The sequence below is a fragment of the Chiloscyllium plagiosum genome, unplaced genomic scaffold, assembly GCF_037043375.1.
Source record: "Chiloscyllium plagiosum isolate Xiang-an unplaced genomic scaffold, Cpla_swu_hap1 HiC_scaffold_8, whole genome shotgun sequence".
In the NCBI taxonomy this organism is placed as follows: Eukaryota; Metazoa; Chordata; class Chondrichthyes; order Orectolobiformes; family Hemiscylliidae; genus Chiloscyllium; species Chiloscyllium plagiosum.
In genome coordinates this window covers 91,841,765-91,913,853 of record NW_028270146.1, presented here as the reverse complement: position 1 = coordinate 91,913,853, position 72,089 = coordinate 91,841,765, and the positions used below count along the sequence as shown (strand labels likewise).

The 72,089-nt window shown below is 44.6% G+C and overlaps 1 protein-coding gene across 10 annotated transcripts; it reads right to left on the bottom strand.

The window, feature by feature from the left end:
• Positions 1–23,207: 23,207 nt before the first annotated feature.
• Positions 23,208–62,252, bottom strand: ccdc177 (coiled-coil domain containing 177). Of its 10 annotated transcripts, none has more exons than XR_015757975.1 (3): positions 60,010–62,058; positions 26,824–26,957; positions 24,201–24,334 (listed from the first exon to the last, which is right to left on the bottom strand). XR_015757975.1 is itself a non-coding variant. In XM_043698497.2 (2 exons), the coding sequence occupies exons 1-2, from the start codon at positions 61,917–61,919 to the stop codon at positions 24,136–24,138; spliced, it is 2,109 nt and encodes a 702-aa protein (XP_043554432.2). In that variant the 5' UTR covers positions 61,920–62,058; the 3' UTR covers positions 23,208–24,135. The 10 variants fall into 10 exon arrangements, 2 of the variants coding, with proteins under 2 accessions (XP_043554432.2, XP_087846232.1); XR_015757977.1 differs by lacking the exon at positions 26,824–26,957 and adding an exon at positions 27,593–27,704 and having other exon boundaries at positions 24,287–24,334; XR_015757970.1 differs by lacking the exon at positions 24,201–24,334 and adding an exon at positions 27,593–27,704 and having other exon boundaries at positions 26,823–26,957; positions 59,481–62,252.
• Positions 62,253–72,089: the final 9,837 nt, after the last annotated feature.

Here is a 72,089-nt window from a genome sequence, read left to right as displayed (position 1 = left end):
CAGTACTCACTTTCACTCTGCCAGTTCAAGTAACTCAGCTTTCAAAATTACACTTAACACTGTCAGGGTCAACTCTGCCCCCTGCAGGAAATCCTTTTGTAAGTTTCGAAGCCATTTCTTATTTGCACTGTAGAACCTAATATTTTCTTTATCACTTGCTAATACCACACCCCAGTCCTCGTTGTCTCTATTTCAAAAATAGTTTAACCATGGAGCTACTTGGGCAAATCTTCCTGAGCCCCGTTACCTCTGGAGTTGCCACACAAGTTAATGATTTAATTAAAGTGCATAAACTCCCCAGGTTACCTGTCTGATGGAATCACGTTAACAGAAAACACTGACGAGGGTCTTGTACTTAACAAAAATTATTTTTCATTTCAAATTAGTAAATCCTAATCACAAGTAAATGACTATGAACTATTAATATAGGGATCTGAAACTGTAACCCCCATCTAAAACTGTTTTTACACACTGTCAAAGAAAATATTGGTTTTATGAATGGAAGTAAAAAGGTCTCTTAAACACAGTTCAATAGCACCAACTCACAGGGTTCATTGAGATGATTTTTTATCTCTTGCCAGGATTTTCTGTTTTTCAATTTTTTTTTAACCAGGTTCCTTCACTACTTCTCAGGAGGTATACTAACTGCAAAGTCTTTTAGTTACAGGTTAAAGGCAACAGCTTACAGCAATTGGCGGGAGAAAGTAGCTGGAATTTTTCAGCATCAGGTATTATCACTGCAGAATGAGAGACACATCTTCTGCCCTTCTTGCCATTCAGAGGTTTTCTCACTGTATCGTTCACACTCACAAGATTTACAACTTCCCAGGAGCCCACTAGAGAGTTAAAGCCAGACTGATGACTGTGGGCATATATGACTGAACCTAACTGCACAAACCAATCAGCTATTTGTTACCTGCCAAATTTCACTCTGAATATACCCTCTGGTGCCACACCATCTACAAACAGCTTGAACAAAGCAGCAGTGTAAACACCACATACGATGTGTTTTGGTGACTTGCTTTTAAAAGTGCAGCGCTTCTTTCTACAATCCTTGGTATTAAAACTGACATTTTCCATTTTAGTCCACAACCTAAAAAACAGAAAATAAAACGACACAATCTTTACGTTATCATGCCACTGTTTACTTCACATTATCTTATCTTTTATATGAGATCTTAAACTGACATACTGTCTGTCCTCTCAGGTAAAGGTAAAGAATTATTTTGAGCTGTTTTGAAAGACAGCAGGCACGTTTCTACTGGGGTCCTGACCAATATTTATCCTTTAAATAACATTACCAAAAATAGATTAGCTGGTCATCATCACATTGATTTTCAAGGAAGCTTGCTCTGAGCAAATTGGCTGTGACACTTCCAACATTATAACAATGATCGCATTTCCAACAGGTCTGTTGGATGTTTTCAGCAAATTAATTCTGAGACAATTTGGGATTTTGAGGGAGAAATGTAACATTTGTTTTCAAATGCTGAAACATTGAAACAAGATATCTGAGAGTTTACAACGATATATTAAAACATGTATTCATTTATATTGTATAACTGAACAAAATATAATGAGTGTCATCAGATATTGAGACAAAGAAGGAAGTTATACCAACTTGTGACCACATGCTTGGTCAGAGCTAGGTTGGAAAGACTAGACTGATTGGGCTGAATGGCCTGGTTCCATATCATACTTTTCAGTGTGATTCTACAGGCTGGGCAGTTTAAAAATAGGCTGTCAGTAAACAGCATCAGTCACAGTACATTAACTGATGCAATAAATGTATCCTGACATTAAATCAGGAGGGATGACTGCACTCACACCGGGGAATAATGGTTGCTGCAGTTTGGCCAGACCATAAAAGATAGCACCATAAAGTTGGATTACAGTATGCATGGAGATATTTTCATGCTTTAGAGTCAGAAAAAATTCTTAAGTCTCACAATGCATATCTGAATGGATTTCTGAAACTAGTGGTAACAATTCGGCAATGACAAGCTTTCACATTAGCATATGCTTTTCCAGTAACACAGACAGTAAAACTAAAAACCCTTTACCAGCAAAACTAAACATGGGTTACACTCCTGTCCTTCCAAAACCCCCTCTCACCTTGGATTTACTGGTGATGTACTGCCTAGACTAGGTGCATAATCTGTGCTGACAGTCCCATGCAAAGCTGAGGGTATGCTGAGGAGAACTCATTCTCCCATTCTTCTTTAGATTATGCTTGGAGATCCTTTATAGTCACCTGACAGGGCATAATGAACCTCTATTTAATGTCTCAGCCAAAATACAACACACCTGACATATATTATTCCCTCAGTACTGTACCAAGGGTGTAACCTTATGTGCTCCTGTTTCTGGACAGTAACTTGAAATCATAAGCTTCTGATTCAGAAGTGGTTGTGTGAGATTGATGAAAGCAAGTGGTCATTTAGCTGCAGCCCATATCACCAAAACTGACCAAAACTCTGCTCTATGGAGAGATGAAGTACAACAGACAACAATTCAGATGAGTGCTGCCAATTTCATATGATTAAGTGTTTGGATCTTATTATCACATTGCACGATTTCAGACAGTCAGATTCAATTCAATGTTATTTCCCAGAGAGACGTGTTTAAAATAGCATGTATATATCTCTGTGCACACCAACTTTATGGTGCTATCTTTTATGGTCTGGCCAAACTGCAGCAAACATTATTCCCCGGTGTGAGTGCAGTCATCCCTCCTGATTTAATGCCAGGATACATTTATTGCGTTAGTTAATGTACTGTGACTGATGTCGTTTACTGACAGCCTATTTTTAAACTGCCCAGCCTGTCGAAGCACACAGAAAAGTACGGTTAGACCATTCAGCCCAATTAGTCTATACTTTCAAGTAGGGTTCTTTGGCCAAGGTTTTGATGGTTTTCTGCTAACGTTACCTTTTTTGTTTCAACGTCTGATGGCACTCCTGATGCTTTCCTCTGTTAAATCAATGTAAAGTTGTTTTACGTCATCGCATGCATTGATTCCTGAACCTTTTTCTTTTGTTTGCCAAGTGATGAAGCCTTAATACAAGAAAAAGCGAAAGATGTTTCTACAATGCTTTTCATGACTTAAAAACATCAAAAACATTCTGCAGGCATGTCAGTGTTTTCTGAAGTGTCAACACCATTGCAGCATTGCATAAGCAGTACTACAGAGATGACCAAATCTTCAATCATGTAGCTTGATAGATAACTATGGGCTAGGACAGCAGGAAGAACTCCCCTGGTTCCATTCATCTAGACCCACTCCTACCCCATGATGATCATGCACTGACCAAACGGGGCACAGAATCTGGGTGTAGGACTGAGGGAACATCCAAGGGTAACCCTTTGATCTTCTTCAGAGAGCATTGTGGGATTTTTCTGACAGGGGAACTGGAGATTACATTCAGCACCTCATCTGAAAGACAGCATCTCTGACAGTGCAGCACTCCCTCAGTAGTAGTGTCAACCAATGTCAGTCTGCTTTGTGTGTTCATCTAACTGGAGTGAGATTTGAACTCACATCACTCTGATGCAGTGGTGAAGTATTTACCACTGAACCTTGGTTGTAAAAGGTTAAATTGTGTAAGTTCTGAAGGAATAAATGTTGAACTTAAATTATCTCCACCCAATTTGATGAAATCACATAAAATGTAGATGGAGAATCAGGCAGACTTGCACAAGATCCTGAGGGAGACAGTCGCATCATTTCTGGATCCCGATAGCAATAACTATATCTAACTAGTCAATGTGAATTGTACATTTGCTATCATGCAGCAAATTATACCTTATTGCGTAAAACAAATATTTTTCTTGTTAAGAAATGGTTTATCCTCTTATCACTGTAAGGAAACAGGTTCTGATACCCTGCATAGAAAGGACAATTAGCAGCAGAGAGTCAAGCTGCCAATGTTTAGGACCCAAACGCCAACAGAACAATGTTATTATGGTAGGCTGCGGAAACCCTATCTACCAACAGTTAACTATCCCAAACCAACCAATGTAGCTGCCAGAGACAAATATTGCTAATCCAATTAATGGATTTCTCTCTCACATGTAGCCGACCCTGACTGCAGATGTCCTCGCAGGAGGAGTTACTCCCACATCAGCTAATCTTTAATGTCACGAGTTTCCAAGAGAAATGTAGAGATAGGGCTTAAGGAATATGCTGATCAACCTGTGACACATGCTGTTATGTAACAGTGATCTCCACTATGATATGAGAGAGACTCTGCGAGAAAATTGGAACTAAAGTAACATAGAACAGAGATGTCTACTGCAAACTTCTCATATAAAAATGTAAATAAAAATTGTCTAGCTGAAATCTAGCCTGTTTTTATCTGATCAGAGGAACCCATACCATAACAAGGACTATTGGACTGGGGAATGTCTCTAACATTCTGGATCAGTGGTGCTGGAAAATCACAGCAGTTTAGGCAGCATCCAAAGAGCAGTAAAATCGACGTTTCGGTCAAAAGCCCTTCATCAGGAATACAAGTAGAGTGCCTGAAGGGGTGCTCTCTCCACCCTTCAGGCACTCTATCTGTATTCCTGATGAAGGGCTTTTGCCCGAAACATCGATTTTACTGCTCCTCGGATGCTGCCTGAACTGCTGAGATTTTCCAGCACCACTAATCCAGAATCTGGTTTCCAGCATCTGCGGTCATTGTTTTTACCTAATGACTCGAACATTGTGTACTGTCACTTTATGAAAGAATGGTTGGTTTGTACATAAATTTAGTTGATTAAAAGCTACAATTATTTTGGTTCTGCAGATCTGAGGAAGGGTCACTAGACCTGAAACACTAACTCTGATTTCTCTCAACAGACGCTGGAAAAGCTCAGCAGGTCTGGCAGCAATTTGTGTTTTTGTTTCTGATTTCCAGCACCCGCAGTTCTTTCAGTTTTTATTCAGACAATCGAGTGTCTAAAAGATTAGGCCTAGTCTTGCACTATTTTTCTCATAGCTCTGCATGTTTTCTCTTTCTTTCAACTATATACCCAGTTCTCTTTTGAAAGTTTCTAATGAATCATAATAGCTCATTGTTTAAAGAATTCTTTGCATCTCCCCTCTGATACTTTTAAGTAAAAACAATGACTACAGATGCTGGAAACCAGATTCTGGATTAGAGTGGTGCTGGAAAAGCACAACAGTTCAGGCAGCAACCAAGGAGCAGGAAAATCAATGTTTCAGGCAAAAGCCCTTCATCAGGAATACAGGCAGAGTGCCCGAAGGGTGGAGAGATAAATGAGAGGAGGGTGGGAGTGGGGAGAAAGTCCCCACTCTGTCCCCTTCTGATATTTTTGCCAATTATCAACACTGTGCCGGCCAATAAATTTGCTGAGGACCATTTTCATGCCAAGGAATCACACAGTATGTGCCTTTCAGGTGATGGTCTGGTGAACGTCTTATTGTAATCCCACACTGGGCTACAGGCCTCTGCTCACATTGGAAGCAAGCTGCAAATTCTTTTGAAATGACGGTTGGCACCTGATTCAACGATGGGATTCCTGCTCCCATTCCCACCGATCAGAAATTTTACGGCCCCAGGAAAAGGGTGCAGAGAGAGAGCTTGCACACAGCAAGCCTGCCCTCAACTACTCCAGTGTCAGGATGGGCTTTTCTCACACCGCACTATTTTCATGGAATCGGGACCATTTTGTCACAGGTCACAGCACCTCAGAGGAGTCCTCAATGATGGAGAGGCTCCAGTGCCAAGTGAGGAACCAAAAATGTCAGTCACCCACTGCTGTGATTCTAACATCAACAGACTTTAAATTTATGACTTTCCTTCAATTTCAATTGATGGATGCTGAAAACTGGATATGTTACTTATTGAAATAATTGATTATAGAGCTCTGCCTTGCAAAGATTAGATTCCCTACAGTGTGGAAACAGGCCCTTGGGCCCAACCAGTCCACACCGACCCTCCAAAGAGGAACCCACCCAAATCCATTTCCCTCTGACTAATTGACCTAACACTATGGGCAATTTAGCATGGCCATGCACATCTTTGGACTGTGGGAGGAAACCTACGCAGACACGGGGAGAATGTGCAAACTCCACACAGAGAGTCACCCAAGGCTGGAATCGAACCTGGGACCCTGGTGCTGTGAGGCAGCAGTGCTAACCACCGAGCCACTGTGCCGATAAGTTGAACGATTACATTGTTCAATATTTTGTAAGTGCTCACACACATTAGAGTTCTTTACCCATTGGAAAAAGTGTTTTTTTACATATTCAAAAACTGGTTGGGACCTTTTGATATAACAATCAGTATTTGTTTAACAGTAAAAACAAATATTTAACAACTGTTTGTTTAAAGAAGAATATGCCAACTACTCAGGTGCACAGATTAACAGGCCATCCAGTGGAATGTTTTTAAAAACATGGCCTGAATTTTTGTTGCCAGATAAGAAACACAGACAGTACATGACAATTCTTAGCTGTGCAAACTAAGCCATAAACAGGTGCCCTGGAGCTTCAAATATTTATTCCAGTGTTATCAAACTTTCTGGGATTAATGGTAGGAAATCTGTTGAGGATGCTGATGCAAAAGTGGGCTGGTCACAGAGTCTGCCTTGATACACCAGCATTTTATCAAAGACTGTCTTAAAATCACCGAAATTACACAAAAACAGCCTTCCACTTAGACTCAACTTTGATAAACCTCAGTAACCATGCTCAGATGAGCAAAGACTAATGTGCTTAAGTCTCTATTACAAAATCTAAAAGAAAAATTCTCATTGATAAAATACCCGTCCCCTTGTTTAAGAAGGGTAGCAGGGATATTCAAGGTAATTATAGACCGGTGAGCCTGACCTCAGTTGTAGGGAAGCTGCTGGAGAAGATACTGAGGGGTAGGATCTATTCCCATTTGGAAGAACATGGGCCTATCAGTGACAGGCAACATGGTTTTGTGCACAGAAGGTCATGTCTTATCAACTTAACAGAATTCTTGGAGCAAGTGACAAAGTTGATTGATGAGGGAAGGGCCGTAGATGTCATATACATGGACTTCAGTAAGGCATTTGGTAAGGTTCCCCATGGTAGGCTGATGGAGAAGGTGAAGTTGCATGGGGTCCAGGGTGTACTAGCTAAATGGATAGAGAACTGACTTGGAAACAGGAGACAGAGAGTAGTAGTAGAAGGCAGTTTCTCAAAATGGAGACCTTGTGACCAGTAGTGTCCCACAGGGATTATGCTGGGACCACTGTTGCTTGTGAGATACATAAATGATTTGGCGGAAGGCATAGGTGGTCTGATTAGCAAGTTTGCAGATGACACTAAGATTGGTGGAGTAGCAGATAGTGGAGGGCACTGTCAGAGAATACAGCAGAATATAGATAGATTGCAGAGTTGGGCAGAGAAATGGCAGATGGAGTTCAATCTGGGCCAATGCAAGGTGATGCATTTTGGAAGATCCAAATAAATGGAAAAGTCCTGGGGAAAATCGATGTACAGAGAGATCTGGGTGTTCAGGTCCATTTTGTTCTGAAGGTGGCAATGCATTTCAATAGAGTGGTCAAGAAGGCTTACAGTATCTTTCCTTCAAAGGTCATGGTACAATTGTAGAAGACTTTGGTTCGGCCACATTTGGAATACTGCATACAATTCTGGTCGCCACATTACCAAAAGGATGTGGATGTTTTGGAGAGCGTGCAGAGGAGGTTCACCAGGATGTTGCCTGGTATGGACGGTGCTAGCTATGAAGAGAGGTTGAGTAGATTAGGATTATTTTCATTAGAAAGACGAAAGTTGAGGGAGGACCTGATTGGTCTACAAGATCATGAGAAGTGTAGTCAGGGTCCACCCTGATAGTGAGAAGCTATTTCACAGAGTGGAGGACTCAATTACTAAGGGTCACAAGTTCAAACTGAGAGGGGAAAAATTTAGGGAAGATAAGCATGGAATGTTCTTTACGCAATGAATGGTGGGTGCCTGGAACGCATAGCCAGCGGAGTTGGTAGAGGTGGGCTTAATAGTGTCATTTAAGATGTATCTAGACAGTTAGATGAATGGGCAGGGACCAAAAGGATACAGACCCTTAGAAAATGAATGGGCAGCAGATTTAGATAGAGGATTGGCTTGGAGGGCCGAAGGGCCTGTTCTTTGTTCTTGTTCTTTGTATTAATGTCCTTTATTGTTTATATAAACAACTGTTAGAATTCATTGTCCCCCTTCAGCTCCCACTTGAAGCATCAAACTATAACAAACTCGTCCCTAAACTGCAAGACCTAGATCTGTACCTGGATACTCAACTTCCTGACCCATAGACTATAATTAGTAAGAATAGGCAACAACACCTCCTCCCTGATAATCCTCAACACCAATGCCCCACAAAGCTGCATCCTCAGGTCCCTATTACACTCCTTATACACTTACAACAGTGTGGCCAAATTCCACTCTAATTCTATTATCAAGTTGCTGATGACACTACCATTGTAGGGCAGATCTCAAAGAAAGATGAGATGGAATACAGAAAAGACATTGAGGGCTTAGTGGCATGATGTAAAGACAACAGTCTCTCCCTCAATGTCAGCAAAACGAAGGAGATGGTCATTGACCTCAGAAAGTAGAGAGCACATCACTATCTGCACCAATGGTGCTGAGGTGGACATGGTCAACAGCATCAAGTTCCTGGGAATGATGATCACCAACAATCTGTCCTGATCCACCTACATTGACACAATGGTCAAGAAAGCACAACAACGTCTCTACTTCCTTAGGAGGTTAAGGACATTTGGCATGCCCACAAGGACTCTTACCAATTTTTACAGATGTACCATAGAAAGCATCCTATCTGGATGCATCACAGCTTGGTGTGGCAATTGCTCTGCCCAAGACCGTAAGAAACTAAAGAGTCATGGACGCAGCCCAGACTATCACACAAACCAGCCTTCCATCCATTGACTCTATCTATACTCCCCTCTGCCTCGGGGAAGCAACCAACATAATCAAAGACCCCTCCCACCCTGGTTATACTCTCTTCCACCCTCTTCTAATGGGCAGAAGATATAAAAGCTTGTGTACATGTACGAATAGATTCAATAGACTTCTGAATAGGTCTATCAAATTTTAAACGTAATATTGATTTTGGTCTTTGTGCATCTTCTCTGTAGCTATTCGAGGGATTCTGTGATTCTATAACATTGCTCTGTTGTACTATCCTAATGCACTTTGTATGGTGTGATCTGTCTGTGCCACACGCAAAACAAAACTTTTCACTGCACCTCGGTACATATCAAATGAACTGAGAGAGACCCCACTTGAATAAGAGAACATTATGAAGTCATTCATTCAGGTCTAATCCAATAATGGTAACACTCAGGCTCATCTCAGCAGATGAAGTAACACAGAAAGCAATAATCTTTCTATCGCTCCAGACTTGCTTCTTCAAATGAGCACAAGAACATGAGCTTTAAATGCTGGACAGCATGTCAACGCCCTTTGATGGCACTGTTGACAGTTCCTTTTGACAGCTCCTAGAGACACTTGACAATTTCTTTTAACAGCTTCTTTTTAACAGCTCTCTTATAGTTCCAATGAACATGACAGTACCAGTGAGTGCAAATGTCTACTTTTAACAATCCCAAACAGCAGCTTACATCTCCCAAATGGCACCTGACCCCTCCAGCAAGCGCATGAGCTCCACCAAAGGTGTCCGAGGACATTAACCAAAAGGGTACTGCTCTACTCCAAAGGGCTACCCTACCTCTCAAAGTACTCTGCAAAGTTTAGACCTGATCCTACCTTGTCTAATTTGCACACATCACAATTCACAAGGCAGGGAAAGCACAAGGGGAAATACTTCACTTTTGCTTGTGCCACTGCATGCCTCATTTGCTAAAGATGTTATGGCAAGGGTTTTGTTGTTGGTGGTTTTGTTGGAGAATTCTGGCCAAGAGCACAGCACGAGAATGCCTCACAAAGGAACAGGAAGGCTGGGAATGTTGTTAGAGGCAGTCAGTAGCTGAAAGTGTTAACCAGGATATAATGCATCATCCCTGGAGGATCTACTCAGTCTGTTACCAGTTTGCCTCCACTGGCTGTAATGTTTTTTTTTATATGTCACCAACAAAATGTGACAACAGTGATAATTCCAGGGAATTGTGGAGTAAGGCTGTTGGAAGGATACTGTCTTTAGACAACGAGAAATATAAGTGAGCACTTACAGTCTTGTGCCTGCCCCTTACCACCCCCTCTCCAGAATGTTTGTCCCCTTGACAATGACCGCTTTATCTCCCTCAGACCCGAACGCTCCGTTATGTTATCTGTTGCAGCCAGTGTGTGTGTGTGGATAGGTCAGCTGTATTTTTGTGAAGGACAGAGCCAAACTCCCAGGCAAATCACTCCAGCAAACCACCAGAGAAGCACCCCCTTACGGCTCCTCCACAAACTTTTGTGACCTACTGTATAAGCTCAGAATAATCACGGAGCTTTAGGCCACAATTCCGAACAATACAGAGGGCATTCAACTCAACCAAGGTGGTGAAGGGAAGGAAAGCATGCACTTCCTCATTGTCTTCCCAAATCACTCTACAACCAATTACAGTAAATACTTTTGAAATGCTGTCACTGGTGCATTGTGGTAAATGTAACCAGCAGTTTGTGAGACAGAAAGATGTCACAAACATCAAACTGGTGGTGACCCCTATAATCTGTGCTCGACGGCGCTAGTTCAGGAATAAATATTGGCCAGAACATTAAGGATAACTCCTTTGCTCTTCTTTCAAATGGTGATGTAAGATGTTTCACATCCATCCAGCCTGGACTGAATGGGCTGAATGGACGTGAAACATCTCATTTCTGTGGTTTCTTTGTGGCCCCAGCCTAAGGCCTTAGCTGAAAGACAGTATTTCTGGCAGTGCAGCACGCCCTTGGTAGTGTACTCAAGAGTGCGTCTGGATTTTATATTCCTGTTTCTGGAGTGGGGACTGAACCCAATTCCTTCTAACTCAAAAGCTTGACATTCAACTGGTTTCAGCCCCACTGGGGAACAGGGAGGCGTAAAATCAGCCCGGGTTGTGACTTCTGACAATTACCCAATGGTCCCCACTAACATGTTTGGGGTCACTGCATGAGAAGAGAAATTGTTTCAGGTAGGAAATTAAAAGATACATCTAATTGCTTCTCTGCTCTTCACCCTGTAGGGTTCCAGGCAGCATGACTCCTAAAATATTTACATTAAAGTCATTGCAATGTTGTACACTGATTAGTTTAAAGCCTGCAACATGGAGTGCAACACTGTCTGAGGTACCATTTCCTTTGGATGAGGCATTAGGCCAAAGCCTTATCAATTTTCTCAAGATATGAAAGAATGTGTGCTACAAAGATCTATACTGAAGAAATGCTGGGTGCGGGTGGGGGGGGGGGGAACTCCTGCCAATCCTGGCCAATTTTTATCTCTTTGTCAACAGGTTCTCTAGTCATTGTCAAGTCACTGTTTATGGGAACTTGCTGTATAGAAATTAACTGTTTCGTCGCTTATATCATTTCAGCAATGGTATAACGCTGTCTTTAATAGCATAGCTACCTGATGAAGCTCCGAAAGCTTGTACTTCCAAATAAACCTGTTGGACTATAACCTGGTGTTGTCTGAGCTTTATCTTTAATAGCATTACCATGTCTAGATGGCACAAACAGCACACAAGCACAGAATCTCCACCGGGTAACGCCAAGTGACAGATCCAGCTGCCTTCCAACCAGAACAGCCACCTATTGACCCAGCCCTCAGGCATTCAGTGAAGCTGATTTCAGTAGCTTCTGAGTGTCAGGCCACACCTCCCTAATTCCAAGTCGAGCCCAGAGCTACTACCTCCCTCCCAGCAACCATGAGGAGCAGCCAGGCAGAATGGTCAGCATTACGTCATGACATTTGTCCCCACTCCAGGCCTTTTCCTGCAATCCGAGGCCTTTGACGCCACTTTTAGGCCTTTGCCTTCACTCCCAGGCCTTTACCCCACTCTCAGGCCTTTACTCTTACTCCCTGGCCTTTGTCCCACTCCCAGACCTGTACCCCAGTCCCAGGCCTTTGTCCCCAATCCCAGGCCTTTGTCCCCACTCCCAGCCTTTACTCCACTCCCAGGCCTTTACCCTACTCCCAGGTCTTTGTCCCACTCCCAGGCCTTTACCCCTACTCCCACGCCTTTCTCCTACTCCCAAGCCTTTGTCCCACTCCCAGACCTGCCCCCCACCCCCAGGCCTTTGTCCCCACTCCCAGGCCTTTACCCCACTCCCAGGTCTTTGCCCCCACTCCCAGGCCTTTACTCCAGTCCCAGGCCTTTACCCCTCTCCCAGGCCTCTGTCCCCACTCCCAAGCCTTTGCCCTGCCCCTCGAACTTCAGCCGCAGAATGACCGTTTGCTCATGTGCGGCTGATGTGCCATTACTGCGTATGGAATATAAGGTCATCAAACGCACACACAGATTCATTCTGGCTTAGGGATGACTGACAACAGTTACTGATGTCACGGGAGCCATTTGAGCATGTGCATGGCCATTTTGACAGCCATCTTTCCAAATAAACGGCCAGACATTGGTTGGGGGAATAAACATTAGACCGGGATGCTCTTTATCGAATGGTACCATGCGACTTTTCTTTACACTATCCACTGAAAATATTTCATTACTACAGGTCCTTGGATGTTTGATATCTCATCATACAAGAATGAAATAGGTTTTTTATCTTATGAAAAGTAATATACAATGACATGGAGATCACTTAATCAATTGTATTATACAAGGGAGTTGGAAAGGACTTCAAACTGAATGAAGGCTTCACTGCATGAAGCAAAGTATTGATTTGAGATAATCCTCTCATCATTACGACCGTAGTGATGTATAAATTATTTTAAACAATTCCAGTTTCTTCTGCTGTTGAAAATGAGTGCTTGGTTCTCAGTTGTTTGATTCGCTGACTGTTACACCACTGAGATTATATTCCGCAGGTGAGTGCTGAGGTAACTCTATTCAGCAGCACTCAGAACAGGACTCTGGGGACAGTGAGGTTTTGTTTCAGTGGTAATGTTTCCTGCCTCTGACTCAGACAGTACAGCATATCACACAATCTGAAGGATTGGAAATCCATGCTATCATACAACAGGGCACTCCCACCTGATGGGTGTGAGCGATAATTGTTGGAGCTCACAGCATCTATCCACTATGTAGGATTAATCACCAATAGCTCATTGGTTAACACATCCCTCGGTGTCAGCATCAAGTCCACATTGCAGGATTTTGAGCCCATAATCTAGGCTGGCGTTCCCAGTGTAGTACTGAGAGAGTGCTATGGTGTCTATTGAGTGAGATCCTATCTGAAATGCATTTATCTTTGTATCCAATTATACTGTGGAAGCTAACAATGCATGAATATAGTAACATTCAGGGAAATGGGCATTCCAGTGGTTGCATTCAAACATGCTCAGGAACGAAGGGAGCTCTTAGAGTCATAGAGATGTACAGCACAGAAACAGACCCTTCGGTCCAACTCGTCCATGCTGACCAGATATCCCAACCTAATCTAGTCTCACCTGCCAGCACCTGGTCCATATCCCTCCAAACCCTTCCTATTCATATATCCATCCAGATGCCTTTTAAATGTTGCAATTATACTAGCCTCCACCACTTCCTCTGGCAGCTCATTCCAGACACGTACCACCCTTTGCATGAAAAAGGTGCCCCTGAGGTCTCTTTTATATCTTTCCCCTCTCACCTTAAACCTATGCCCTCTAGTTCTGGACTCCCCCACGCCAGGAAAAAGACTTTGTCTGTTTATCCTATCCAAGCCCCTCATGATTTTATAAACCTCTATAATGTCACCCCTCAACCTCTAACGCTCCCAGCCTATTCAACCTCTCCCTATGGCTCAAATCCTCCAACCCTGGCAACATCCTTGTAAATCTTTTCTGAACTCTTTCAAGTTTCACAACATCTTTCCGATAGGAAGGAGGCCAGAATTGCACGCAATGTTCCAACAGTGGCCTAACCAATGTCCTGTACAGCCGCAACATGACTTCCCAACCCCTGCACTCAATACTCTGACCCATAAAGGAAAGCATACTGAACGCCTTCTTCACTATCCTATCTACCTGCGACTCCACTTTCAAGGGGCTATGAATCTGCACTCCAAGGTCTCTTTGTTCAGCAACACTTTCTGAGACCTTACTGTTAAGTGCATAAGTCCTGCTAAGATTTGCTTTCCCAAAATACAGCACCTCACATATATCTAAATTAAACTCCATTTGCCACTCCTCAGCCCATCTGGTCCAGATCCTGTTGTAATCTGAGGTAACCTTCTTCGCTGTCCACTACACCTCCAATCTTGGTGTCATCAGCAAACGTACTAACTGTACCACTTATGTTCACATCCAAATCATTTATATTAATGAAGAAAAGTAGTGGACCCAGCACCGATCCTTGTGGCACTCCACTGATCACTGGCCTCCAGTCTGAAAAACAATCCTCCACCACCACCCTCTGTCTTCTACCTTTGAGCCAGTTTTTGTTGCTAAAGTTTCAATCAGTCACAAAACAGCCCAAGAGTTACAGGAGAGCAGTTAAAAGATTACAGTGGGTTAGAAACAGATACAGTAAGACAGTGTGAGACAGAGAGATACAGAAACAGGCTGTAAGCAGACCTTCTGATAATCAACACTGCTGAGAGGACAGCTGAATTGCACTGTACAATTAGGGATCAGGGAGAAATCCTAACACCATTAGATAGTTCTGTGCAGTTAGGACTCACGGACAGTACTAGGAGCCAGTAAAGCAGTATAGTGTTAGAGTTAGGGAAGCAGGAAAGGCCTAGAAGTTGGGAGGGTCTCAGACGAATCCTGTGAACAGTTAATATTCGGTGTTGCTGGGAGTGGGGGGTTGGAAAACCCATCACCATCATTTGCTTGAGCAAGTTTGAAAATCAAGAAAATCCTAGGAGCCGTATTGGTTTGGTGAAGCTAGCTATCTGAAAGTTGGGGTTGTGAACTGAGCAGTCTTCCCTCTAGACTGTGTTGTCACACAGTCGTTCCGAGGTTCCAGGCACGCTGATCAGCTGTCACTGCTCAGAGACTTCAGAGGTCTACTCACTGAAAGAAATACTGGAGGAAGTATTACTTGTGAGTAGGTGGTAGAGTGCAGCTTTTCAGAATCCAGGAGAACAGGGAGGTGCATTACCTGAACAAAAGTAGTCACTGGAACAGTCATGATGTAGTGGCTTTGTAAAAGATGTGAAGTTAAGTCTTCAAAAGGGAGGAACTAGGGTCCCTTCAAAAGTATTAATGAGTTTTGATGATTCAGTGTTGTCAACATCTGGGGAGTTGGTGAGAAATCAATGGGATCTATTTTGACTGTATTTGATTTTTGATATAGGTGTTCAACCACAGTCTATCTGTTAGTCACATTTACCTCAGGTTAAATCTGCGTATTAGATTATGAATTATATTAGAGTAGATTGCATTCTTTTTCTAACTTTGTTTATCGTTTATTGGTTTTTATTCAAAACATTGGAATTGTAAAGCTTCATTCTTTTGCTAAGTATCTCGGATCTTACACAACTTGTCTGGAATCATAGAACCCCTACAATGCGAAAAAAGGCCATTCAGCCCAACAAGCCCACACTGACCCTCCAAAGAGTAACCCTCTCAGACCCATTCCCCTACCCTATTACTCTACATTTACCCCTGACCTACACATCCCTGAAGATTATGGACAATTTATCTAGCCAATTCACCTAACCTTCATATCTTTGGATTGTGGGAGGAAACCAGAGCACCCGCGGGAAACCCATGCAGACATGGGAAAAGTGTGCAAACTTCACACAGACAGTAGCCCAAGGCTGGAATCAAACCCAGGTCCCTGGCGCTGTGAAGCAGCAATGCTAACCGCTGAGCCACCGTTATAAATAAGTTGGTGGCTGCTAACCAGATCACAGCATATATTTGGTGGCCTGGTCCCAAACAGGATCATGACAGTTGGGTCAAAAACATGGCATTGCTCCAAAGCAGAAGAAAGGAGTTATCCAAGTATTAACACCAATATTTATCCCTTAATCAACATGAAAAAAGAACATAATAACTAGGAAAAGGAGCAGGCCATTCAGCCCCTTGAGCCTGCTGTGCCGTTCAATGTGGTTGTGGCTGATCTTATCTTGGCCTCAACTTTACTCTACTCTCCATAACTCTTCAACCCATTACTAATTAAAAATCTGTCTATCTCCTCCTTAAATTTATCCAATGTCCCAGCATCCACTGCACTTTGGGGTAGTGAATTCCACAGATTTACGACCCTTTGAGAGAAGTAATTTCTCCCCTTACCCAAAAACTGTGATCTCACCTTCTTGATTATCCTGCACCAGGGAAAATATTCGCTCCATGTCAATCCCCTTCAGCATCTTATATACCTCAGTTAGATCTCCTGGCATTCTTCCAAACTCTAGAGCGTGTAGGCCCAAACTGCTCAATGTCTCTTCATAAGCAAACCTAACACATTTGGAATCAATCTAGTGAACTGCCTCTGAACTGCTTCCTGCTTCCAACGCAATTACCTCCCTCTTCAAGTAAAGGTACAAAGACTGTGTGCAAAATTCCAGAGGTACAGTCTTATTAAGGCCTTGTCCAGTTGCAGATTACACAGATTATCTGGTCATTGTTGCAGTGTTGCTTATGGGAACTTGCTGCGCACAATTAAGCGACTGCGTTTCCTACATTATGACAGTGACTACACTTCAAGAAAACAAATTTCATTTTGTGTAAAATGCTCTGATATCCAATGGTTTTGAAAACCACTATATAAATATAAGTCTTTCTTTCTTTGTCATCACTTATGTATATGTGGGGATTTAATGTGTGCAAATTGCCCGCAGCTCTTCCTACATTACAGCAATTCAAAGAGTACATTATTAGGTATCCTGGGGTCGCAAAAAGCATTAAATTAATGCAAGGTCCTTCTTTCGCTTGTAAGTTATTATTAGAGCTACAGTGTATGATTTCGCTCAGTAGTACAGAGATTATTAGGGCCTCTGTACAATGGAGTTTCTGCTTGTCCAAACTTATTGAACTGTTTGAAGGGATTATTTAAAAGAATGGTGAATGCAAGATGGCCGATGTTGTAGATCTTGACATTTTTCAGAAGGCTCATTGATGAAATGCCACACTGGGAAGCTGGTGGGTAATGTAGCAACTTGTGGAATTGTCAAGCATGGTGACAAATGGGTTGCCTTTACATAGGTAGGATGGGGCAGGAAGCAGATAGCTGTTAACACTCATGGCTCTGTGTGGGTATAATAAGATTCATCACGTATAATAAGATTCCAACTTATCGTTGGGGCAGTGTAGAGAAAATATTACAATGAACCTTCTTAATGCTGCACTTGTTGCTGACAGTGAAAGACAAGCATAGTTAAGTATTCCGCTCAGTGATAAAATGCATAACGGCAACAGTCTAAGAAAGAAAGTTAAATATTTAACAATATTTAGATAGATTTCCTTTGTGATGCTGTCCAATTCATTAATAGTGATAGATCAGTCATGGTGCTCTCCAGGAGCAGAACCAATAATGGTGTTTGTCCTTGAAACGCTGATTAACTCAGGGTCAATTATCAATTAAACAATAGTTCTTGAATAAAATTACAAAGGCAACTTTCTGGCTCAGTAATGCTATTTTTTTTCAGTTAATGCCAATTTATCTAGGACTCAGGCTTCTGCATAATTCCATTGAAGTATGCATTTAGTTTCTGTCTATAGTCCATGCAGCCTATGAATATGGACCAAGTGCTGCAAGTTAGAATGAGTTCAGATACATTGGCACAGACTCAATGGTCTCAAGGGGCTCTTCTGTGCTGTGTGACTGTTTGATTTTATGAAGGTGACAGTCTTTGTATATTTGTATATTGTGTATTTATTTACATCACACCAAACTGGAGTAAAGAAGCTGCAGTCAATTGGGCCCTGACCTTTCACCTCCATGGCCTTTGGTTACCTCTACCTCAGCCTGATGAGACAAAGGTCTCCTCCGATTATAAGCATCCTGCAGATGCTGGAATTCTGAAATAAAAACAGCAAGAGCTGGAGGGACACAGTAGGTCTGGAAGCATTCTGTGGAGAGACGAACAGAGTTAATCGTTCAAGTCCAATATGACTCTTCTCCAGAACTCTCGTTCAGACCCGAGAGACTAACTTTGTTTCCCTCTCTAAAGATGCTGCCAGACCTGCTGAGCATTTTCTGTTTTTGTCTCCCCAGTTGTTGGCTGAGGGACTCTTATTTTGCATGGACATAGGCCAATTACATTCTTCCAGTTCTGGCCTCTGATGTACCCTCAAATTCCTTCTCAGTGCTACTGACAGCCATGCCTTAATTCTGGAACTAAATGCTGGAATTCTATCCTGAAACGTCTCTGCTTCTCTACCTTTCTCTATTCTTCCAAGGCATTCCTCAAAATTCCTCAATTTTGATCAAGATTTTTGTCACCCATTCTAACATATCATAATATGCCTCGATGTCTTACTATGTAAAATGTGCTATATAAATGCAAGTTCTTAGCGGTCATTGTGATATAAGGAAATGGTTCTGAAAGGATTAATGTTGGAGATTACATCAAGCTGTACCTGTTCTGGTTATATCACACAGGCCTGGGGACAGAATTGAGGAATTTCATTTTTCTTTATTCATTCATGGGATGAGGGTGTCACTGGCTAGGAAGCATTTATTGCACAGAGGGCATTTAAGAGCCAACCACATTGCTGTGGGTCTGGAGTCACGTGTAGGCCAGGCCAGGTAAGGATAGTAGTTTCCTTCCCTAAAGAACATTAGTGAATTAGATGGGTTTTTCCTAACAATCGATAATGGGTTAGTGTCATCATTAGACTCATATTCCACCATTTGCCATGGTAGGATTTGAACCCATGTCCCCAGAACATTATCTGGGTCTCTGGATTAACAGTCCAGCAAGGGACTAGATTGGGTTGGGATATCTGGCCGGCATGGACAAGTTAGACTGAAGGGTTTGTTTCCATGCTGTACATCTCTATGACTCTGTGACTCTAATACTACCACAAGGCTATTGCCTCACCCTGCTACATCCTGATGGGGTCAGACATACTATGACTGGCTCCTGTTAGCTGTTGTCATTATGCCTATACCTGTATAGCTAACGTAACTTGAGACAAGTGGCACTTATCGTTTAAGCTTCACAAGTGGTTCATTCTCATGTTAACTAAATAGGAACTGAGATATAACAAAGACAGGTTCTCTTTAGGGACCAGTGGGTACTGAAGAGACCCTGAATTTTAAGACCCTGAACGTCTTAATTTTGATAAGTTTCTGTTCCAGTTCTGTTGACCATTTGATCAGATTTTGTTACAGCGCCCCACCAGAGGATAGCTAACTTGATTCATGTTTTGTTTAAAAGAATAGAAAGGAGGGCTGAATGGCAAGGGCTTTTCTGGTGCAGAGGCAGTGTCCGGCCTGAGTTCAAATCTCATCTGCTCAGAGATGTGCAGTAACATTCCTGAACAGATTCAAATTATCCAGGAAGAAGGCAAACCTGTATCCCCTGCCACAAGCTACCATTTGTTTGCTCCACTGCCGTGGAACAGTCACGGAATTCACTACATTAACACTTCCCAAATTCTGCACTACATAGTATGAAGTTGCAAAGCTCACTCAGAAAAGTAATGTAATGCCAGTACAGGAAGGATTGATTTTTTTTTTATTAAAAATTCATTATAGATTTGTAAGAACCTTTATGTGCAAATTGGCTCAATGATTACCTCTTTGAGGGACTCATTGGAGAATTACCCGGAAGCAAGCCTTTTGATTATTAGAGATAATATAAGCAGATTTAGCAACATTGCTGCTAATGAGATACGGTGTTAAAATGTGGATTTCAGCCTTGGCTCATTTAGTAACACACTTACTTCTGATTCAGAAGGTCAGGATCCCACACCAGGGTTCCAAAGACTTAATCCAGCTGGATGCTCTTGATGGAGTACTGTCGAAATTCAACATCTATGTAGGAGAGGCAATAGGGGATCCGATGGCTACTAGTGTGGTCTCGATGGTGGACCTGTACAGTACGATGATGGACATGATTTAAACTGTAGTGTTGGCATATAAAGATGAAGGCTGCAGATGTAACACCTAATGTTGCACCTCACTGGAGTAGCACACTGGAAATTGAGCCTGAACTATCCCCTGAGTCATCACAGAATTTAAAGATTTATAAAAAGTACTCAAAGCTTCCCAATTTCAGGCTCAGGTTGACAGAAAGCACAGACCAGATTTTACTTTGCAAATGATGCCTATAACGTTGAGAACTCCACACAGGGTGGTTCGTATGTGAAATGAACTCCTAGACGAAGTGGTAGATGCAGGTGCAGTTACAACATTTAAAAGGCATTTGGACAGGCACATGAATAGGAAAGGTTTAGAGGGACAGGAGTAGGCAGATGGGACTGGTCAGTTTTGAGATTATGTTCAACACATAGGAGTTGTACTGAAGGATCTGTTTCCATGTTGTATGATCCTATACTCTATGACTCTCAGACTCCTACTTCATTTCAAGGGCTCGATGACTTGCAAGGCTGGGAATTGGGAGACAAAGGTTATCCTCGGCGACCATAGCTGATGATCCTGTTACATAACTCCCTGAGTGAAGCCAAGTGTAAATATAACACAGCACATCTCTTAATCAGGGCCATCATGGAGCAGACGTTAGGTCTCCTGAAGAAGAGATTTCAGTGCTTGGATCATTTGGGGAACAGGGAAAAGCAGTGTGCATTCCAGACATAGTGTGCCACATAATTCTTGCATAGAGAAAGTGAGGACTGCAGATGCTGGAGATAAGAGCTGAAAAATGTGTTGCTGGAAAAGCACAGCAGGTCAGGCAGCATCCAAGGAGCAGAAGAATCGACGTTTCTTCAGAAGCGCTTATGCCCGAAATGTTGATTCTCCTGCTCCTTGGATGCTGCCTGACCTGCTGCGCTTTTCCAGCAACACATTTTTCAGCATAATTCTTGCATGGTGTACTCTGCACAACTGGGCCAGGCAAAGAGGAGGATGTTGAATACTGAGGAGCTGGGAGACCAGGATATTAAGTACACCACCATTTATATGAAAGAGTTCAGAAGCATCAGGCACTACTAGCTAGACAGGGCTTAATTGCTACCTGGTTCCAGTTGATCAGAGTTGGCTGCAGTGATCACTCACTGACTGTAAACTAGCCAGTGGTCAAAGGCCACAGTCATTGCTGTTCCAAGAGACTAATGCAGCTTCTGTTTGCTAGTGGTTCAATCTTGCTGTTACTGAATAAAATTGAACGCCTTGAGCTACTTGAAGATTTCCCTGTATGTGATTGCCCCACATTGAACAACGAGAAGATGCTGGGCTACACTGATTACATTGTAAAGGGTGGCATTGACTTTGGCAAGGTTGTAAGGTGAGAGGAGGCTAAGGATGGGTCAACTGTGCATCTTGGCACTCAAACAGTGAGACTGGGAGCCTGGATGTGAAGTGACAACCATGCCACCTATGTACCTGAGAAGCATTGGATTTGAAGTTGCTCTCCCATCATGTACACAGTGAAGGGTATCTCTGAACTGCTAACACTTGACTGGGTACACAGCTGTACTTCAAAGATGGTGCTGGTGCTAGGAATCCCAGGATATCATGGCAATTTCCAGAACATATGCTTAGGGCAAGTCAAAAAACAGAATGACTGGGAGGTCAGTGGGGCTTGGTTCAAAGCAAATGAGGAAAGCTTGAGATGATAGCACAAAAGACTCACTGAGCCTCGCTGAGAGAAACTCTCCGTGAATCAACACAAAGCTGATTTCCACTAAGACACCTCACAGAAATCCTCATAACTAACAATGTAATTCAATATAAAATCCTGAGGCGACTTGACAAAGTTGATGCTGAAATGGTGTTTCCCCTCATGGGACAGGTGAGATCTAAGGGACACAGTTTGATAATGAGGGACCTTTCATTTAAGATGGAGATGAAGAGAATATGTTTCCCTTAGACAGTCAAGAGTCAGGGTACTGAAGACCATTGCATATTGTTCAGGCATAGCTAGATTCTTGACTAATAATGCAGTGAGACCATATAAGAGAGAGGCAAGGAAGTGGACTTGAGGCTTCAATCAGACCAGCCATTGTTTTATAAACTGGCAAAGCAATCTCGAGGGGCTGAATGGCCTACTCCTGCTCCAATTTACATCTTTCATATGTATAGTCATAAATATCATAGTCTCACATTCTGAGACTTCTAAAAATTAGTGATACAGTCTGAGACTATCCCTTCTGAAGACTCTTGATCTAACATCTGAAGTACTATGTCCTAGGCCCAACCATAGAGTCATAGCGTCACATAGCACAGAAACAGACCCTTCAGTCTGACCAGTCCATGCCAACCATGTTCCTAAACTAAACTAGACACGTCTGTCCATATTTGGCCGATATCCCTCCAAACATTTCCGATTCATGAACTTATCCAAACTTCTAAGTTTTGTAATTGTACCTGCATCTACACTTCCTCAGGATGTCATTCCACACACTACAAGGGCAGATCAGAGGCCAGGAATCCTGCGGCGAGTAACACACCTCCTGACTCCCCAAAGCCTGTCCACCATCTACAAGGGACAAGTCAGGAGTGTGATGGAATACTCCCTTCTTGCCTCGATGGGTGCAGCTCCAACCACACTCAAGAAGCTTGACGCCATCCAGGACAAAGCAGACACATGATTGGACGCAGGATGATTGGCACCATATCCTGTGAAATAAGAAAAAGTAAGGAAAGGGATCAGAGCCACAGAGATGCCAAGCATAAACTGAAAGGAGGGATTGATCAGAAATCTGGTGCTAAATATTTGCAGAAACTCGGTACAAATATCCAGATAGGTGAACTTTTACAGATAAAACAACTAAGCCACACTTTTAACATCCTAATGTAAGACCCAGAATTCCAGATTCCAAACCAATACAATGTACTTTCTGCCAGCTGTGACCGGGCAAACCTCTGGATGTTTCATTGCATGACCTCCCAACCCAAACCGTCAACTTCCATAACTGGTTACCTGACATTCTTGTCCCATGCATTATTTCAGTTTCCAAAGCCTATTGAAAAATGTCATGATGTGGAGGTGCCGGTGTTGAAGTGGGGTGGGTGGACAAGGTCAGAAGGCACATGACACCAGGTTATAATCCAACAGGTTTATTTGAAATCACAAGCTTTTGGAGCACTGCCCCTTCATCAGGTGAAATGAAAAGAAGCGCACAGGACAGGCACTGAATTTAAAGACAGGGATATGAAAAGATCATACAAATGGTGTGAGTGGAGTGCCCACAGGCTGAACGGTGGCTCAGTGGTTAGCATTGCTGCCTCACTGTGGTAGGCACCCGGGTTTGATTCCACCTTCTCTCTATGACTCTAGGACTGTCTGTGTAGAGTTTACACATTCTCACCGTGTCTGCACGGGTTTCTTCCGGGGTGCTCCGGTTTCCTTCCACAGCACAAAGATGTGCAGATTAGGTGGATTGACCATGCTAAATTGCCCATCGTATTCAGGAATGTGCAGGTTAGGTGCATTAGTCAGGGGGAAATGTAGAGTAATAGGGTAGGGGAATGGGTCTGGGTGGGATACTGCTTGGAGGGTCAGTGTGGACTTGTTGGGCCAAATGGCCTGTTTCCACACTATATGGATTCTATGATTCTGTGGACAATAAGTCTCTGCAGGTGATCAAAAATGGCACACAGTGTGAGTAAAGCATCAATAGCTGAATAGCAAGTGAAGGGGTGATCTATAATCCGATTAATTGAGGCAGAGAGATAACTACAAAAAATCTTAAAAGAGGTGGTGCTGGAGACAAACCAAACGGCAACATGATAGCTATAAGAGTCACATGCCGAGGGTCTAGCCAAAGTAACAAGTAATCCAAAACTGTACAAACTAATTAAGGTACAGAGATCATAACACATTATCAAGGTGATGGTGTTAAAACAGAACAGTAAGGAAGATTTTACAGACACAGAACAGTATGATGTGGCTACATGTATTGTGACATAAACCCAAGATCACAGTTGAGGCTGTCTTCATGGGTACGGAAACTGTCAATCAGCTCCTGCTCAATGATTCTGCATTGTTGTGCATCTCGAAGGCCACCTTGGAGGACGCTTACTCAAAGATTGGAGGCTGAATGTCCATGACCACTGAAGTATTCCCCAATTAGAAGGGAACATTCCTGTCTGCCGGTTCCTGCATGGCGTCCATTCATCCATTGTCGTAGCATCTGCACGGTCTCTCCAATACACCGTGCATTCTGGCCTGCAAAGTATGAGATAAACAACATTGGCTGAGTCACGTGAGTATACGTGGTGGACGCTGCTCCCACCATGATGGTATATTCATGTCGAAATTGCTATCCCGCTGTTGACACTTTACTCACACCATCTGACACTTTTCACCACCTGCAGAGACATATTGTTCAGCCTGTCAACACTCCACTCAGACCACTTGTATGATCTTTTGATCTCTCTGCCTATAAATTCTGTACCTGTGTGCTTCTCTTTACTCCGCCTGACAAAGGAGCACTCTGAAAGCTTGTGTGATTTCAAATAAACCTGTTGGACCACAACCTGGTGTCGTGTGACTATTGTACTGTTTCTGTCTGTCATTCTGCTGTTTCTGATACTTCTGTATCCAAGAAGCAAACTTCGAAGAAAATAAATAAACAGCCCTAGAAATATGCTATGACTCTCAGTGATTGCAGCATAGTCATGGAAGGTTAGCAGCCCAAGATTTGCCCAGTTTTCTCCTTGATATATGAGAGTCCCCAAAGGGGGCAAAACATGGTTACGTTTTTATTCTCACTGCACCTCGGCTACCGGCTTGATTTAAAAGTTTATGGGAGGGAAGGTAATTGCTCAAAAATTAGTGGCTTCAGCCAGGTAATTGATTTTAAAATCAATTGTATAGCTGACAATCTTTTATTAGGTGTTGACTCGAGACATTATGTGAGAACAAGGCACAAATTAACGATTCAACTTTGGTGCAAAGAGTGTGACCTGCTTCCAGTTTTTGACCCTTCCAGCCACATCAACTGAGGAGATCCTGTTGCCGGGAGACGGAGGCCTACGCCAGATTCCAACAGGATCAGCTGCAGTATCCAGGCCATGGATATCCTTTATACATGCTTAGGAATGGAATTGAGGGTTCTTAGAACAAATATATACACTGTCTGCAATAATGAAATATTGGCCTGCATCGATTGACGTCTTCAGAAAACCTCCAGCCAAAGCTGATGATAGGATCACTGACGTCATTCAGCTGATATAATACAGCAGCTAGCAAGAAAGATATACATTTCCTGATGAAGAGATTTTGCCTCAAACATCAATTCTCCTGCTCCTCGGATGCTGCCTGACCTGCTGTGCTTTTCCAGCACCACACTCTCGACATGCATTTCCATAGGATCTATTCTGACTTCAAAATGCCCCATTGTACTCTGTAGCCAGTGAAACAGGTTTTAAAGAAATAAGGCAGCCCATTTGTGTGCAGAAATGTCCTTCCCAGACAGCAGTACAAATACTAACATCAGTTGAACACATCCTGTAAAGATGTCCTGAGATATTGAGGAACTGTTACCACACAGGGTCTCACTATGTGAATACCTTTTCTGAGTTTGGTAAGAGATAAAAACAACTTAGGTCACTCCCAGGGAAAAGCAAGAAGCACAAATTAAATATTGAACTAACCTTAAACTACTTAGAGCACAAAATAAATCTTAAGACATAGAGCGAGAGAGAGAATTATTGGATCATTGCTAATAGTATCAATTGGTCCCAATACAAATGATTGTCAAACTGGGTATCTGATGGGTGGCCAACTCAATATTGCTTGCTTTGCACAGTTTCCTAGATAAATGCTTTACCCTCTTCTGCTATTGCTGAGAACAACTTTTCAGCTGGAGCTATCATTTGTGTTCCCATTTCATAGAGTCATAGAGATGTATGGCATGGAAACAGACCCTTCGATCAGATATCTCAACCCAATCTAGTCCCACTTGCCAGCACCTGGCCCACATCCCTCCAAACCCTTCCTATTCATATACCTATCCAGCTGCCTTTTAAATGTACCAGCCTCCACCACTTCCTCTGGCAGACCATTCCACACAGACACCATCCTCTGCGTGAAAAACTTGTCCCTTAGATCTATTTTATATCTTTCCCCTCAACTTATGCCCTCTAGTTCTGCACTCCCCCACCCCAGGGAAAGGACTTTGTCTATTTATCCTATCCATGCCCTTCATGATTTTATAAACTTCTATAAGGTCACCCCTCACTCAGCCTCTGACACTCCATGGAAAACAGCCCCAGACTATTCAGCCTCTCCCTATAGCTCAATCCCACCAACCCTGGCAATATCCTTGCAAATCTTTTCTGAACCCTTTCAAGTTTCACAACATCCTTCCAATAAGAAGGAGACCATTTCCCTAACCTTGCTGCTGCTATTAGGTGTCTTACATAAGAGTTGAGGCAGTATTGCTGCAAACTTACAGCAGGTCAGGCAGTATCCAAGGAGCAGAAAAATCAACCTAAATATTCAGGAAAAGCGCAGTAGGTCAGGCAGCATCCAGGGAACAGGAGAATCGACGTTTCGGGCATAAGCCCTTCTTCAGGCTTATGCCCGAAACGTCGATTTTCCTGCTCCTCAGATGCTGCCTTACCCACTGTGCTTTTCCAGCTACACATTCTCAACTCTGATCTCCAGCATCTGCAGACCTCACTGTCTCCCTGTCTTACATGAGTGCTTACCTGCATTCAGGGCAGCACGGTGGCTTAGTGGTTAGAACTGCAGCCTCACAGCAACAGGGACCTGGGTTTGATTCCAGCCTCAGGTAACTGTCTGTGTAGAGTTTGCACATTCCTCCTGGTGCTCTGGTTTCCTCCTGTAGTCCAAAAATGTGCAGATTAGGTGGATTGGCTATGGGAAATGCAGGGTTACAGGGATAGGGTAGACTAGATTCCCTTCCGCCCAACAAGTCCACACCGACCCTCCGAAGAATAACCCATCCAGACCCATTCCCCTACCCTGTATTTACCCCTGACTAATGCACCTAACACTATGGGCAATTTATCATGGCCAATTCACCTGACCTGCACATCTTTAGATTGTGGGAAGAAAAACACTCGGAGCGGACTCACACAGACACGGGGAGGATGTGCAAACTCCACACAGACAGTCGCCCGGGGCTGGAATCAAACCCTGGGTCCCTGGCACTGTGAGGCAGCAGTGCTAACCACTGAGCCACCGTGCCGCTCATGAGCAACCGTGCCGCCCATGGTAAGGAGGAAATATATGGAACCGATCAGCCGAATGGCCCACTTCCACACTGTAGTGATTCAAAGACACCACCTAAACATTCTGAAACTGTCGAGAGAGGTGAGTAAGGATTAAGGTAAAGAGATCAATCAAAGTAGAAGGAAGATTTGTAAAATAGTTATAACACATTCAGCCCATCAATGTTTTTTGCCTAGCCTATCTTGCCATTAAATCACATTCCTTTTTCTTTTGATAACTTACCCCTCCATTTTGTACTTCGTCAACACACTAACGCTGGGCTCTTTTCCAATCCAACACATTAATTTTTCATAACATTTTGGGTCCAGTGGCGCATCCTCTGAAGTGATGGCAGCTAGGAAAGTGCAGAAGATATGGTGGAGGGAGGAGGTAAGGAGTAAACAACAGGTGAGATAGAGCCCAAAGAGAGAGTAGAACAGTTGGACAAACAAAGGAGTGGATAATGGTCAGCCTAGGAAAATGAATAGCTGCTAATGGGGACTATTAGTGGCTAACAATGGATTTTGTGTAATAGCAGACCAAACCACCCTCTGCTTGAAAAGATTACCCCTCTGGTCTTTTTAAATCTTATGCCCGAAACGTCGATTACTTTCCTCATTCCTGAAGAAGAGCTTATGCCCGAAACGTCGATTGCCAGACCACAACAACACGACGGTTGGAGGAAGAGCGCCTCATCTTCTGCCTGGGAACCCTCCAACCACAAGGGATGAACTCAGATTTCTCCAGTTTCCTCATTTCCCCTCCCCCCACCTTGTCTCAGTCAAATCCCTCGAACTCAGCACCACCTTCCTAACCAGCAATCATCTTCCTGACCTCTCCGCCCCCATCCCACTCCAGCCTATCACCCTCACCTTGACCTCCCTCCACCTATCGCATTTCCAAAGCCCCTCCCCCAAGTCCCTCCTCCCTACCTTTTATCTTAGCTTGCTGGACACACTTTCCTCATTCCTGAAGAAGGGCTTATGCCCGAAACGTCGATTCTCCTGTTCCTTGGATGCTGCCTGACCTGCTGCGCTTTTCCAGCAACACATTTTCAGCTCTGATCTCCAGCATCTGCAGCCCTCACTTTCTCCTCATAGGTGAAGACAGGCAGAGGTTATGACCTGGTTGGTCACTGGGAGGGATGAATCTGGTTGGTGGAAGGGTGGGGTGGAGGGGGTTGGGAATGGAGTCGGGGGATGGAAAGGAAGGTTTTTTGAAATTGGAGGACTCAGTGTTGAGTCCTCTGGGTGTAGGTTGCCCAGGCGGAAGATGAGGTGCTGTTCCTCCAATTCGTGGTTGGGTTCATTGTGGCAATGGAGGAGGCCAATGATGGTCATGTCGGAAAGTGAGTGGGAAGGGGAATTAAAACGGGCAGTGACTGGGAGGTCCGGTTGACCCCTGTGGGCTCGGCAGAGATGCTCGGCAAACCGTTCCCTAATGTTCGGTCTCCCCGATGTAGAGAAGACCACATCGGGAGCACCTGACGCAGTAAACTAAGATGGAGAAGAGGCAGGTGACCCTCTGTCTCACCTGGAGGGACTGTTTGGGGCCCTGGATGGCGGTGAGGGGTGTGGTGTACCAGCAGGTTTTGCATCTTTTCTGGTTTCAGGGGAAGGTACCTGGGAGTTCAGAGGGGTTGGTGGGGAGAGTGGCACAAACCAAGAAGGGAATGATTCTGGCAGAAGGCAGAGAGGAGTGGGGAGGGGAAGATGTTCTTGGTGGTGGTGGGGTCTAGTTGGAGTTGGGGCAAGTGGTGGAGGCTGGTACAATTACAACATTCAAAAGGCATCTGGATGGGTATATGCATAGGAAGGGCTACGGGTCAAGTGCTGGCAAATGGGACCAGGTCAGGTTGGGATATCTGGCCTGCATGAACGGGTCGGACTGAAGGGTTTGTTTCCGTGCTCTATGCCATACCCAAGGCCTGTTTGCTTTTATCATATGCTTACAATCACCTGTAAGTGCTGACAGCAGAGCCATGATTAAATATCTAATCCAAAAGTGGCTTTTTAATTTTTGCAGCCTTGTAAGAAAAGGTAAGAGTATGTAAGAAAATAGACGATAATCCACATTTCTCTTCATTAAAGCAAGACAGTTGGTTAGATATTGCTTGAGGGGAACTACTCTGCAGACAGGAGAAAGTGAGGACTGCAGATGCTGGAGATCAGAGCCGAAAATGTGTTGCTGGAAAAGCGCAGCAGGCCAGGCAGCATCCAGGGAACAGGAGAACCGACGTTTCGGGCACAAGCCCTTCTTCAGACAGGCCTCCATGAACTACCACAGCCAGTTGAATTCACACCATTGGCATAATTCGGCAGCTTGCGCTGGTCAACAAAGTTATCCAACCACCCTCCTGCCCCACTGTACTGGACTATCAGCCTGGGTTATGCTACATTGGTGAAATCCTTCATTGACAGCATAGTATTAACAATAGGAATAAAGCAGCATCTGAACATTATACCCCTTTATAACTTTGCATTACAGATCAGGAATGCTGAGACCTTCGAGTGTAATGGAGCAGGTGGAAAGGGCTGCCACATCCCAATCCACAAATCCTGTCGGATTTGGTGGGATTGTAGCTGCCTCAATTAAATGTGGAGGAAGGTCTAGGCAGATCACTCCTGTGACACCAGCTGGAAAGATCAGGACATTTTATATCCGCTCAGTAAGCACACAATATGTCCAAATCAATGAGGCTGATCCACAGGGACAGCAAAGATTGATGTAGGAAATAATAGATGCCAGCAGTTAAATCGCATGTGCAGCTGATAGTAAATGATGTTTAAAAGGTGCATTGATTAAACCTTTGTGAGCCACGCCACTGTAAGCATGTCCACATGGGAGCACATTCCTTCAAAATGAACTGCTGATTCTGAGAGGGACACATACAGTTGACCAAAGAAATGGTTAGAAACATTAATCAAAGGGGAAATGAACAGAAAGGGAAAATGCAATCCAAAATATACTCTGACAAAAGTAATAGGATCCAGTAGAAACTGAGACAGATAAATTCCCTCAGTGTGAAAGTGACATGAACAGCATTGGATGAGAGTGTCTGCAAATTTGCTGAGGAGATGAACAAGTTTGATACCCTGTCTGATGAAAGAACAATGTTTCAGAGACAGAGAGTCCTACAGTCACATAGACCCTTCAGCCCAACCAGTCTATGGCCGACCATAATCCCAGACTAAACTAGTCCCACCTGTCTGCTGCTGGTCCATATCCCTCCCAACCTTTGCTATTCAAGTACTTATCTAAATGTCTCTTAAACGTTGCAATTGTACTCACATCCACCACTTGCTCAGGAAGTTCATTCCACATGCAAACGACCCTCTGTTTAAAAGATTTGCCCCTCATGTCTTTTGTAAATCTCTCCCCTCTCACCTTAAAAATGTGTCTCCCTACTCTTGAAATCCCCCATCCCAGGGAAAAGACACCGGCCATTAATCCTTTCTATGCCCTTCATGATTTTATAAACTTCTATAAGGTCACCTCTCAACCTCTGACGCTCCGACGCTCCAGTGAAAAAAGTCCCCTATCCAGCCTCTCCTTATAACTCAAGCTTTCAATACACAGCAACATCCTGGAAAATCTCTTCTGAACCCTTTCTAACTTAATAACGTCTTTTCTATAACTGGGCGACAGGAACTGGACGCATTACTCCAGAAGAGGCCTCAGCCTTGACTCAGTGAATCGTTGGGTCAGTAGGACATGGATTTGTGCTTCACTTGAACAGATAGGTTGCACTTCCTCATTGCTGTTGTCCATGCAACTAAACCCAGTCTGTACCTCACCACAGGGTAGATGGTGCATATTATTTGCTGCCACCATCCTCCGTGAATACAGCATTCCACAATCCTGCTTGGTTCAATGTGTTAGAGGTAAACCACTTTCTGGTCTAAGTAGAACAGATACTTGTCTATTGTATCTGGCTTATCGTAGGTTAGCAGCCAGTTCCTGTTATATTGATATAGTAGACATTGTTACAAAGATTTTGAACATCATCTGAATGTTAGGTCTCATTCCTTTGTGATCCTAAGCTATCCCCAAGTCCAAATTATATCGACCTAGTGGATGGTGTTTTAGACAGCCCTCAGTATCACCACTTTCAGACACAGACAACAATTCCTGGTACATCAGGAATGCTAACTTGGGAAATGGGGTCAAGAATCCCTACAGTGTGGAAACTGGCCATTCGGCACAGTAAGTCCACACCGACTCTCCGAAGAGCATCCAACTCAGACTCAATTCCGCCCCCCCCCCTTACCCAATAACCCTGCATTCCCCATGGCTATTCCACTTACCCTACACAAGCCTGGACACTATGGGCATGGCCAATCTGCCTAACTTGGACTGTGGGAGGAAACCAGAGCATCCGGAGGGGCCACATGCAGACGAAGGGAGAATGTCCAAACTGAGAGTGGAATTGAACCCGGGTCCCTGGCCCTTTGAGGCAGCAGCGCTAACTCATGCTGGAGATGTCACAGGTTAGTTTGGCACAATATTGGAAATGTGCTGAGGCACGAGAGAGGGGCCAATTCAGATTCACCGGGATGCTGCCCAGTGAAATGGAATCCCCCTCTACGAAGTAAGACTTGGGAAAATTGGAGCTACTTGCATGAGAACAAGGGAGAATTATGGATTGATTTAGAACATAGAACATCACAGCGCAGTACAGGCTCCTCAGCCCTCGATGTTGCGCCGAGCTGTGAAACCAATCTGAAGCCCATCTATCCTACTCTATTCCATTTTCATCCAAGTGTTTATCCAGTGACCATTTAAATACCCTTAAAGTTGGCGAGTCTACTACTGTTGTAGGCAGTGCATTCCACGCCCCTACTAATTTCTGAGTAAAGAAACTACCTCTGAAATCTGCCCTATATCTACGTCCCATCAATTTAAAGCTATTTCCCCTTGTGCTAGCCATCACCATCCATTTGGCCCTTCGAGCCCGCTCCACCATTCAACATGATCACGGCTAATCTTCTATCTCAATGTCATATTCCGGCTTTCTTCTCATGACCCGATCAAATCTAAAAATGTCTCTATCAGTGAAAATATTCAGTGAGTTGGAAATCTCTACCTTCTGTGGTAGAGATTTCCACAGGCTCACTACTTTTTGAGTGAGATGTTGCCTTCCTTCAGTTCTTAATTGTCGACCACCTATCCAGAGACTGTGACCTCTGGTTTTACACTCCCCAACCAGGCAAAATATTCTCCCTGCGTCTGTCTGGCACTGTTGGAATTTCATGATTCAATCAGATCCCGCGCCGCCCTCCCCCATCCTAAACCCTAGTGAATGCAAGACCAATCAAATTAATTTCCCCTCAGAGAACAGCTTTGCTATTACTGGTACGAGCCAAGTTACTCTCCCCTACGCTCCCTCAATAGCAAGTATATCTTTTCTTTTGTAGGGCCACCAACAGCACTGCAGGTGTAGTCTTACTAAAGCCCTGTATTAATGCATTAAGCTATCCATCCCTACTTCACCTTGCAATGAAAACCAATGCACCATTTGCCTTCCTAATTGCTAGCTGAACCACTTGTCTGCTTTCATTGACTGGTTCTGAATGTAAGTTTGCTCACTGAGCTGAAAGGTTCATTTTCAGACGTCTCATCACCATACGAGGTAACATCATCAGTGAGCCTCCGGTGAAGCACTGGTATTATGACCCGCTTTTTTTTATGTGTTTAGGTTTCCTTGGGTTGGTGATGTCATTTCCTGTTCTTTTTCTCAGAGGGTGGTAAATGCGGTCCAAGTCGATGTATTCGTTGACTTTGGGCTTGTGTCCAAAGACACGCAGATACTTTACTACATGGACACTCCCCAGTATATCACCATTTAAATAATACTTGTCCCTTCTGTTTTTCATACAGATTACATTTATCTACATTGTACTGCATCTGCCATGTCTCACTGAACTTGCCCAAATCACCTTGAAGCTTCCTTGCAACATCCTGACAACTCACAATCCTGTCTAGTTTTGTAACATTGGCAAACATGGAAATGTTGCAGTTGGTTTCCTCTTCTAGGTCATTTTATTGATTTTATTGTTGTCACATAGATTCATAAGAGTCATAGAGATGTACAGCATAGAAACAGACCCTTCGATCCAACCCATCCATGCCGATCAGATATCCCAACCCAATCTAGTCCCATCTGCTAGCACCTGGCCCATATCCCTCCAAACCCTTCCTATTCATATACCCATCCAAATGCCTCTTAAATGTTGCAATTGTATCAGCCTCCACCACATCCTCTGGCAGCTTATTCCATACACGTACCACCCTCTGAGTGAAAAAGTTGCCCCTTAGGTCTCTTTTATATCTTTCCCCTCTCACCCTAAACCTATGCCCTCTAGTTCTGGACTCCCCGACTCCAGGGAAAATATTTTGTCTGTTTATCCTATCTATGCCCCTCATATTTTGTAAACCTCTATAAGGTCACCCCTCAGCCTCTGACGCTCCAGGGAAAACGGCCCCAGTCTGTTCAGCCTCTCTTTATAGCTCAAATCCTCCAACCCTGGCAACATCCTTGTAAATGTTTTCTGAACCCTTTCAAGTTTCACAACATCTTTCCGATAGGAAGGAGACCAGAATTGCACGCAATATTCCAACAGTGGCCTAACCAATGACCTGTACAGCCGCAACATGATCCTCCCAACTCCTGTACTCAAGACTGAAAAGTGTTCTTTCAGTGCTACACAGGCAGATCGTACTATACAAAATGCATCGGGGAGCAGAAGAGAGTGCACAATATAGTGTTACATTTTTATATACTGTGAATATTTTAGGACCTCGCACTGCGAATTCCCATTAGTCACTGCCTGCCTCTTAGAGAAAGACCCATTTATTCCCACTCTTTTTCTGGTCTGTTGATCTATTCTCAATCCATATCAATATATTACTCCCTATCCCACATGCTTTAATTTCATCACAAATCTTTCAGAAGGAACTTTATCAAAAGCCTTCTGAAGATCCAAATAGACCACATTTGCTGGTTCTCCATTTTCTATTCTACTAGCTGCATCCTTTAAAAAGACTCTGGTGTGTTTTTTTAAGCATGATTTGCCTTTCAAAGACCCATGTTGGCTTTGTAAAATCCAGCTAACGTTTTCCAATTGTTCTGTTATCGCACCTCTTCGAACAGATTCTAGCATTTACACCACTCCTGATGTTAAACCAACTGGTCTGTAATTCTCTGTGTTTTCTTTCCCATCTTTTTCAAAGTGAGCGGCTATATTTGCCATCCTCCAACCTGTAGGAACTGTTCCAGGGTCTATGAAAAGCGTTGGCAAGATGAGCACCAATGCATCCCAATATGTCCAGGGCCATTTCCTTTAGACTTTGCGAATTGTCGGTATTTAATCCCATTATTTAACCCAGCACCATTTTCTTCCTAAAACTGATTTGCTTCAATTCTGCCCTCTCGCTAGAAATTCGATTCCCCAGCGTCTCTGGGAGGTTACTTGTGCCTATTCTTCCTTTTGGGATAACAAGGCGTGTTGAAATAAAAAGTGTGGATATCCTTAAGGGGAAAGTCGGCAAGCATTTGAGGGAGAAGCAATTGGATGATTGCAATGAAGGAGGAATGGTGGAAGAAAGCCTGAGTAGAGCAGAACTACCAATATGGATTGGTTGGGCCAAACAGCCTGTGACTGTGTTGTATATCGGACATAACGCTATGTAACGAAGCTTTATTTCACCTATGGTCCTAACATGATAGCGTTAACTTAGTAATTATTAGAAAACAGAGGTGGGAAATAGCTGCGGAAGTGGGTACGCAGATGGGTATGGGCGGAAGTGGGTACGCAGTGGGTATGGGCGGAAGTGGGTACGCAGATGCTCTATACAGTCAAGATTAGAGTGGTGCTGGAAAAGCACAGCTGGTCAGGCAAAATCCAAGGAGCAGGAAAATCGACATTTCAGGCAAAAACCCTTCATCAGGAATGGGGTGAATGAATTCCTGATGAAGGGCTTTTGCCTGAAACATTAATTTTCCTGCCCCTCGGATCCTGCCTGATTCTGCTGGGCTTTTCCAGCACCACTCTAATCTTGACTGTATAGAGGTATGGCCGAATGGCATTATTGACTGTATAGAAGTATTGCTAAGTGGTATTATTGCTTGGACTATCAATCTGGAGACCTAGCTAATGTTCTGATGACCTGGGTTCAAACCCTACTGTGGCACATAGGGGAATGTGAATTCAGTAAAAATCTAGAGTCCAGTGATGACTGTTGAAACCATTGTCAGTGGGGAAAAGAAACCCATCTGGCTCACTAATGTCCTTTTGGGAAGGAAACTGCTGTCCTTACCAGGACTGGCCTACATGTGACTCCTAGACCCACAGCAATGTGGGTTGAATCTCAACCTCAGGATGGGAAATGAATGTTGGCCCAGCCAGTACACCCACACCCTGTAAATCAGTAACTTCACCACTTCAATCGTGAGACTTCTTTCTTAACTACATCCATTTATAATTGATGTACGAAGTACATATTGTATAACAGAAAATTAAGGGAAGAAAGATAACAGTCTTGTTTCTATCAATCGAGTCAGATTTCTGACAGGAAATACTGTACAAATTGCAAATAAAAGGTAACCAATAGGAAATATCTGAAAACACATTTCACAAGAAAGCACCCAGTGATTTGCGTTTTGTGCATTTGTTCAAACATGCACCAAGAGTTTCTAGAATGTTCCCAGACCGCCTCTCTTTTTTTACGCAGGTTCTGCATCTGGCTTAATTTTTATCACATGCTTACGGTCACCTGACCTTTTTTGGTGGAAGACCAGGAAAGCATAAATCACTGATGACGGTGATTAAAGTGTTTTTAGTCAATGTAAGAGTAGGCATTCACACTGCATGGAAAGTGGAGATGCAGGTAGACAGGGTAGTGAAGATGGTGCTTGGTACACTTGCCTTTATTGGTCAGTGCATTGAGTGTAGGAGGAGGGAGATCATATTGCGGGTGTACAGGACATTGGGTAGGCCACTTTTGGAATAGTGCGTTCAATGCTGGTCTCCCTGCTACAGGAAGGATGCTGTGAAACTTGCAAGGGTTCAGAAAAGATTTACAAACATGCTACCTGATGTTGGAGGGTTTGAGCTAGAGGTAGAGGCTGAATAAGCTGAGGCTGTTTTCACTGGAGCCTCAGAGGCTGCAGGGTGACCTTATCAGGGTTTATAAGGTCATGGGGGACATGGATATGGTGACTTTTTTTCCTTTATTCATTCACAGGATGACGGCATCGCTGGCTGGGCCAGCATTTAGTGCCCATCCCTAATTGCCCAGGGGGCAGTAAAGAGTCAACCACATCACTGTGGGTGTGGAGTCACATGTAGGCCAGAGCAGGTAAGGATGGCAGTTTCCTCCCCTAAAGGATATTAGTGAACCAGCTGGGGTTTTCCCAACAATAGTGTCATAGTCATTATTAGATTCTTAATTCCAGATATTTGTAGGATTCAAATTCCACCATCAGCCGTGGCAGGAGTCAAACCCAGGTCTCCAGAACCAGGTCTCTGGATTAACAATCCACTAGGCCATCAGCTCCCAGGACTAATGGTCCAACACTCCAGCAGATGTCATTGTAAAGCGAGATGTATAGCAACAGGGGGAATTTATTTAGAGAGCAGGTTATTTAGAATTAGAGGAGACCTTATGAAATATACAAGATGCTTAAGGAGCTTAACTGGATAGAGGCAGAGAGGTTTCCCCTTGTAGGAGAGTCTAAGACCACAGGGCTTCACCTCAGAGTAAGGGACATTTTAGATGGCGATAGGGAGGAATTTCTTTTCACAGAATCTCTGGAATTCGTTACCGCAGAGAGCTGTCAAGGTTGAGTCTTTCACTATATTGAAAGCTGAGATGCACAGACTGTTTCATGTGTAAGGGAATCAAGGATGACAGGGAAATAGGCAGGAAAGTGGAGTTGACGATTATCAGGTCATTGAACGGTGAAGCGGATCCGATAGGATGAACGGCCTTCTGCTGCCCCAACGTTTTATTTTCAGCTGCGCCGTTTCAGGGTGGAATGCTGGGGAGGTGACCACATCTCAGCTGCTGGCTGGAGAACCACTGAGAGCCCCTCATCATCACTTTTGGGGGGGGGTGGGGTGGGGGGCAGTTTCATCTTACTCCACTCAGGCCATCACTAGGCCTACCCCAGGGACTGAGGACCCTAAACCCTACTCCCTCCAAAGAGCGAATGCCAATCAGAGCCTGGCCGGTCTGTGGAACGACAGCACCACCAAGTGGCTGCTGCCAGTGGGACACTCATTGCCCGGTGCTTTGACCAGGCTGAACAAATACCCAGGAGTTAGCAGTCTGTTGGTTCCACTTCACACTCAACACTATATGAGCACTAGAGATGGCAGGAAAGGCCTTTTAGCTGGGGATTAATTCCCAACATCAACTGGCAACGGGATTGGAAGGATGTCCATATGCTTTCCCAATCTGGATTGAACGGGGTACGTTTAAATGCACCCCAGCACATCAAACATGAGGAGGCCACAAGATTCTGTTCACAGTTTTAGTAGATACCCTGATGTGCTCGTTATTAAATAATCCATTTATAAAACCAACCGTCCATATCGGTTCACACATGAAACAAAGTCTCACCAGACACATACCAAGTCTCCTGTTTTGTACGAGAGTATCTCTCAAGTTATAGGACCATAAGACCATAAGACATAGGAGTGGAAGTAAGGCCATTCGGCCCATCGAGTCCACTCTGTCATGCAATCATCGCTGATGGGACGGCAGAGTTAGTGTCAAAGCTGCCACATATTTCAGATGAAATCTTAAACCGAGGGGCTAACTCAGATGACTGTGAAAGAAAGATGTCATTGTTAGTACAGCCAAGGGAGTTCTCCCTCATGTCCAGGCCAGTATTGATTGTTCAGTCTCAGTGCTGAATTGGATTTTTGGGTTGAGTTTGAAGGCTGCTTATGCGATTTCTAGGTCTCCATGAAGCAACCTCACTGACGAAGCATTGCTAATCACGCCACATTATCACAACAGAGTAAAGGCGAGGTGGGTAGCCCCCTCTCTCTGCTGAGCGGGTGAGTGAACCCACACTTTGGCATTATTCTGCACCAAGCCTTCCAGGCTAACCTACCTATCAGCATTTCACAGGGACTGTTCCCCCGTACCACTCCTCCTCCACTCCCAACATCTTCCCACAGCCCCTTGCCTTGCAATCGCAGAAGGAGCAATACCTGCCTGTTTACCTCCTCTTTCCTCAACATCCTCAGACACACCTTCCAGGTGAAGCTGTGATTTACTTGCACTCCACTCAAACCAGTCCTACTGTGTTCAAGCTGCTCACAACGTGCGTGGTCTCCTCTACGCTGGGCTGACGAACACAGGCTGGGGTCGCTTTGTGGCATACCGATATCCTCTCTGCAAAAATGACCCTGAGCTTCCAGTTGCCTGCCATTTCAATACACCACCATATTCCCTGGTCAACCATCTCTGTCCAGTGAAGCTCAGCGCAAGCTGGACAAACAGCATCTCACTTTCCACTGGGGGACACTGCAGTCTTCAGGACTCAGTATCGTGTTCAGTAATTTTAAAACCTGAACATCTCCTTCTATATCCTTTACACATCTCCTTCCATATTCTTTATGCACCTCCACACACCAGGCCCTGTCGAGACATGGACTGCTTTCAGCGCAGCCAACCCACTTTCACCTACTTATGGTTCCTCATTATCAGTTTTTCTCCTTCCCTGGCTTACAATTATCTATCTCTTTGTCTGCCTAACTGTCCTTCCTCTCTCTCTGAGCTCGATCCCCACCCCGACTCTCACTCCTTTTTTAACCTCACCCACTGTCTTCAGCACATACCAAAACCTTTTCCAAGCTACCATCAGTTCTGAAAGAAGGTGCACTGGACCCGGAACATTAACTGTAGCTCTCTCTTTCTCTCTCCCCCCCCCACAGACGGTGCCAGACCTGCAGAATTACTCCAGCTCACAGCAATCCTTCGGCCCGGCCTGGCGATAACTCAGCGTGCAAGTGGATCCTGCCTGGACATTTCTGGAAAAGACTGGAGAGGTGGCAGCTGCAGCAGCGATGGGCTCACAGTCCAACGTGGGGAGAGCGAGCAGTGAGTCAGGTCCCCTGGAAAATAACAGGCAGCTGAGGTCTCCCAGAGAACAAGCTGAGCAGAGGACTCATCGAAGCCTGCTGGGCTTTTAACTTAGAGTCATAGAGATGTACAGCACGGAAACAGATCCTTCGGTCCAACCCGTCTATGCCGACCAGATATCCCAACCCAATCTAGCCCCACCTGCCAGCACCCGGCCCACATCTCTCCAAACCCTTCCTACTCAAATACCAATCCAAATGCCTCTTAAATGTTGCAATTGTACCAGCTTCCACCACATCCTCTGGCTGCTCATTCCATACACGCACCACCCTCTGCGTGAAAAAGTTGCCCCTTAGGTCTCTTTTATATCTTTCCCCTCTCACCCTAAACCTATGCCCTCTAGTTCTGGACTCCCCGACCCCAGGGAAAAGACTTTGTCTATTTATCTTATCCATGCCCCTCATAATTTTGTAAAAAATTTCACAACATTTTTCCGATAGGAAGGAGACCAGAATTGCACGCAATATTCCAACAGTGGCCTAACCAATGTCCTGTACAGCCACAACATGATCCTCCCAACTCCAGCACTCAATCCCTTTATTTTCCTCATTTAAGTTAAGATGGACTTGAATGCTAACCATTACCCCACTTCTTTATTTTTCTACTTATTCGATGGAGTAATGCTTAACTTTTTGACTCTGTTTCGCTTATCATTGTGTACCTAAGCTTTTGGTATCTGGGTGTCTTGGCACCTAAAATGGTGTCGTGAGTACCTGAGTACACGTGACAATAAAATCAAGGCTTAAATCTGTTGATGGAATCTTGCTGTAATCTTTGGAGTCAGTCCAAAAGCAGGCACTTCCAAGTGTCTCCCACGCCAGATACAAACAGGGGAAGGCCTGTGCAAAAACTAGATCACTCACGCACCCACCCCCTCAAACACCATTTAGCCTGGTCTGTGACAGGGAGCGCAGAGCTAGCCTTGGGCTATTCAATCAGGTCAGGATTCACAATGCCAGAATGGAACAAAATTCACCCTAGGTAACGAGGGAATGCCTTAGAGGCGACTTCAAAAGTTTTACATTGGCTTCGAAAGTGCTTGAGGTCCCAAGGCCATGAGTCGATACGTCTCAGTTAAGCTCAAAGATTATCAAATGCCACCGAGTTGGCTTATCAGTTTCAGGAACAGTACGTATCAGCTCAGATAGAGGCAGATTGCCTTCATAAAGTAATAAAAATAACTGTGTGTTTAATAACTAATCTTTCCTATTAGTTACATGAGACAGTACATCACTCCCAAGTTCACACCAACCCTAGTTCCTGAAGGGCAGGATGGTACAATGCTTCCATCTAGTGGCAGGCTGAAGAATAACCTGCAAAGTTGGGAACAAACTCTTAGGGACATAGATTTGGTACACAGGAAGAAACTTCTCCCCTTTGGTGGAGGGATCAATGATCATGGGGCATAGATTTAAGCTAAAGGGGCAGGAACGAGGATGGGGGGGAGAAGTGTGAGCATTTCATTTTTACTATTGAACACAAGACTTTAACGCTGGTCTCAGACGCGGCTGAAGCTTTCCAGTATTTCTGTTCTCAACAATGGATCTTTGCCAGTCTTCCCGGCGATCTTTCAGATTAAAGGTATTCCCGGAGGTTTTATCACATGACTTGCACAGCTCCCGTTCCCCCTCCCATAGCCATCCAATACCAATCAGAAAGCAAAGATTACCCCACTGGATGATGCTTGGCCACACTATATTTTTGCCCTATTTTAAAATATTTTTATATGTGGCAAAGAGAAATGTTTCAAGAACTAGGCCAAAGAAATATATATTTAAATGTCGCTGCAACTTTGCTTCTGGCCAGGGTCGCACACAACAGTGTGATGGGGGCTGATCTTCACTGCATGGGAACTCCAGGACAATCCTATAGCACCAGAAACCCTGGTAACTACAAATCCAGGCCCGCTCTGAGGCCGTGAGGCTAATAGATATGCTATGATAGAGTCTGTGTCCCAAATACACATGCCTTTTAATTCAAGAACACAGGGCCGTACAAAGATAAGACCATTAGTAAATGAACTTATTCCAGTCCCACTGAACCAGGGACAATTGTCAGTGTCCCGAAGAACTCCACAGCCCCAGTGCTAGGCATGTAGGCTGGACATCCCAAAAAGTCTTGGAGTCATCAAAGGCTACAAAACAGAAAAAAGCCATTCCGTCTGTCAAGTCCACACAGGTCAAAAACAACGACCTAACGATTCTAAAACTATTTTCCAGCCGTTAACCCATAGCCTTGTATGCCCTTGCATTGCAAGTGCAAATAATTTTTAAATGTTATGAGGATTTTTGCCACTACCACCCATGCAGTCAGGGAGTTCCGCATTTCCATCACCCTTTGGGTGGAAGAGCTTTTCCTCACATCCTTCCTTCGATACGGGGCTCAAAACTGCTCACAATATTACAAACGCAGACTGACCAGGGCTTCATACAGCCTCAGCAGTACGTCCTTGCTCTTGCATTCTGGCCTACTCGAAATGATTGCTATCACTGAACCAGCCTTCCTAACTGCCAACTCAATCTGCACGTCAACTTTAAGAGAATCCCAAACTAGGAACCCCTTTATGCTTCAGATTCCTGAAGCCTTCCTCTTCCTACCAATGTGCATATCCTCACACTTTGCCGCATTGTATCCCATTTGCCACTACTTTGCCCACTCTCCTGGGCTGTCCAAGTCCTTCTGAAGCCTCTGCATCTCTTCAACACTATCTGCCTCCATCTATCTTTGTGCCATTAGCAAACTTAGCAACAATGCCCTCAATTCCTTCATCCAGATCGTTAATGTACAATGTGAATAGTTGTGGCCCCAATACAGACCCTGCAGAACTCTACCAGTCCCCATAGGGGCTGCCATCCTGAAAAAGACCCCTTGATCCCACTCTCTGCCAGTCAGCCGATCCTCTATCCAGGCCAGTACCTTGACCCTAATACCATGGGTTAATATCTTACTTAGCAGCATTTTGTCTTCTCCGGTATGACTTTCCCTTGATGAAGCCGTGCTGACTCAGCCCAATTTTCCCATCACTTCCAAGTAATCTCATCCAGCTCCTAAGTGTCACCCTCCAACCACTCTGATCACTAACCCACACAACCACCACTACCCCCCCTTGACTGTCAACCACTGACAACCCTCTCCCCCAACATGGCTCTTCTCTAACCTACTGCCTGCTCTCCTGCTCAGCCCCCTCCCATTCACCGTCCTCGTTCCCAATTAAACCCCTCCGATTGACCCATTCCAATCATCGTGCTCCCTCCCAGTCAATTCCGGATTGCTCCCTCCCTGGCCCCCATGATTTGTTCAGTCCCACTTCTTCCCCATCACCTCCAGCCGCCCCAATCCATCCACCTCACCCTCCCCAATCCAAGGCCTACCTCCAGCAGCCTCCATCAACATTCCTGTGGAGGCCTGGGAACTGGAGCAGTTCACCCAGCTGGTGTAAGTAGAGCCCAAGGTCTAATATCAGTACAGGCCTCTCATTTCTCACGGTGTGGAAGCAGGCCATTTGGCCCATCAATTCCAAACCGACCTTCCGAAGTGCATCCCACCCAGACCCACTCCCTACATTTCCCACGGCTAACCCACCTAACCTGCACACCTTTAGGAGGAAACCGGAGCACCCCTGGGGGGGGGGGGGGGGGGGGACCCACGCAGGCACGAGGAGAATGTGCAAACTCCACACTGACAGTCACCCGATGCTGGAATTGAACCGGGTCCCTGGCGCTGTGAGACAGCTGTGCTAACCACTGAGCTACCGTGCCACCCGCAAACATCTTTCTATATGCCCAAACTGTAAACAATATCTAATAAACAAGGGTGAAAAAAAAACAAGTTAAGAATAACAATCGTGCAGGCAACCAGGTTACTGACACCCAAATTGTTCAGATAAAACAGAAGGATCTGTTTTCCCAAAGTGTCTCCAACTCCCAGTCATTCCTTAAAAACTATCATTTTAACAGAGGTCTTGGGTCACCTGATTCCTTATGTCATTTGCTGTCACATCTATACCAGTAAATATTACTATATGGTCCCTTGGGATGTTCTATTATCATTGTCGTGCTACCTAAGTGTATGCTATCATTATTGAATTGTTCTTATTTATTTATGAAGGGAGGGACAAACTTTACTGTTTAGTTCAGTATTTAGCACCAATCCCTAATTGCCCTTGAGAAGATAAGGGTGGGTTGTCTTCTTGGGACTGCTGCAGTCCCTTTAGCTTATGTACACCCAGTCAAAAAGAGAATTCCAAGATTTGATCCAGTGAGAGTGAAGGAATAGTAGTTTAATTTCAAGTTAGGACGGGGAACTTGCAGGATGGTGGCATTCCCATTTATCTGCTGCTCTTGCAGTGGTCAAGGTCACTGATTTGGGAGGTCTGTCATAGGAGCCTTGGTGAGTTACTCTAGTCATAGAGTCATAGGGTCCAACCAGTCCATAATCCCAAACTAAACTAGTCCTACCTGCCTGTTTCTGGCCCATATCCCTCCAAACCTTTCCTATTCATGTACTTATCCAAATTTCTTTTAAATGATGTAACTGTACCCACCACTTCCTCAGGAAGTTCATTCCACACACGAACCACCTTCTGTGTAAAATATTTGCCCCTAAGTCTTTATTAAAAATGTGCCCCCTAGTCTTGAAATCCCCCATTCTAGGAAAAAGACAACTACCATTAACTCTATCTATACCCCTCATTATTTTATAAACTTCTATCAGGTCACCTTTCAACCTCCTACGGTCCAGTGGAAAAAATCCCAGCCTTTCTTTATAACTCAAACCTTCCATACCCAGCAACATCCTGGTAAATCTCTTCTAAACCCTCTCCAGCTTAATAATATCCTTCCTATAACTGGGTGACCTGGACTGGACACAGTATTCCAGAAGAGGCCTCACCAAAATCCTGTACAATGTCATCATATGACTTCCCAACTCATGCACCCTGTGCTGCTGCCACTCTGCATCAGGGGTGAAAAGAATGAATGTAGAAGGTGGTAGGTGTAGTGACAATTGGTTTGCTTTGTCCTGGATGGTATCAAGCTTCTCAAGTGTTGTTGGAGCTGCACTCATTGAGGCAAGTGGGGACTGATCCATCACACCCCTGATTTGTGCCTTGTAGATGGTGGACAGGCTTTGGGGAGTCAGGAGGTGAGTTACTCACTGCAGAATTTCCTGCCCCTGACCTGCTCTTGTATCCACATGATTCATGTGGTGGGAACAGTTGAGTTTCTGACCAGTGACAATTGATGGTGGGGACGGTCAAATTGCTGAATGTCCAGGGTGATGTTTAGATCCTCCCTAGTTGGAGATGATCATTACCAAGTGCCTGTGTGGTATGAATGCTACTTCCACTCATTAACTAATAGAGATCACAAAGCACCTCACTCAAACGTAATCTGTTTCCTCCAATGATTGCTTAGCGCAATGGTTTGGATATTTGCACTGGAACTGTCACAAAGAGTAAACATTGGATCGACAAACTAATTTTAAAATAATTGCTTTGCACTGCAGCTCTTTGAACAGCCACATCCATTCTGGAAGATTCTGGTTCTGCCATGTCCACTGCTGTTTGTTTGGAAAGTCAAAGACTGACCATTCCTCTCCAGCCAACTGCCCACTTGGGTGTGAAGGCAGGAATTAGTTCGGTGAACATTGCACCTCCTTCAGAATTTGCATTGTTCAATATTTCAACGTCCTCAGTCAAACAAGCTGGTTCAGTGTACATAGTTTGAATTTATGAAGTGGTGAATATAAGATTGGGACTGGAATGCTCCACACATTCAGGGCTGATCCCAGTTCGGTGAGTAGCACACTTGACTTAAAGATTAAAGAGGTCGTCATTGTCTTGGAACGACAGCGGGTGGGAGAGATATTAAATGAATATTTTGCATCAGTTTTTACTGTGGAGAAAGAAATTGAGGCCAGAGAGCTCAGTGAAATAAATATTGATGTTTTGTAAACAGTTTACATTACAGAAGGGAAAGTGCTGGAGGTCTGAGAAAATATGAAAGTAGATAAATATCCAGACCTGATCTAGTGTATCCCAGGATATTGTGGGACGTTAGGGAGGAAATTGCAGAACACTTTGCAGAAATATTTGTAACATTCATAACTATGGATGAGGTGCCTTCGGTGTCCAATATCGTGCCTTTGTTTAAGAAAGGATGTAAGGAGAAACCTGGGAACTATAGATCGGTGAGTCTGACTTCAGTGGTGGGGAAGATTAGATTACATTACATTACTTACAGTGTGGAAACAGGCCCTTCGGCCCAACAAGTCCACACCGACCCGCCGAAGCGCAACCCACCCATTACCCCACATTTACCCCTTATTACCTAACACTACTGGCAATTTAGCATGGCCAATTCACCTGACCTGCACATCTTTGGACTGTGGGAGGAAACCGGAGGCCCCGGAGGAAACCCACGCAGACACGGGGAGAATGTGCAAACTCCACACAGTCAGTCGCCTGAGTCGGGAATTGAACCCGGGTCTCTGGCGCTGTGAGGCAGCAGTGCTAACCACTGTGCCACCGTGCCACCCACCAAGATGTTGGAGGTGATTCTGAAGGATAGGATTTATATGCATTCGAAGAAACAAGAAATGATTAGGGATCGCCTTCACGGTTTTGTGAGAGGGAAATCATGTCTCACAAACCTGACCGAATATTTTTGAGGAAGTAACCAAGATTTATGAGGGCAGAGTAGTAGACATTCTTTACTTGGAGAAAGTGAGAGCTGTAGATGCTCGAGATCAGAGTCGAGAGTGTGGTACTGGAAAAGCACAGCGGGTCAGGCAGCATCCGAGGAGCAGGAAAATCAACATTTCGGGCAAAAGCCTTTGACATGGTAGACTAATTAGTAAGGTTAGATAACATGGGATTCAGAGTGAATTTGCCACTTGGATACAAAATTTGCTTAACGCAGGAGACAGGGACTGATGGTGGTATGTTATTTTTCAGAGTGGAAGTCTGTTCCCAGCTGTGTCCCACAGGGGTCAATGATCGGTCCACTTTTATTTGTTGTTTATATTAATGATTTAGATGAGAATGACGAATGATGATAGGCTCGCGGATGACACCAAAATTGGTGGTGTAGTGGTCACTGAAGGTTATCTAAGATTACAAAGATATTTTGATCAGTTTGGGTCAATGGGCTCTGGAGTGGCAGATGGAGTTCAATTTGGATAAATGCAAGGTATTGCATTTTGGTAAAACAAACAAGGACAGAACTTATCCAGTTAAATGTAAGGCCTTGGGTAATGTTGTATAACAGAGGGACCTAGGGGTTCAAGTACATAATTCTTTCAAGTTTGCATCACAGGTAGATATGGTAGTCATGAAGGCATCCTTGCCTTCATGGCTCAGACCTTTGAGGATAGGAGTTGAGACCTAATATACAAGATGTTGGTGAGGCCTCTTCTGGAATACTGTATGCAGTTCTGGTCACTCTGTTATATAAAGGATATTATTAAGCTGGACAGGGTTCTGAAGGATCTAGATTAGAGTGGTGCTGGAAAAGCACAGCAGGTCAGGCAGCATTCAAGGAGCAGGAAAATCGACGTTTCGGGTAAAAGCCCTTCATCAGGAATAGCCCTCTACTCCTGATGAAGGGCTTTTGCCCGAAACGTCGATTTTCCTGCTCCTTGGATGCTGCCTAAAGACTGTGCTTTTCCAGCACCACTCTAATCTAGACTCTGGTTTCCAGCATCTGCAGTCCTTGTTTTTACCTAGGGTTCTGAAGATACTTACCAGGATGTTGCTGAAAATGGAGGGTTTGAATTATAAGGAGAGGCTGGATAAGCTGGGACTTTTTTCACTTGAGCGTAGACGGTCGAAGGGTGACCTTCTAGAGGTTTATACAATAGTGAATAGTACAGATAAGGTGAATGGCAGGTGTCTTTCCCCTAAGATGGGGGATTTCAAGACTAGTGGCACACTTTTAAGGTGAGAGGAGAAAGATTTAACAGAGACATGAGGGGAATTTTTTTTTAACACAAAGAGAGTGGTTCTTGTGTGGAACAAACTTCCAGAGGAAATTGCAGGCACATTTACAATGTTTACAAGACATTTGGATAACTACATGAATAAGAAATGTTTGCAGACCAAACCCAGGCAGGTGGGGCTAGTTTACTTTGGGATTTTAGTCAATGTGGACCAGCTGGACTGTAGGATCTGTTACTGTGCCGTATGATTGTATAATTGAGTCAGTCCCAGTCCATTTTAGAGATCTGAGCTTGCAATGTTGGCTAACAACCCCCTAGTGCAGTGAGGCATTGTCAGGGGTGCCCTGTTTTCAAATGAGATGAAAAGCTATTTCCAAAATCCGCAGGAAACTCTGCACTGCGACCCAGTCACTCATTACTTCGCAACCAACATCACTAAAATTAGATTGTCTCGTCAGTGCTTTGATGTACTAAGGTGTTATACAAGAAAGTTAGTCTTTCTTTAATTGTATTCATCGTGGTCATCTTAAACAAACACGAGGCATGTCTGAAAAACTAAATCAGCTGTGCTGGATGCAGCATCATGAAACTAATATTTTCTGACCACATTGTGCACATTTTATTAAAACTTAATGTTTCCTCTAGTGATTGCTTAGGGCAATGGTTTGGATATTTGCATTAAAAGAATAAACACTGGATCGACAAATTAATTAAAAAATATTTGCCTTGCACTGCAGCTCTTCAAACAGCAACAGCCATCCTTTTAGATTCTGGCTCCATGCAAGTCAACTGCTGTTTGTTTAGAAAGTCAAAAGGCTGACCATTTCTTTCCTGTCAACTACCCACCTGGAGGTGAAGGCAGGAACTAAAAGTGAAGACCCCTCAATATCAAGTGGGATTTGGCATTTTGAACTGCTGAGCTATTGTATGACTCTGAACAGGTACAATTTGGAATTATGTAAAATTTACACATCTTACACTCCACACATGCCTCTCTCTGACCTATTTAATAAAATCCAATCTGCAGTGTTTTCATTTATTTCATGACTGTGTCTCGGCTCCCTCTCAAAGTCACTTCCTGGTCTTAATTTCTGCATTCTAACCACTCTCTGGGTAAAGCAGTCCCTTATTAATGTATGCATTAATGACAATCCTGTAAATATGGCAATTAATGGTCATTTACCATGAAGTGGAACCATTTCAACAACTACTCAATCAAACTCCTTCATAAGTTTTGAAAACCCCCATCATGTCCAACCCCTTATCCTTATCTTTCCCTAAGCACAGAGGCCCAGGTAACTTCAGTCTTGCTTTCATCCTTTTGAACTTTTATTTGTACGTTCTCCAGTTCCCCTTTGTCTTTTCTTTTTGCCATCTAGCAAGCAGAACTACGCACATTATTCCAGTATGATCTAATAAAAGAGCGTATAGGAATGATTTCTTTAAAATCCATTCACAGCATATGGGCGTCACTGGCTAGGCCAGCATTTGTTGCCCATTGGGCAGTTTAGAGTCACCACTGAGAAAAGAACAGGAAACCACATCACCATCTGAAATGATGTCTCCACAGGAAATGACCACCAATGCTAGGAAACTCAAACATATAAACAGAAAGTGGGCTACACCACCAGTGCTTCATTCAGAGGCTCACTGAAAATGTTACCCAGTACGGTGACGAAACATCTGAAAATGAACCTTCCAGCTCAGCGAGCAAACCTACATTTAGAATCTCAACCTGAGCTACAAATCCTCTCAAAACTCGCTAGTCACCACATTTCTGTGGGTCCAGAGTCACATGTCAGCCAGACCAGGTAAAGACAGCAGTTTCCTTCCCTGAAGGGCATTAGGGAACCAGATGGGTTTTTCCCCAACAATTGACAATGGATTCATGGTCATCATTAGACTCTTAATTCCAGACTGTTTTATTTTATTGAATTCAAATTTCACCATCTGCCTTGGCAGGATTCAAACCCGAGTGCCCAGAACATTACCTGGGTCTCAGGATTAACAGTCCAACGATAAGACCACTCGGGTCATTGCCTCCCCTATCTTCTTAAACTTGAAATGTTTCAGGAAATATTTATAACGATGTTGCCAGTGTTGGAGGGTTTGAGCTATAGGGAGAGGCTGAATAGGCTGGGGCTATTTTCCCTGGAGCATCTGAAGCTGGTGATATGCAAGTTTACAAAATCATGAGGAGCATGGAATGGGTGAATAGCAGGGTAGGATGGTCCAAGGACAAGAGGATATAGGTTTAAGGTGAGGGGTGAAAGATTACAGTAAAGGGACCTGAAGGGTAACTTTTTCAAGCAGAGGGTGGTGTATGAATGGAATGAGTTTCCAAAGGAGGTGGTGGAAGCTGGTACAATTACAACATTTAAAAGGCACCTGGATGGAGAAATGAAAAGGAAGTATTTAGAGGGATATGGGCTAAATGCTGACGAATGGGATTAGATTAATTTAGGATATCTGGTTGGCCTGGACAGGTTGGATCAAAGGGTTTGTGTGCTCTACATCACTGTATACGTTATAAAATCATTTCCCCAATGCACAATTACATTTATGTAAAAAAGAATGCCAGTGCTTTTCTTGCATATAGATGGTCTTAGCCCAAAGTAGGCAATGAAAATGACCGAACTATGCCAACCACAGCACAACATGTAAGTACCCCAGGTTCCAAAGAACCTGATTGAGGTGTACTTGATCTGGCACTAAATTTGACCATTAAATATGCTTTTCACATCATCTTGCAGGTCTTTCTGAATATGCAAGGCTGTGGTTCACTGGTGACATTCACCTTGCTGAGACAAAGGTCACAGGTTAAGTTAAAATTCCACTTCAGAGGTAATGCAGGCCATCAGCCCCATTTAGTGCTGAGGGCATAATGTAATGTCGGACTTGCCTTCTTTCAAATCAGATGTTAAATCAAGGTCACATCTTCCCTCGTAGGCGGATGCAGAAGATCCAAAGAATAGCAAGGCTGGTACTCTGGCCAATTTTGATCCATCAGGCAATATGGCTGAATGGTCTTGCATGTTGCGAAATTAACTTATCTGCTCTTTATCACATTGCAGCTTGTGCAAGTTAGCTAGCATCTTCTTTTTCTATTTTACAAAGTGGAAACTGTGCTTCAATAAAATCTGTTAATCAGCTGTGAAACCTTTTTTCGGTTGTCTTGCCAGTATGGAAACTATTGTATAAACTGGGGAGTCCTGTCATCATTATCACGACAAAAGAAACAAAAGTGAGAGAGCTGCGAGGGTTTTTTTTTTCAAGAAAGAAACATTTAAACAGCAGCAATCTTAATACAACATTTTATTACTGCACCATTCCAATACACCTGCCACTTTCACAGGCAAAGTGCCAGTCAGCACCAATTTTAACACAGAATAAATAGCTCAAAATCAGAAAGCAAAATGCAACAAAACTCTCTATAAAGGGCAGTCCGTGTAGTACAGTACAGTAAAATCTAACCATTCGTCTCCCCTTTTAGTGATTCTTAGAGTAAAGGGACAACTAATGATATGGATACAGTATGGGGTCAACCATCATCTTTGCTGTCACCAATTTCCATTTCTGATCCATGCCAGGCAATATTTACAAAAGCTAGGTCCTGTGGATGCTAGAAATGCAAAACAAAACTTGAAAATGCTGAGAGAGATTACGCAGCAGGTTCCACTGAGGGCGGAACAGAGTGATTGTTTCAGGTCGATGAAAAATAAGATGTCTCGAGGGGGAGGCTAAGTGGGGATGGCAAAGATACCAACAGCTGCAGTGGGGAGTGGAGGAAATGAGTAGAGATTAAGGTCTGAAGCTGTTAAACTCCAAGTAAAAGCCCAGAAAATGCAGCCATTCCTGAAGCTTTGGCTAAGCTCCACTTGTATCAAAGAGGAGGGCAAGGGTTGAGAGGTCAGAGTGGGACGGAGAATTGAAGTGACAGAAAATCCAGAGGGTCACACTGGCAAACTGAGTGAGGCTGTCCCAGCCAGCGGTCACCCAGTCTGCATTTGGTCTTCCCGTTGTGCAGAAGGGCATGCTGTGAACTGTGAGTACAGTGCACTAAACAGAAGAAGTATAGGTAAAGCACCGTACAGCTGTAGATTGTTAAAGAAAGATTTTTCTCCCATCACCCTTGCTTCATTGACACATCATTTTAAAACAGTGCCCTCTCATTCATTTCTTTCACATGCAGGGGCAGTTTCTCCGGATCTATCCAACTCATCATGACTCTCAAAATCTCTCTCAAATCCCTCCTCGGCCTTCTTCTTTCCAAGGAGAACAGATCCAACCTCTTTAACCTTTTCCTCACAACTGAAGCCCTTGGATATTGTTTGATCCGCCAAGCATTCCGAGCATGTTTTTGGTCTCACTCCAGGCTGCAATTCCCTGGTTGCAGTCACATTGCTGGGTAACTGCCAACATAGGTTGGGTGTATTCCTGGAAATGTCAGCCTCCCACACTGCCATGGCAAACAGCACTTTCTTGCTCTCTCCAGCTCTCCTCATACAGACAGAGAGATATACAGCACAGAAACAGTCCAACACGTCTATGCCAACAAGACACCCTAAATTAATCTTGACCCCTTTTCCAGTACCTGGCCCATATCCCTCTAAACCCTCCTTATTCATGTATCCATCCAGATGCCTTTTAAATGTTGTAATTGTACCAGCCTCCACCACTTCTTCTAGCAGCTCATCCCATGCACGCACCACCCTCTGAGTGAAAAAGTTGCCCATTAAATCCCATTTTAAATCTTTCCCCTCACCTTAATTCCCTGGAGCGTCGGAAGCTGAGTGGTGACCATGTAGAGGTTTATAAAAACATGAGGGCTATGGATAGGGTAAATAGACAAGATCTTTCATGTGGGTTAAGGTAGTCCAAAACTAGAGGCCATAAGTTTAAGGTGAGAGGGGAAGACATAAAAGGTACCTAAGGGGCAACTTTTTTACGCAGATGTGCTACGTGTATGGAATGAGCTGCCAGAGAAAGTTACAACATTTGAAAGGTATCTGGATGGATATATGAATAGGGAGAGTTTAGAGGGATATGGGCCAAGTACTGGCAAAGGGGACTAGATTAATTTAGAATATCTCATTGCCATGGACGGGTTAGACTGAAGGTCTCTCTGTAGCTCAAACTCTACAACCCTAGCAACATCCATGTGAATCTTTTCAAGTTTAACAAATTCTTTCCTAAGACAGGGTGACCAGAATTGAACGCAGCATTCCAACCAATGTCCTGTATGGCTGCAATATGATTTCCCCACTTCCACACTCTATGCTCTGACCAATAAAGGAAAGCACACCTTCTTCACTATGCTATCTACCTGCAACTCCGCTTCCAAGGAGCTATGAATCTGCACTCCATAGAACATAGAACAATACAGCACAGAACAGGCCCTTCGGCCCACGATGTTGTGCCGAACATTTGTCCTAGCTTAAGCACCCATCCATGTACCTATCCAATTAGGTCTCTTTGTTCAGCAACACTCCTGAGGATCTTACCATTTAGTGTATAAGTCCTGATGACAAACAAAGGAAAGTGTGTGTAAAGAAAATCAAATCAAACACACCCTTCTCTTTAATGCCTTAATGCTGATCACCCCTCACCCCCCCCTACATCGAGTTGCTCACAGGAATGTCTGGATAATTCATCTTCAATGGATGGAGATTGCAGGCCAACCCTGGACATTACGCGACTCCCCGCGGTCTGCTTTAAAGCTGTTCTTCATCCATGAGCCTTGGGGGGAGCCAGGAGGTGAAGGATCGATCAGAGAGTTCAGCAGCTGAGTGCCATGGTTGTGTGCTGGGGGTGGGGTGGGGTGGGAGAAGGACCATTTAATGAAGTGGTGAGAGGGCATTCCCTGCTCCTTGCCCTCTCCACAGATGCCTGCTGTATAACTGCCCAAACATGCAGTGGGTGAAACTAGAACTGCCAACCTAATTCTCTAAGTGTATCCTTACATTCCTTTCTGCTCTCTGTACTTATCTATGTTTCACTTCAACACACCTATGCTATTTACCAAAACCATTTCACATCACACCATGTTCCACGTCACCCACCCCTCCCCATTCTTGGATGAAGACTTCAATTCCTTATTGGATTTATTAATGACTATCTCAGATTTTTTGAGCCCCAGGAATTTCCCTGAAATACAAACTTTCTCTCTCTAAATCTAATGTATCAAGTCCATAAGAGGGATAAGATGTGGGAGCAGAAGTATGCTATTTTATATACTTAAAGAAGCTTTTGCTGTCTGACTTGACATTATTAGCAAGTTTACAATCAACATTATTTTCTTCTTTTTTGGTGGTTTTTAAAACTTTTCTAATCCTTTAGCTTACCACCAATCTTTGCTACACTGTATTTTTTTCTTTCAATCTGATGCTGTTCTTACCTTCACTGGATAACTACCCCTTCCTGAAATCTATCTTTCTTGCTGAAATATCTCTTTGCTGTGAGACATCAATTATCTTCTTAAACATCTGCCCTTGTGCTTACACTGTCTCTGCTGCTAAATTCTTTACACGGTCCACTCCAGCAAGCTCACTTCTCATTCTATTCCAATTGCTCTTATTTGAGTTTATCGCAACTGTCTCTGACCTGAGTTTCTCCCTCTCAAACCTCATGCTAATTTCTACCATGTTATGGTCACTGTTCCCAAGGAAACAGGGAGATCATTTGTTATCTGGAGGTCATTTATTAAACACGCCTGATTACCACGTTATCAGATCCAAAACAGCTTTATCCCTGGTCGGATCCACAACATATTACTCGAGGAAGTCTTCCCAAATACACTTTTCCTCATGGCTAAGTCTGCCAATTTGATTTTCCCAATCTATGTGATGATTAAAGTCATCCATGATTAATGTACTGCCTTTTTTTAAAAACACATATTCATTATATCCTGATTTATTCTCTATCCTACCAAACAACTACTCCCATGAGTGACTTCTTCCAATTATTTCTTACGTCAATCCATATGGAATCTACATCTTTCAGTTCAAGATCATTCCTTGCTATCATTTTAGTTCTATCCTATATTTACAAAGCGACCCCACCACCTTTCTTACCTGCCTGTCCTTCTCAGAAGTTCACATGCCCCTGAATATTTAGGAGAAAGCGAGGTCTGCAGATGCTGGAGATCAGAGTTGAAAATGTGTTGCTGGAAAAGCGCAGCAGGTCAGGCAGCATCCAGGGAACAGGAGAATTGACGTTTCGGGCATAATCCCTTCGGGCTTATGCCCGAAACGTCGATTCTCCTGTTCCCTGGATGCTGCCTGGCCTGCTGCGCTTTTCCTGAATATTTAGGTCCCTTCGTACATAAAAGGCGTCCATCAGATTATCTCCTCATTCTTCTGTTTTCAAGAATAATCATAACCTCTCAGCCTGTTTTCAGGATTGTACATCTTCTACCTTCACCAGTACCTTTATATACTCTTACAGAGACAGACCTCTATGTAGTACTGAGTGCGATCAAACCAAAAATCTCTACAGATTTAATGTAACCTCTCTGCTTTGCATGGATACTTTCAGTGTTCAGAATTGTTAGTACAACCCACTGGACCAGAAGTAGGGACACTATGACTGCACAGCAAAATCCCTGCTTTCAGAGCTTTACCCTAAGCATCTAGATTACTGTACAAATGACAATTTCACTGTGCCACTGTTATCTCTGCTTGCTTTATAGTTATCGTTGAGAATGTACGCCAGTGGTGTGCTTGTATTCTTGACCGACTTATTAAACTTTGATTGTCAAGTGGAAAAGCCCAGAGCAATGGTGATGATCAATAGCTAGTCAGAGTAGTTTAGGCAATTCAGGAAGCATCCTATATTCAGGAGCTGGGAGCAAATTACTGCAGATCCCAGAATCTGTGCTGAAAACAACAAATGCTAGAGATCACAGCGGGTCAGTCAGCATCCATGGGGAGACAGAGAGAAAGAGCAAACTAATGTTTTGTTGACCCGCTGTGATCTCCAGAATTTGATTTTTTTCACTGTATTCAGGATGTCTAACTGAGGGGTTTTTGACCTGCCACTGGACTTGAACTGCAAATAAACCTCCAGTTTCCGTTGCACCGTGGGCGGCACGGTGGCACAGTGGTTAGCACTGCTGCCTCACAGCGCCTGAGACCCGGGTTCAATTCCCGCCTCAGGCGACTAACTGTGTGGAGTTTGCACGTTCTCCCCGTGTCTGCGTGGGTTTCCTCCGGGTGCTCCGGTTTCCTCCCACAGTCCAAAGATGTGCAGGTCAGGTGAATTGGCCATGCTAAATTGCCCGTAGTGTTAGGTAAGGGGTAAATGTAGGGGCAGGGGTGGGTTGCGCTTCGGCGGGTCGGTGTGGACTTGTTGGGCCGAAGGGCCTGTTTCCACGCTGTAATGTAATCTAATCTACACTACACCGTCTTCTGAGTCAGAATATCACAGGTACAAATATGACATCACAGCCTTAAGCCCAGATCCGGGCTGACACCCCGTTGCAGTCCCGAGGAAGGATGATAGTGCCAACTTTCATGTGAGATCCTGAATTCAATCCCTGCCTGTCCTTTCAGGCAACTGTAAACGATCCCATGCCACTGTTTTGAAAAGACCCGGGGAGTTTTCCTTGCAAATATAATCTCTGAACCAATTAACCACTAAAAGCTAATTACTGTTTTTGTACAGCACATTAATTAGGAACTGGAGTGATTGGGCTTGGATTTAGATAAGAAGTCTTATCACAGGTTTAAGGTTGATATATGGCAAAAAGAAGATTTTAGGAGAAAATAAGGACTGCAGATGCTGGAGAATCAGAGTTGAAAATGTGGAAAAGCACAGCAGGTCAGGCAGCATCCGTGGCTCAGGAGAATCGACGTTTCGGGCATAAGCCCTTCATCAGGAATATACGAGTCATTAGTACAAACAATTTTGTAAGCTAGCGCATGGAAAGGATGAGGTGGGGAGCTAGGGTGCAAAATGCATTGGGGTTTAAAAAAATTGATGGTTCTTTGGGGTTTCATATTTAGATGGATGTAGATTGCGTTAAACCAAATGATATTTTGTTTAGATTGCATGTGAACGGATGAGGATTGGAGAACTGTTGTGTTAGAAATGGATGGGAAAGAGGTCAGGTTGTGGTTGTGTGATTAAGGGGCGTGACAATGTTGTAGCTTTAAAAGATTACTTTGTTTTTTTTTAAAAGTGAGATTGCATGAGAGCGCCAAGAGATCTGTAAGGGAGTAAACAGCTGGAGAGACCGCAGGGTTTCTTTTTAGAGTTGGAACAATAGAAGCAGCCTGAGTGGGTGTGGTCAAGCTCTCAGAGAACCAAAATCTTTAGCTTTCAGCAGTTGCTGATAGGGTCTTTAAGAAGTGAAAGCCATTCTTTCCCTCTCTAGGTTAAGCTGGGTATTCTCTGCTGCTACAGGAGCTGCATATGAGACAAGCTGTGTTTTGAATATGCTGACACAGTTAATTAGTAGTAGTTGCTGTATCTATTATCCTGTTTGGTTTTCCAATAAAGCTAACTTATTCACAATTCCTTCTTTTGTTGTATTTTAACTATATTGGATGACTAGAGTGCATTTTGCTTTAAACTCAGTAGTTTGGCCAAGCAAATTGCATCTGGAATGCAACCCCTTACGTTTACCTTTAAAGTTAAAAAAAATTAGGACGTAGACTATCTTCTGCATAGTTTGAGAGGGTTTGTTCTAGTCCACAACAGGAGTCACAGCTACTGATACCTGACTGTTATGAAAAGATACTCCCTATGAACAGAAAAGTTAAAAACAAGGTTCAACAATTTTGAAGAAGTGCTTCAACTTAGTGGATAATTTGAACATAATTTATTACAGGTGGTGGAGATCTTGCCTTCTACCTGGTAGCAATTCCATGCCATCTCTCTTAAGGAAGGCCAACCTGTATTAAATATCAATTAATCAGGCATTTAACTGAGACAGCGGCAGGTCACCCCTAGCATCAAGGGTACCAGAGGGATATAAATCCCAGACACCAATCAACAATGGACTAGCTGCTCCTAATGCTCAACTTGGGATACAATGCTTTGACAAGGAATGGATGTGCAAAAATACAGAAATAAAGGAGCAATTAAAAACAAGAATATGAAAGGTTAAGGCAGTGGAGTGATAGGGAGGGGCAAGGCCACGGAAGCTTGCGAACAGGATGAAGGCAAGCACCACTTAAGAACTGTAACCCAATAAGGATTTTGCAGCTTTTGCTGTCACAATAGCTTCTGTGGATGAATTAATTAAAAAGCAAAGTGAATATGTTGAACATTTTGGCAAAAAAAGGATAATTTGGGAGGACGGGAATGTGTAAGCAGCATGATTTGTGAAGAACCTACACAATGTGACTCATGTAATTGCTATTATTTCTACGTGTGTGCCTACAAACTTGCCGGGTGGGCACAATGTTGGGAATGGTCAGGCAGCATCCAGGGAACAGGAGTATCGACGTTTCGGGCATAAGCCCTTCTTCAGGAATCCTGAAGAAGGGCTTATGCCCGAAACGTCGATTCTCCTGTTCCCTGGATGCTGCCTGACCTGCTGCGCTTTTCCAGCAACACATTTCCAGCTCTGATCTCCACCATCTGCAGACCTCACTTTCTCCACAATGTTGGGAATGCCACCTCGATAGTCTGCTTTCTTCTCACACTGAACAGATGGCACTGTGGACAGAGTGTACGTAGGGTGGCAAAAATTCACAATTCCTATCCCGTCTTTGATCGATTCTCCTGTAAAAATCAGATTGAGATGTTTTGACTGGGAGAGGGGGAGGAGCAAGTCCCAGTTGATGATGGCTTTGTCAACACTTCAATGTTTTAAAGGTCAGTCTCAGGATATGAGATCACACTGACAAGGCTGATGTACACACTCAACCATAGCCACCCTGAGAAGATGGTGAGACTATGCCTTGCCTTTTAGGCCGCTTCCAAGGGCAGTTAAGGGTTCAATGTGACACTGGAGTCACATACATAGGCTGGTTTCTCATTAAGTTTTGAGCAACTGTCCGACAACCTCCTGGACTCTTTTCTTTCTCACTGTACCAGTTTATTTCCAGACTTTTAAAAGTTCTCCAATTATCACAGTGCTCCTGAAACTCACCTCCTGTTCTTTACTAGTCCACTAGCAATAGCAACAATACAAGGGTGCGTGTGATTAACTATGACAACTTTGGTTAATTCAACAACGATCTCGCCAATGTTATTGACAAACATTCAACACCACATCAATATATTTGTGGTGAAGGTATGTTTACTGTACATGTCCACTCTTAAAAATTATTAAATAAAATTTGTTAATGAACGGAGGAGCCCCTAATGTGGCACTGTAGAATCATAGAATAGAATTGTAGAATCTCATAGAATCACTAACAAATAACCACTTTCAAAGGAAACTTAGATTTAAATTAAATAACATTCTGGGGATGGCGTGGAGGTAAAGAGATGAAGCACTCCAATAGTGTAGTATATACTATATGTATATATGTGCTCTCTTTCGTCATCCCTTTCACCATCCCTCCCATTATCCCTGGTCCACAAGGCATCAATCCACTTAACAGACCAGACAGCAGATGCTTCATATGAAATTCAATCCCTGAATGGATCAATATTCCCATAACGCAAATAAATACCAAAGGGAAGGACTGGGATGTGAGAAAATAGTAGTTGGGTGGGGAATCAATCGGAGAGACTCCTTCCCCAAACACACAGGATATGGGACACTTCTGTGGTCACAGCCGCAATGCTAACCAGATAAGGCTGGATTTCAAAATGGAACCTTAACCTGAGGAATAGCAATTTCCCATCTTTCGGGTCCGATTACTGATTACATATTCCTGAGTTCGGACGAAACCATTCCCATTCACCACTCCACCTCATTTCCCACTCGTTTCCAGCCTTTCCAGTACCTGAGTTCACTTCTCTGTTCACTCACAATCCAAATTCGCTGCCGTACCAACCACACTTTTCAACAATCTACACTCACTCAGTACATCCATTCACTGTAAACCTAAAAGTTCAAACTTATTGCACTAACTTTGTTTGATCAAAACTGATGTAAGTGGACCAGATAAAGGATTTTTCCTACGAAGATCCCAGCAGCTTGGGCGAACGAGGTTAGACCAGAGTTAAGACATTCCAGTGTTTAAACGGTAACTTTGAAACTAAAAAAAGAATCTACAGCGACTGTGTACCGTATAGATTGGTCCTGCGAGAAAGGATCTTGGCCATATCGTATGGAACAACAGATATCCCTTCCATAGACGAAGTTTAGTAGCTGCCAACGTTTCATACCCATTAAAAGGAGCACAGGGCTGTACAAACATTCAGCTGAATAAGTGTTAAAGCCTGATAAAGGCAACTTTAAATCAAAGACACCCTTTACCCAGTTGCTCAATTGTGCTCTGTACCCTTTTCAACATCAAAGCATTACGCACATGGTATGCTGCACAACACACTGAATCTCCCGCAATATAAACAGTTATATATAAAAAAAAGGGCAGACTTTGGGTTGGTTCCCTGGATGAGCGCAGAGGTTGAGAGGGGGGGAACTCTGCCCGGCCTACTTTTTGTCCAGGTGGGCATGCAGTTCTGCCTCGAGGGCCATCTTGTCGAAAGTCCTGGTGTTTATTTCCAGGCGCACCTTGTCCCGGATTTGGAAGGAGGCCCTGGCCAAGGACCGCGAGTTCTCCAGGGCGATCTGCCTCTCCCGGAAGATGCGTTCGCTCTTCTCCAGCTTCCTGCTGATGGAGTCCTGGATCTCCCTCCGCTTGCACTCCTCGTCCTCCTGCAGCTTCGTCCTGTTGAGCCGGTGCACCCGCTCCCGCTCCGCCCTGCTCTCCACGGCCCTGCGGGACACCTCGTGGATCTTCTCCTGGGCCACCTGGGTCGCGTGCTGCAGCCTCCTGTCGGCGGCTCGCGCCAGCGCCTCCAGGTGCTGCTGGTGCTCCCGCTCGTGCTGCTCGGCGGCCACCCTCGCGCGCCGGATCTGCAGCTCCTCGCGGCTGGCCCTCTCCCTCAGCTCCCTGTTGCGCTTCTCCACCAGCTGCTCGTACTTCTCCTGCGAGCGGGCCAGCTTCTGCTCCAGGGACCGCCTCAGCACCTTCCTCTCCATCTCCACCTCCCTGGAGATCTCCCGCAGGGCGGCCTCGTGCTTCAGCCGCTCCACCGCGTTGGCCAGCTTCCTCTGCTCGGCCTGCCTCTGCTCCTTCTCCTCCTTCTTGTGCCCGGCCAGCGCCAGCTTCTGGTGCAGCAGCCGGCCGCGCAGCTGCACGCCCGCCTCGTCCTCGAGCTCCTGGGCCCTGAGCTGCTGCTCCTGCTGCGCCTTCCTCTCCCGCGCCTCGAGCCTCGCGTGCTCCCGCCGGCCCCGCCTCTGGCGCTCCTGGCTGCCCGCCAGCAGCCTCCACTTCTCCTCGTGCAGGGCGGAGCGCTGCTGCCGGACGCTGGCCGCCTCGCCCTGCTCGCGGCTCAGCTGCGAGCGCCGCGCCTCGCGCCGGCTCTCCCACGCGCGCTGGCCGTGCCGCAGCGCGCTCTGCCGCTCGCGCTCCTCGGCCTCGCGCCTCGCCGCCTCGCGCCGGCGCCGCGCCTCCCACTCCACGTGCGTGCGGTGGCTGCGGCTGCTCAGCAGCTCCTCCTCCTGGTGCCGGGCGAGCATCAGCGCGGCGATCTTGCGGTCCCGCGCGGGCACCTCGGCGCGCGCGCTCCGCCGCACCTCGCGCGCCATCCGGGCCACCTTCTGCGCGGTCTCCGGCGACTGGCACAGGTCGCCCAGGCTCAGGCTCTTGCCCAGGCCCCAGGCCTGCACCGGCCGGCCCCGGGGCACGGCGCCGCTCCACGCGCCCGCCTCCCGGGCGGCCGCCGAGGAGCAGGAGGAGGCGCCCGAGTCCGAGGAGGCCACCTCGCCGCCCGCCGGCGGCTTCCTCTGCAGCTGGTCCACCGACTGGCTCCTGGAGCGGCCCGGTCCCGGGCCCGGGCCCAGGCCCAGGCTGCGGGCCCGGCCGGGGCTCGGGGAAGGGGGCAGGCTGTTCCTGAGCAACCCGCCTCCGCCCGCTCTCCTCCTCCTCCTCCTCCTCCTCAGGCCCTCCTCCTCCTCCCGGATGATCTCCTCCCTCTCCTGCCTGCAGTCCCTCAGCTTCCTGCGGCGGTCCCGCTCGTAGACCTCGTAGAGGCCGCTGGCCACCCTCATGGAGCGGCCCGGCGCCCCGCGGGCGAACTCGTTGACGCCGCGGTGCAGCAGCTCCACCGGCCTGACCCCGCAGCGGGCGCAGGCCTCCAGCGAGCGCGGGCTGGTCAGCACGTAGCGGCTGCCCTCCGCCTCCGAGCTGTCGAAGTTGTCCAGGTCCAGGCGGAACATCGGCGACTCCTGGCGCCGGGGCACGCCGCCCGGCGAGGCCCCCGGAGGCTCGGCGCTGGCGTCGCCGGCCGCCCGCACCATCCCGGCGGCGGCGGAGGCGGCGGCTTCGGGGAGGGAGCCCATTCCTCAGGCGGCGGTGGCTGGGGCTGGGGCTGGGGCGGGGGCGGCGGGGACACGGGCTCCTGGCTCGCAGCCCCCGAGGGCGCTCATTGACACAGCGATTATATAAACTCAGGCAGCAAGGAAACAGCAGCATTTACCATCATCAGCCATTGGACAGCTCCCTCCACATTCACCCCTCTCACTGTCTCCATTTTCTCAGCTTTTTCTCTCTCAATTCCTCTTCTGTCTGTATTTCTCCTCTTTTCCTCTCGCTCTATTCCTCCTCTTTTACTCCGATTTCCTTTTTTCTCTCTGTACTCCTCTTCTCGCTGTATTCCTCCTCTCCCGGTATTCCTCCTCTCTATGTATTCCTCTTTTTCTCCATTTCTCTTTCTCTCCCTCTTCTCGCCGTATTCCTTCTCTCTCTCTCTCTCTCTCGGTGCTCCTCTCTGTAGTCCTCTTTCTTTTTTCCTCTGCGTTTCTCTTTCTCTCTGTATACCTCTTCTCGTCGTATTCCTTCTCTCTCTCTCAATATTCCTTCTCTCTCTCTGTATTCCCCCTTGTTATCTGTATTACTCCTCTCTCCGTTTTCTTCTCCTGTCTCGCTGGATTCTTCGTTCTCTCTGTATTCCTCCTTTTTCTCCAAATCCCTTCTCTCCCTCTCTGTATTCCTCCTTTTTCTCTGTATTCCTCTTCTTTCTCTCCGTGTCAAAGGATCAGACACTTCTCCTCCTCGCCCCTCCAGCACCTCTCTTCAGACGCTGCAGAATGTCTCTCCGCCTCCTCCAGGAGACAGTCCCCAGCCCCCGGGCCGAATGGCAGCAGGCGGCTGAAGGTTTTACTCTGTCTCTGTCTTGTCTCTGTGACTGGGAGGAGCGATGTGGGTCACAGCCGCGCTCCGGAATCACTGCCGCAGCATCGCCGGGCCCGGGCCAATGGGATGCTCGGTGTGTGTCTGTCCCTGCTTTCCCACCCTCTCTCTACCCAGGCCTGGCTCCATCAGCTCCCAACCCCGCGCTGTTAACCCTTCAGCGCCAAGGTTAGACTGTCCCTACTGCATTTCTCAGCTCCACTCACCCCTCCATCAAATCTCCTCACTCCCCTTCCCCCCCTCCTCCAAATCTCCTCACTCCCGTTCCCCCTCCTCCAAATCTCCTCACTCCCGTTCCCCCTCCTCCAAATCTCCTCACTCTTCTTCCCCCTCCTCCAAATCTCCTCACTCCCCTTCCCCCCTCCTTCAAATCTCCTCACTCCCCATCTCCTCCTCCAAATCTCCTCACTCCCGTTCCCCCTCCTCCAAATCTCCTCACTCTTCTTCCCCCTCCTCCAAATCTCCTCACTCCCCTTCCCCTCCTCCTTCAAATCTCCTCACTCCCGTTCCCCCTCCTCCAAATCTCCTCACTCCCCTTCCCCTCCTCCAAATCTCCTCACTCCCCTTCCCCTCCTCCAAATCTCCTCATTCCCCTTTCCCTCCTCCAAATCTCCTCACTCCCCTTCCCCTCCAAATCTCCTCACTCCCCTTTCCCTCCTCCAAATCGCTTTACCACTTTATCAAAATTTCCTCATCTCCCTCCTCACTCCTACAGATCTCCCCACGTCCCTTCCCTTCCATCACTTCCCTCTCCCCCTTATGACTCCCCTTCCTCCTCACTTCTACAAATGGCCTCATTCCTCACCCTCCTCACTCAATCTCACCCTTACTCCTCCCCATCTTCCAAATCACTTCACTCCTCCTCCAAATCTCATTATTCCCCTTTTCCTTTTATCCTGCTCCTCACTCCCATCTTTCTCCTTGTCCTCAGCACTGCACTCTCCACCTTTTATTTTTCTCCTCTTCCCTGAGCTCTCACTCTCCTCCAGTATTTCTTTCTTAACCCTTCCTCACCTTCCTTCCTCCCACCTTCCCCTCCTTCAGCTGCCACCTCCATGTGAAGAAGAGTCCTACAAGAGGGGAGGCAATGGCCCGATGGTATTATCATTGGACAGTTAATCTATAGACCCAGATAACCTTCTGGGAACATGGATTTGAATCCCGCCACGGCAGATAGTGGAATTTGAATTCAACAAATATTTTGAATTAAGAATCTAATGGTGGCCATGAATCCATTGTCGATTGTCAGAAAAACCCATCTGAATCTCTAATGTCCCTTAGGGAAGGAAACTACCAGCCTTAACTGGTCTGGCCTACAAGTGACTCCAGACCCACAGCAATGTGGTTGACTCTTAGCTGCGCTCAGGACAATCAGGGATGAATAATAAATGCTGACCTAGCCAGTGATGTCCACATCCTGAGAATGAATTTTTTAAAATGGACTCAAAATGTTAACTCTATTTTCTCTCTCTCCACAGATACTGCCAGACCTGCTGAGTTTCTCCAGTACTTTCTGTTTTGTTTCAGATCTTCGGCATCCGTAGTTCTTTGTTTCATTCCGTCCTTCTGCTCCACGGTCTTCTCCACCATGATCTTGACTCCCCTACTGCTGTTGTAACTCCCCAAGGCACTTCATAGCAAAATTCTCAGGCTGAACTTGATAGTTACTTCAGGAGCAAAGAGGATAGGTGTCTAAACACTGTGCTAAAGAGCACACTAAGGGAGCACAAAGTAAATAGAGAGGTATGGAGTGGAATTCCACAGTTTCCTGATCAGGCATCTGACAATGGCAGGGAAAAGGATGGGGAGGTTCACGAGAGAGCACTATTGCTAGAATTTAAGTGTTATTGGAGGTACATAGTTGAGCAGAACGTTGCAGAGATAGAGCTGAGATTATGGAGGGAATTGAACACATGGTAATTTTAAATGGGAAAATTGCTTGTCTGCGAGACAATGTAGATTGGCGAGTGGCATAGAGACGGGAGATAAACATTTGTAATCACCTTTCTACAGACATTGTAGAAAGGGAATGACATGCCCCTACCTCAATTATCAGGTCATAATACACAACGACAGTTGTTGCTTCTCCTGTCCCCTCCTCCCAACTCCCAATGCCATAACTGTGTTTACTGAAACTGAGATAAAGACGCCCAGCAGTCTGCTGGTAGCTGAATGAGCTGTCCCCAGGCAATTGCAGATCGATTTCTAGCTGAATGTCACTCCAGGCTGAAGACATTTCATCAAAATTGAAGGCAAGTGTTAGCTTGGAAATTGTGATTATTCATGTCCAGGGAAGACTCACTTTAATATTTTGACCGAGAGATGGCACCTCCGACAGTGCAGCAACCCTCAGTATTGCATGGATTGTATGTAACCTTGTGGCTCTCTATCAATGAGATTTATCTGCCTTAAAGCTCAGAATTGTTGGTCATTATAAAGTACTCCTAAACAGGGTGAGAGATGGGTCAGCATCATCCAAATCAATATGAATAATGTCAGCAGAGTATCAGAATAGAAAAAAATCCACCAATAAATTCTACACTGTGCTCTCCTTGATTTGACATTGATCTATTTTTGGCTCAGGGTCATTGCATCCTGTAGGTATTTTCTTGTTTTAGTGCTAGTTCATGATTTCAGATTCTTTATCCTACTGAAAATATGATCTTTACAAATGACTTTGTAGTATCTACACTTATATTGCCTCAAGTTCCTAGTGTTGGAACAAGAAAGACTTGCATCTTTACAGCAACTTTCATGACTGTCAATATGTACCAATGTGCTTTAATGAATGAAAGTCCTTTGAAATTGTACCACCTTGTGAAGGTGTAGCAGTCAGTAGGTGTATAGTAAGAACTCACAAACAGCAACGTGAAAATGACCAGATCATTTGTGATGTCGGTTGAGGCATCAAGACAGCAAATGTACTGCGAGAGGTCACAACTGAAACAGTAGCTCTGACAGTGCAGCACTCTCTCAGTAATGCACAGGCGTCGCAGCTTAGATGTCTTTGGAATCAAACTCTAACTAGGACTGTTTTCACTCAGGGATAAAAATGTGACTAGTCAGCATTGCTGACTAACTAGCCAAGGTGCTTTGAGGCTCTGTGTTGTACCCTGCTAATGCCCCATGGAAAATTAGCTGATGTAGTTGGGTACCATCCTGGTTCTTACTGATCTGAATCCCAAAACCAGACTAAAACTAAGGATTAGCATTCTGCCTCCCAGGAGCCCTGGCCACTAGATCACGTTGCTTATGTTTTGGAAGTGGATTTGGAGGCAGCAGAAATCTGCAGCTGTGCAAGATAGTAAGACATTTCCACTTTGGACTAGACTTGCCATAATTAGTAGAAAAGTTAAACTTTATTATTTCCAGAGTGCTTAACAGAGGGGACAGATGCAATGTTACACTTTCCATTTCTTTCTTTGTTTCTCTCTTTTTCTCCTCTCTCTCTCAGGCCAAAACCCTGGTAATAAGTTCCAGTCACTTTCAGTATGTTTAAACATTCTCCAGGAAATGTCAACAGTTGTATTATCATCATCGTAGTTGTCAAAGCCTGCAGGTCTGACCCTATCCTCACCTCGCACCATAGGACAAAATCAGAGTGCGCAAACATGGCAATCTTATTCTTGACTTCTTCCAACCTGAGGTGGCACGGTGGCTCAGTGGTTAGCACTGCTGCCTCACAGCACCAGCGACCTAGGTTTGATTCCTGACTTGGGTGACTGTCTGTATGTAGTTTGCACATTCTCCCTGAGTCTGTGTGGGTCTCCTCCCACAATCCAAAGATGTGTAGGTCAGGTGAATTGGTCATGCTAAATTGCCTGTAGTGTTCGGTGCATTAGTCAGGAGTAAGTATACGGTAGGGGAATGGATCTGGGTCAGTATGGACTTGTTGAGCCAAACTGCCTATTTCCATACTGTAGGGAATCTAATCTAGAGTACTAAGGCCACCCTTTAGTACAATGTCGACCTTATTGTGAGAATGGGTAAGTTAGCTGGCCTGATACAAATTAAGACAAGTCAATACACTATAGATCCTATAGAGATGTACAGCATGAAAATAGACCCTTTCGTCCAACTTGTCCATGCCAACCGGATGTCCTACATTAATCTAGTCTGATTTGCCAGCATTTGGCACATATTGCCCTAAACCTTTCCTGTTCATGTAGTCATCCAATTGCCTTTTAAATGTTATAATTGTACTCACCTCCATCACTTTCTCTGGCAGCTCATTCCACACACACACCATTCTCTAAATGAACAAGTTGCACCTTAGGTCCTTTATAAATCTTTCCCCTCTCCATAAGCCTATGCCCTCTAGTCCTGGACTCCCCTACCTTGGGGAAAAGACCTTGTTTATTCACCCTATCCACCCCCCTCATGATTTTATAAACCTCTATAAGGTCACCCCCTCAGCATCTGACACTCCAGAGAAAACAACCCCAGCCTATACCAGCCTCTTCCTGTAGCTCAAACTCTCCAACCCTGACAATATCCTTGTAAATCTTTTCTGAACTCTTTCAAGTTCGCAACATCTTTTCTATAGCAGTAATGTCCTTCAGAATCAGACACAGCAAATAAGCACAAGGTTAACAAACAAAGCATTTGGATTTGTATATCATTTTCCTCAATGTCAGGTTGACCCAAAGCATTCCGAAACCCTCCAACCCTGGCAACTTCCTTGTAAATCTTTTCTGAACCCTTTCTAGTTTAACAACATCCTTCCAATATCAGGAAAACCAGAATTGAACAAAATATTCCAAAAGTGGCCTGACCAATGTCCTGTACAGCCACAACATGACCTCCCAACTCCTATATTCAACACACTGACCAATAAAGGCAAGCATACCGAACGCCGCCTTCCTGTCTAACTGGGACTCCACTTTCAAGGAGCTATGAACCTGTACCCCAAGGTCTCTTTGCTTGGCAACACTCTCCAGGACCTTGCCATTAAATGTATAAGTTCTGAAATGGAACAAAAAAAAGCACAATTATAGAATCATAAAAGGTTTGCAACTCTGAAGGATGCCATTCAGCTCACTGGCCATGTGCCGGTTTTCTGCAAGAACAGTTCAGTTTGTCCCACAGCCCAACCTTTTTCCCTGTTGCCTGGGAATCTTCAGCTGTTTATCCAATCCCCTTTTGAAAACCATCACTGAATCTGCCTCCACCACAGTCTCAAGCAGCACATTCTAAATCATCATAGCACACTGTAAATAATACACTATTCTTTATGTTGCTTTTATTTCTGCCATTCGCCTTAACTCTGTGTCCTTTGATTATTGACCGTTGCTCCAATGGCAACAGCTCCTGTCCATTCTCTTCACACCTCAACCATCTTGAGGGTGAACAATCCCAGTTCTTCCAATTGCAGACAGGTAGAGCAGGTAATCAGGAAGGCCAGTGGAATGTTGGTCCTTATACCTGTCCATCTTCCTTCCCACCTATCCGCTCCACCCTCCTCTATCACTATCACCCCCCCCCCCACCTTCATCTACATGTCGCATTCTCAACTACCTTGCCCCCAGCCCCACTCCCCTACCATTTATCTCAGCCCCCATGTCTCCTCCCCTTCCGCCCGCCCCCCCCCCCCCATTCCTGATAAAGAGCTCATGCTTGAAATGTCAACTCTCCTGCTCCTTGGATGCTGCCTGACCGGCTGTACTTTTCCAACACCACACTTTTTAACCCTTATTTCAAGGGGTTTAGAGTATAGGAGTAAGGAAGTCTTACTACAACTGTACAAGGTGCTAGTGAGACCACATCAGGAGTACAGTGAGCAATTTTGATCCCCTTATTTAAGGAAAGGCATCATTTATTTGAAGGCAGTTCAGAGAATATTCACTAGGATGATGGGGACGTTGTCCTATGAGTAAAGGCTAAACACGTTGGGACTGTACTGGCTGGTATTTAAAAGAATGAGCAGTGATCTCATTGGAACAAATAGGGTTCTTAAGAGTAAATGGTGAGAGGATGTTTCCCCTCATGGTAGAGTCTAGGACAAGAGGACATAGTCTCAGAATGAAGAGGTGCCAATTTAAGACTGAGATGAAGAGGAATTTCTTCTCTGAGAAGGTTGAGAGTCTTCGGAACTCTTTGCCAGAGAGAGCCGTGAGACAGAGTTCTTATGTACATTTAAGGTTGAGATAGATTCTTGATCAAGGGGAATCGAATGTTATGGGGAAAATGGAAGAAAGTGGACTTGAGGAATAGTGGATAGCCATGATCCTATTGAATGATGGAGCAGGCTCGCTGAGCCAAATGGCATACTCCTTTTCCAATTTCTTATGGTCTTAATCTATCCACGTAACTAATATCCCTCCTCAATGGAACCATTCTTGTACATTTTCTTGTGCACAATTCACAACTTCATGTCATTCCTAAAATGGGGTGCCCAGAATTTGAGGCAATACACCATTTGCGATTTGATCTATGTTCTTTTTTCAATGTCCATCATAACTTCCTAGTTTTTGCACTATGTGCCTCTAGTTATAAAGCCCAGGACCCCAGTTACATTTTTAACCACTTTCCCAACCTACCGTAACTATTACAGACACCTCAGCCAATCTCAAACAGCAAATGGAGGCATAGCGGAAGAAGAAGAGGGCAAGATGAACTCTATTGCAGTCAAATTTTGCATTATATTCAGTGTTGTCAAGATGGTGTCGAAAAAGGATGACATTCTGCATTCAAGAAAATACTCTTCTGTATTTTGTGTATACATGTGACAATAATTCTAATTCATTTCAACAGTCTGTGCACATAATCCTCAGACTCCTTTGTTTCCTTTAAAAGTATACCCTTTCATTTACGTAGCTTATCATTTGTTCTCCTCCAAAATGCATCACTTCATATTTTTCTGCATTAAATTCCATCTGCCACATGCCAACACATTCCACCAGCCTGACTATGCTCATTTGAAGTCTACCACTGTGCTCCTCACAATTCTGAGTTTTGAGTCTTACATAAATTTTGAAAATCTGCCCTAAAAGCCAGGTTTCCATCATTAATATAAATTAAGAAAAGCGATGGTCCAAAAACAGACCCCATGAACAATCTAACGCTAACCCTCACTCCAGTCAATTCACCATTACCTACAGAGAGACAAACAGATGCTGCCAGATCTGCTGAGTTTCTCCAGCAATCTTTGTTTTTGTTTGTTTCGGATCTCCAATGGCTCTTTGTTTTATTCACTATTACCGTCTGTTTCCTGTTGTACTGTCAACTTTACATCTGTTCACTATTGTCCTTTTTATTCTACAAGCTTCAGTTTTTGCTGAGCTGACAAGCCAGTGATGTGGCTTCTTATCAAATACCTTTGGAGGTCAATGTGCACCGACACATCAACCTTGTTCTCTTCAAATATTTCTGATACCTCTTTAAATGTTTCATTGAGTTCATCAAATATGATTTGCTTCAACAAATCTACTCTGCCATTCACAGAATGATAGAATCCTTGATGAATCCCTACTTGCAGAGACTGTCAGAATTGTCCTGAATTATCATTTCTAAAAGCTTTCACACTACTGAGGTTTATTTGTTGCTGAGCTAACCCTTTTCTCATAATTGGATTTGCAGAGTTTCCAATTCTAGAACCCTCTACAACCACCCTTGTGGTTGAATTGGAAAATTAAAGTTCCAGTATTTACACCATTCCTTCCCTTGGTATTCATAAATATACCCAATCTGGTGACATATCAACTTTAAGTACAGCTTGTCATTTCTAACACCACCTCTTTGTTAATTCTAAGCCCACTCAACACCTTAAATATCTCCCGTTTCACAATAATCTTGGCAAAATCGTATTCCTTATTAACAACAAATGCTAGTCCTTATTGAATATCTTAAATCTTTTTCGTACTGATCAGCACTTCATACTGTCCCTTTCCCTTTTCCACTTTTGTGATAAAGTATCAGCTATGGCTCATTTGGTAGCATGTTCGCTGCTGAGTCACTAACATTTGAGTTCAATTATACTCCAGGGCTTCAGAACTAAATCAGGGCTGTCTCTTCAGTGCTGTACTTGAGTAATATAGCAGGGAAACAGACCGTTCAATCCAACCAGTCCATGCTGACCATAATCCCAAACTAAATTTATCCCACCTGCCTGAACCTGGCCCATAATCCTCCAAATATTTCTGATTTATGTAGTTATCTGAATGTCTTTTAAATATTGTGACTGTACCAGCATCGATCACTTCCTCCAGAAATTCATTCCACAAATGAACCAATCTTTGTGTAAAAGAATTACATCCATGTCATCGCTTCTTGCCTTATAAATATGCCTCCTAGCCTTGAAATCCCCGACCATAGGGAAAAGACACCTGCCATTCACCTATCTATACCTCTCATGATTTTATAAACCCCTATAAAGTCACCTGTCAGCCTCCTACACTCGAGTGTAAAAAGTTCCAGTCAGGAACCTATAACTCAAACCCTCCATTCGTGGCAACATCCAGGTAAATCTCTTCTGAACCTTCTCTAGTTTAATGATATCTTTCCTATAACAGGGAAACTAGAACTGGACACAGTATTCCAGGAGAGGCCTCACCAATGTCCCATACAACCTCAACATGACATCCCAACTCCTATACTCAAAGGTCTGAGCAGTGAAGGCAAGCGTGATAAACACCTTCTTAGCTACCTTGTCCACATGTGTTGCAAATTTTGAAGAATTATGTCCTTGAACCCTTATGTCTCTGTTCTACAAGACTGTCCAAGTCCCTACCTTTAATTGTATAATTCCTACCCTTGTTTGTTTTACTGAGGAAGTGGTTATGGTTATTTAAAAGGAACAATGTGCAGAGTAATGGAGAGAAGGCAGTTGAATGACACAAAGTGAATTGCTCGTTTGGAAAAACAGTGCAGAGATGATAGGCTGAATGGCCTCCTTAGGCACAGGAACAACTCTGTGATTTTGTGACATTCTCTTTAAAGTCTTTTAAACAGTGGTTACGGCCTGGATTTTCACAGCTAGCATGGATTCCTGATGGGAAACCTTGAATTTGGCAATTTTGTTTCCGTAAAAAAGAGACACTAAGCTGACTTTTGTCTTTGTTTGAATCCCATTGACAGGTCTCCTACCCAATCTGACACTGGGGCCAGATTTGTTATTTTAACTTGAGGTTTGGTGGTTAAACCTGCAGGAAAATGGGCTGGAACTAGAAGAGGTCATTACTTATTAATATGTATTTTTTTAATTGTCTGAGGCCAATGATGAAGAACAGGGACTGCATAACCAGGTTGTGTTATTTGAATTTTGGTTATCTTCTGCCCCAGACATTCCCCCCCCCCCCCCCCCCTCCAAGCCTCTGACCTCA

Excerpts from the sequence above, each read along its gene's own strand:
- ccdc177 (XM_043698497.2), bottom strand. The coding sequence starts at position 61,919 with ATGGGCTCCCTCCCCGAAGCCGCCGCCTCCGCCGCCGCCGGGATGGTG. Across the intron at positions 24,335-60,009 it reads CATGCCCACCTGGACAAAAA|GCCAGAATGCACGGTGTATT; the intron begins GTAGGCCGGGCA and ends CATACTTTGCAG.